The 72,089-nt window shown below is 39.8% G+C and overlaps 1 protein-coding gene across 2 annotated transcripts; it reads left to right on the forward strand.

Annotated features, from left to right (window-relative positions):
- The first annotated feature begins 4,586 nt into the window (after positions 1-4,586).
- On the forward strand, positions 4,587-48,007 carry LOC148041502 (putative protein phosphatase 2C 4). 2 transcript variants are annotated; one of them, XM_087680308.1, is made up of 4 exons: positions 4,587-7,658; positions 16,590-16,703; positions 17,461-17,725; positions 47,341-48,007. In XM_087680308.1, exons 1-4 carry the CDS (start codon positions 5,373-5,375, stop codon positions 47,481-47,483), a joined length of 2,808 nt encoding a protein of 935 aa, XP_087536434.1. In that variant the 5' UTR covers positions 4,587-5,372; the 3' UTR covers positions 47,484-48,007. The 2 variants fall into 2 exon arrangements, with proteins under 2 accessions (XP_087536434.1, XP_087536443.1); XM_087680317.1 differs by having other exon boundaries at positions 4,588-7,658; positions 47,368-47,968.
- Positions 48,008-72,089: the final 24,082 nt, after the last annotated feature.

The following is a 72,089-nucleotide window of genomic DNA, read 5'->3' on the forward strand; positions in this document are numbered from 1 at the left end:
TCTTACTGTGCTATATTATTTTGGTTGTAGGTTTGAGAAACCTCCAGAGGGGCTTCTCAAACCTACCCCCTTCCAAAACTCCCCTTTTTACTCTCACATGTAGTCTCTCACTCTCTCTTTCCCCTCCCTTTTTTTAATTAAGCTCCCGCTCTCTCTCTCTCACGTGTAGGCTCTTTTCCTCTCTCTTCCCTCTCCCTTTTTTAATTAAATCAAACTTTTCACTAATGCATCTTTCTTCCCCTTTTTAAATAAAATGTTTCTCTCTCTCTCTCTCTCTCAGTTAGATTAAACTTTTTAATTTATTTTTTTATATTTTTATTATAATTAAATATTATAAAAATTATTATATATGTATATATATTATTTTATAAATGAATAATAATAATAATAATAATGATTTTTAATTAATTTTTTTGACATAGTTTTTCGCATACTTTGAGAGAGAGAGAGAGAGAGAGAGAGAGAGAGAGAGAGAGAGAGAGAGAGAGAGAGAGAGAGAGAGAGAGAGAGAGAGAGAAGAGAGGAGAGAGAGAAGAAGAAGAAGAAGAAAGAGGAAAAGAGGGAGAGAGAGGGAAAAAAGAGGAAAGAAAATTATTTTTAAAAATTTAAACCTTTTTTGAGAGAGGAGGGAAGGGAGAGAGAAGAAGAAAAAGAGAGGGGAGGGAAGAGAGAAAATTATAGAGAGAGAAAATATAAAATTTAAAAGAGAAAGAGAGAGGAGAGAGAGAGAGAAGAAAAGGGGGGAGAGAGAGAAGAAGAAGAAGAGAAGATAGAGAAAATAAAAATTTAAAAGAGAGAAAAAATTCAAAGAGAGAATGAAGAGAGTGAGAGAGGAGAATAAAAAAATGAAAAAAGAGGAGAGGGAGAGAGAAGAAAAAGAGAGGAGAGAGGGGGGAGAAGAAAAAGGGGAGAGAGAGAGAAAATCAAGACATAGGGAATTGGAGAGAGAGAGAGAGAGAGAGAGAGAGAGAGAGAATTAAAAAATTAGAATCAAAGAGGGAAAAGAATAGAGAGAAAGAGGAGAAATGGATTGTTGAGTAAAGTTGCCCTGTAATAACATGACAATACTGCACGACAACTTCGCTTGTTGCTTTTTGTGACAACTTTGTGCTAGCAGCCTAGCATTTCGTGCATGACTCTAGTTTGCACTATATAACCCCCTATCTTATCTAGTTGCAAAATGCAACCCAAAACCTCATATCCCTTCCATATAAGACATATGAAGCAATGAAAAATATTTAGAGATTATTGTGTCATTTTCTCAACCACTTTCCTTCATAACCAAGCAACATGAGTAATTATTATTCACAAAAAATGAACCATATGAGTAACTACAACACATGGTTGACAAAGAAGGAATATGGCTTGCTAGAAACTCATCAACAAATTTAGAGCCAACCTTTTCTAGTGCAATATTTTGCACTCATTCAATGACACATATTTGCATTCTTGTGAGAATACCTTTAGGCTTGCATGCATACAATTTGCATGTAAGGAATCATGCATATGAAGGTTGAAAAAAAGAAACTCAATGAATATCATTCATAATGCGAGCTATAGTATTGTGAAGGGGTCTTTTGTAGGAGATGTCCAATACGTGATCTAAATAGTTTGAAAAATCTTTGATGCACCAAAACATCACGTTCACAATACAATGGGGCTTTTTGACAATGTGGCACCATAATTATGGCAATAGTTGGAAGCTTTATCCCTTGTATGTACTAGCGTTCCTGGTGCGCTTCGTGCGCATATGAACAACCTTTTGGTCAAAGTGCAAAAGGACTACATGTAGTGTATGAAGAAACAAAGTTTAAATATTTGCAAGGGCTTGGATAGTGAGATTCTTGTTGCCCCATAACCACACGAGGTGATTCACACATAATAAAGGGACCAATTGCACATAAAGATCACCCAAATAGCCAAGTAACTATCACATTATCACAATACAATATAGGCTAAACTAGGAATCATAGTAGCTCCCCAAAAACTTTAAGGATATGGATATACGCACACAAGTATGAACACATATACACATTGTGTGTGTGTGTGTGTGTGTGTGCGTCCTTAGTTACATTTCTCACATTGGACATATGGTGTGCATTGAGCAAGTGTGGAACACACAAATGGATGCACACATATAAATCTTGTCTGTTTGTGTTGCTCATGACATTTATCTCTTGTCATTGAACATGTAGCTACTCACATGAAATTTCATTCTCTTCATTGAACATGTAGTTACACACACACACACACACACACACACACACACACACTCTCTCTCTCTCTCTCTCTCTCTCTCATTTTGTTTCTCATGCATGTTTCCCACGTTGCACCAAACACATAGTGGGCGTGGCGAGCAAGTGCGAGTCACACACACATAGAAAAACATACAAACACTTTCTTTGCATTTCCTCAATGAGACTATCCACTTTTCACTAAATATCTAGTGGGCCGTAGACTAGTGTTCATGAAAAATTGAGGTTTATTGTTACGAGAGTTGTTAAGTTTGAAAAACACCTTAGAACTTTTAGTTGCAAAGTCTTTAAATGTAAGGCTCTAAGGTCATTCCAGTATTAATGACCATGAAACCTACATATGTAAGGAAAAGCCTACAAATTGGATGCGAACAAAGATTTGTAGCCCGATTTGAGATAATCTTATCTTACTACTATTTATTTTAGTTATAAGTTTGGAAAGCCCCGAACTTCCAAAGGGCTTCTCGAACCTACCCCCTTTTCCAAACCTCCCTTTTTCAATCAAAACCCCCTCCCTTCCTCTCTTTCTCACGTGCAATATCTCATTTTCTCTTCCCCTTTTTTCCATTAAAGAGCGCCTCCCCCCCCCCATTAAGATGGAACAAACTCACAACTCAACTTTGGGCCAAAAGACAAGCTTTTCAAACTCCCCCAAACATGCAAGGAGCCTTTTTGAAGGTAACTCGAAAGTTTTTGGTGCTCACGCAAGAGCCAAGTTTTTGCTGCTCACGAAAAGAGAGGAGAGAGGGGGAGAGAGACAAAGAGAAGAAAATGAGAGAGAAAATAAGAAGGAAAAGAGAAAGAATTTGAAAACAGTGAGAGAATTATAGATAAAGGAAATATAAAATTTAAAAGAAAGAAAGAGAATTATAGAGAGAGAAAATATAAAATTTAAGAGAGAGAGAGAGAGAAGAAAAGAAAAAAGAAAAAGAGAGGAGAGAGGGGAGAGAGAGACAGAGAGAAGAAAATGAGAGAGAGAAAATAAGAAGAAGAATTATAGAGAAAGGGAATATAAAATTTAAAAGAAAGAGAAAAGAAGAAAAGAAAAAAAGAGAAACTTTCTTTTTAATTAAGAGAGAGAGAGAGAGAGAGAGAGAGAGAGAGAGAGAGAGAGAGAGCAAAAAAGGAAGAAGAGGAGAGTGGGGGAGAGAGAGGGGGAACAGAGAGAAAGAGAATTATAGAGAGAGAAAATATAAAATTTAAGAGAGAGAGTAGAAGAAAAAAGAAAAGAGAGGAGAGAGGGGGAATAGGGACAAAGAGAAGAAAATGAGAGAGAAAATAAGAAGAAGAGAGAGAATTTGAACATAGAGAGAATTATAGAGAGATGAAAGATACAATTTAAAAGAAAGAGAAAAGAAAAGAAATTTAAAGAGAGAAGAAAAAAAGGAGAGAGAGAGAATAATAATAATAAGAAGAAGAAAGAGGAAAAGAGGAAGAGAGATGGGGAAAAAGAGAAACGAGAAAATTCTTTTTAAAATTTAAATATTTTTAAAGAGAGAGAGAGAGAGAAGATAAAATTTAAAAGAGAAAGAATGAAAGAATAAAAAGATAGAATTTAAAAGGGAGAGAGGGAGAGAAGAAAAAAAGGAAAATTAGGAGAAAGGGGAGAAGAAGAAAAGGGGGCGGAGAGAGGAGAGAGAGAGAGAGAGAAGAAAAGCGCAAAGAGAAGAAAAGGAGAGAGAGGGAGAGAAGAAAAAATTTAAAAAGAGAATGAAGAGAGAGAGAAGAAGAAAAAAAAGAGAAGAGGGAGAGAGAAGGAAAAGAGAGGAGAGAGAGGGGAGAATAAAAGGGGAGAGAGAGAGAGAGAGAAGAAAAACGAGGAGAGAAGAGAGAGAGAGAGAACCAAGAGAAAAAAAACTAAAGTAAAAGGCAAAGAAAAAGAGAGAGAAAAAAATAAACATAGGGAATTTAGAGGAGAGAGAGAAAAAAAAAGAGGAGAGAGAAAGATGAGAAATGGATTGTTGAGCGAAGTTGCTGTGCGAACTTGCCGCTTCGAGCGGGCTAGCATTTTGTGCGCGCGAAGCGCATGGAGAACACTAGTCTTATAAACTTAACCCACACTCAAGGCTATGACGCCATTGAGAGAAGAACCTACAAATTGTCAAGGTTTAAAGTTTTTGTGTTGGCTCAAAAAAATGTTATCCGGGAATGTTATGGTGGGGACACACAGCATCGTGGGTGGACAAAGGGGGTTGTGGGAGACGTAGGGCCAACTTGCCAAGGGCAGTAGGCCATAGATGCTAGCAGTATTTGGTGGGGGCTGGGGCAGGAAAAGGTTTCTGGGTTGGTTTTTGAAGGGGGGGTGGGGGGAGGGGGGTGGCGCATGGGGAAGTGTGAAGGAGTGCCTTCGTGGACACGATGTCTTTGTACCCTGTCAACATGTCATCGTCATCATCATCACGACATGGACTGAAGAGAAGACGGAAGAAGAAGAAGAAGCAATTGTTGCGGTGAGCCTCCCCCTCGGCCCTCTCTCTCTCTCTCTCTCTCTCTCTCTCTGGCGCTGGCAGCTGCAACAGCTGCTGCCTAGGCTACTGTTGCGCCTCCCCCTTTGCAGTGGAAAATCGGCCATAGATCTTTCACACATACATCCACACACCTACTTTTGATTCCTCCCGCCTGCGATCAGTCAAATCTCGTCCCTGTCATCGAGGGAGGGTAGAGAGAGAGAGAGAGAGAGAGAGAGAGAGAGAGTTGCCCTGATGCAGGTTAGGTTAAGGCCCTCTTGCCTCCCGCCGTAAGAGAAGTCCCCCTGCCGCCCTCCCCTCGTCTCTCGCTTCCTTGTTCTTCCTCCTCCTCCTCCCGCCTTCATGGCAGCTTCCCTATTTGATGTCACACTCCGAGCTTGCAGGCGCCAAGTGCAGGAGCTCTAGCAGGTGCAGGCTGCAAGCACAGGAGAAAATACTGAGCGTTCAACCGACAAAGTGGCAGAGGCGTCGTAGCTCTAGAACGTGCAGACTGCAAGTAGGGGACACACCGAGTTTGCAACCAAAGAAGAAGAGGAAGAGGTAGCGGTGCCCGTGGCCACACCGCGAGCAAGAATGAGGCTTTGACTGTGCAGCCAAAGAAGGGGAAGAGGCGGCACCACACCTGGCAGTGGTGGCTGAGGAGGATGCAATGGGAGGCAACATGTCCCGCATAGCAGGTTGTTTCACCCCAGGTGCCCATCAAGAACACCACCATTACCCCTATCATCACCAGGATAAGCTTGGGACGTTTGTCTGCGAGCCATCAGATGAAGGACTGGGCCATTCTTTTTGTTATGTGCGGCCTATTGTTGAGGCTACCCCCCATTTGAGCCCCTCGCCGTCTGGGAGATATAGTGTACCTCCTGACATTGAGCTGTCCAACTCCTTCTTCCGGCAGACGAACCTTGACAATGTGGATGATCGCCACCGGCAGAAGAATGTGGCAGAGACGTCGTTCAAAAACATCTCAGGTGCATCTGTTAGTGCCAACACCTCAACCCCTCGGACTATCACATCTCGTGAACAATTCAGTGCCTTCGCAAACATATCCTATGATCGGGCAGCAGCTTTTGAAAGCACAGCTTCATTCACATCACTCCCTCTTCAGCTGGTTCCCAGGGGGCTTTCGCAGTCTGGTTCAATGAGTGGACCTCTCTCTGGTCAAACATCAGGCCCCCTAGAGAGGGGCTTTCTTTCAGGGCCCATTGAAAGAGGGTTCATGTCGGGCCCCTTAGAGAGAGGGTTTTTGTCTGGACCCTTAGAAAGGGGTTGTGTGTCAGGTCCAATTGAGGCCACTGATCGGAGTTTGTTCTCTGCTCCTTTATCTGGACCATATGCTACTTATCTTAGGAGGAGGAGGAGGTCATTGGCACAGCTAGTACGGACATTTGGCAATCCTGTCAAGAAAGTTTTGTCCAGAAGTCTGTCAAAGACGACGTCTACCCTACTTAGAACTCAGAAGTCCCTTGCGGTCCCAACCAAATTTACATTGGGGCATTCCAAAGATACAGCAAGGGAAGGTGGGAGTCATTGTGAGTGCTCTCTGGATTTTGGATATGAATCATGGGGTTCAGAGTCTAGAGAGAGTCATAATTTGCAGTGGGCACAGGGTAAAGCAGGGGAGGATCGTATGCATGTTGTTTTGTCCGAAGAGCATGGTTGGCTTTTTGTTGGAATATACGATGGTTTCAATGGCCCAGATGCACCAGATTTCTTAATGAGCAACCTTTATCGAGAAGTTTATAAAGAGTTACGGGGGCTTCTGTGGAACAAAAAAGAGATGGGAATAGGTAAAGTTGAGGAAAGAGTTGATGTCCAGGGAAAGGGTGCCATGGACTGCTTAGATGCAGTACATCACCAAGAAGAAGCTGATGTTTGCAGACTTAACAACAACAAGGATCTATTTACCGCTTGTCAGCAGTCATGTAGCAAATCTTCAACATCTCCACAATGTGAATCCTCAAAAAGGCAGCAGGGAGTTGAAGATTATTTTATGGATGATGAGGAGATCAAATCTATACATTTTGACAGGTGCTCTTATTCCATGGAGGCTGATAGAAGTAGTATGATTGGCTCTAGTTCTGTGGATCCGGACTCCAGTAAGCTTCTTAGTGGCAACTATTATAAGGAGCCATTAAGCGATGATAAGATGGTGTATAGACATGAATGGGATGCGTGTGAACCTGCTGTATGTGGAAGTCTTGCAACACCAGAACCACGGAAGCATTCTTTTACATTTTCAACGGGAGACCATGATGGGAACAATAAGGTTGTTGATACTTATAATAGCGTTCATCAGCAGGGACAGAATTCCCTGGTTAAAAAACAGAGAAAACTGTGGTTTAGAAGGCTATTACTTGAGAAAAGAGATATCAAAGAGCGGCAAAAGAAATGTTCGGACTCGGACCAAGACAGAAAAGGTCTATACAAAAGGCTTGATGACAAGCACAAGCAAGATGATGGGAAACTTTACAGGAATGGCAATGCTGACCATGTTGCGGTACTTGCAGCTCTCTCACGTGCATTGGCATCTACTGAGAATGCATATTTGCAGATGGCAGATCATTCTATGGAAGAAATGCCTGAGTTGGCACTGATGGGTTCTTGTGTCTTGGTTATGCTCATGAAAGGTGAAGACGTATATGTGATGAATGTGGGTGACAGCAGGGCTGTGCTAGCTCAAGTGAAATCAGAACCTGAAGGTTCAGGTTCTAGCCCTAAGGCCCATGCTGTTGGTCAAGTCACAGACTCAGAGAGAATTGGTGCAAGGGATTCACAGCTAAGGCAGGAGCTTGAGCGTATTATGGAAGAACCTTCAAAGGAGTTGATGATATGTACATCTTCCCATACTGGTTCAAGTGCTGAGCCTCCTTCAGAAAGTCTCTTTTTGAATGCCTTACAGCTTTCTTCTGACCATAGCACCAACATTGAACAGGTCAGTGATACAATGCTTATGACGATCCGCTGCAGTGTTCATAGGTCATACGCCAAGCATTATGTTGTACAAGGTTGTTCTAAATGTAGTCAATTTATCTCGTTTCTCTAGAGGACTTATGTGCTTTCTAAAGTTGGTAGGATGGTAAGGTCCTTTGAGATCTGACACTGATGGAGAATCATTTTCAATTGATAAGAGCACATTAATTGCCTTATTTCTTAGTTGGGGGTAAGAGGAAACAATTTGCTGTTTTCAGAAGCTCACTTGTATTTGATACCAAGTTAGAGCTATTTGGCATCAAGGACTCGAATGATTGTGCCCATACTGCACGCAATAATTTCAATTGCTTATGATCATTCTACTAGGGGACCAGACCACTTTGTCATGGTCACAAGCAATTGAACTATGTTTATAGGCTGATTCACATGGAAGCCTCCAGCAGTTGAAACCAAGCCCTTCATAGGCTGATTCGCAGGAAAACAAAAACATGATTCCTCGAGTGACAGCCTTCTTCATGGATGGAGGCATGCTCTAATCATTTGCAATGAGGGTGCTTGATCCTCCAACATTCACCTATCCATGAGAATTTTGCAAGGCTCGATTGATGGAGGCAGTTTTTGCACTTGGAGGGAAGGCTTATAAGTGGTCATTGAGTTTAAAGGAGTGGGGTAATTGTCTATTTGTTTGGATAGGTTTTGCGATTGCCTTCTTTAAGGAATTTCCTCTCACAACTGATATGGATAGAAATTGCGAACCTTAAGGTAATTGTCCCATGAAAGGACTATAATTAAGTTAATATATTTGAAACTATAGGACAATTGTGCCAACATTAAATGTAGACAATTTTCAAAGTAGGAGGATTTACTAGGGTTTTAGATTTTGATAGTAGGGATCAAGTATAATGAGAAGATTCTAAGACTCTAGATGATGTTGTTAGACTTGCATAAGTTCATGACACCATCTCTTTGTATACAAGAGTATGGAAAAGCTCAAAAAGAGAACTTGTGCTTTATTGTATGGAATCAAGTCATGCAAAGATCGATTGTCCTTGTATCGACAAGGGGACGAAAAAAAAAGATCTTGAATGGTTGTTAATGCAAGGAAGAAACAATGTGTGTTGTAGGTTGAGAGAAAATTGTGAAGAGGGTTGATGATTTGCCACTAGCTTGCTTGAACTAGTCTTATATTAATTTATTAATACTTTGTAGGTTTGATGGATGCTTGCCACATCACCCAATTACTTGCACTTAAGCCTCTAGTCACACATTTTGTTGGCCCAAGCTTGTGAACTACTTGGACCTAGCTTGTATTTCATGTATATCTCATATGCATGTAATTGTTGTGCCTCTTGAATTGTACATGTATATGCTCTACTATATGAACTGTTACAACTCATCATGGTTTTTCCACGTCATGCCACATTTATTGTGATACTTTCTCCCTTTTAAGGAATGCTTTTGTCCTCAGTAACCAAATTGAGAAGGTCTAACTATAGATTAGGAAATCCTTTTTGAATAGTGCATGCACATTTCCCATGTTAAACTCTTTAAAGAACAATCCTTCATGGTACTAGGTTCTCCTAATGCATAACATTCCTTGTTCACCTATCATGAACATCTAAATCCTCTTAGTTCGTTTGGAATGATTGTTTATTAAAGAGTTTTACTATCTCATTCTTGAGACGAGACACTTATATATAACCACGTTTCCTCTCAAGCTTAGGCGTGCTTACATCAAATATTGGATGTATTTTGTAATGGCAGGTTGTTGGAGCTTGTAAACTGTTTCTTTGCCTTTAAAGTATCGTGAAAGGACTACTTGTGTTTTAGTTGAAGGTTGATAAATCAAACTTGTTGGTCTAATATGAGAATTGGGCTTTAATAGGGAATATAAGGGAGAGAGAACATGGACAGAGATTCTATAATACACGACTAGTCATAGCTCTTCGTGGTGTTTCCTTCTCATGTCTCATGAAAAATGAATTGATGCGATAGTGTACCATGTGGATCAAACATAGTTGCCTCTATGTGAAGGGCTTTATGGCAATCTGCTTTTGGACCTCACAATTTGGTTCAAATAATTAAGATTGATGGCAATGTTCCACACAACCATAAACTTTGCTTTAGGCAAGAAATTATGATTAGAGCGAGCAAAACTTGAGTAACCATATGTACTCTTTCATAAATGGTGTAACCGGCCTGTTCACTGGAAAGGGCGGTAGTGTACAACCAAAATATATAAATGCTTTCATCCAATTCACAGTCGCCCACTTTACCTGAACTTAAAGACATAGAATCAAGAAGAAATACAGGAAGCTAGAATGCTCCTGTTGCGACACAGACACCCTGTTGGCCCCTAAGTCAGGCGCCCCTTGCAGTATTTCTTTATTCATTAACAAAGGGATAATCCCACAATAACCTGCCTACAAGTTGTCCCTGTACAAAGTGGAGAAGGAAACACAGTTCCAACCCGATTTCGACACCATAACGGTAGTACAACTTGACCTGGTCATTATCCCTACTCAATTGGTGTCTCCATACACCTTAACACACTCAATGAAGTGCCTGGTAAGTAATTCAGCACGCTGCATTTTCTGGTTTTTGTCTTTAAACTGCTCCAAAATACATGTACAGTGTCCCTGGAGCTCCCTTGAAGCTTTTGGAGCAAATAGACACCAAAAATGTCCAAAAACCCAAACCTGCAAAAATATATAGCAGGCTGTAATTTCCTGTTTTCGGCCTTGTTTTACCTGCCAATCACTTGTGTGCGTAGCTAGCGGGCTCCCGCACCTTATGGGCCACTTGTCCTTTGAATCCTGCGAGATTTCATGCGAGAAATCTTAGGAAAACAGCGTTTTCCACTGAAGTATCTGCTTGGGAATGCAATTAGCAAACCCTGTACCTATTCAAGAGGCTCTTGCCTCGGCAATTATGCATAAACCCACAACATTATACATGATCCATCTGATCAGCCCACAACACTGTGCATAATCCATCTGCTCAGATAAGGAGAGAGTGATCTAGGAGGAGCAAGCTCAACCTCTGTACATGAGTCAGAGATGAAGAAGTACCCTCCATAGCTGATGTATTTGCAGCAATTTGCCCTCAGCCCCATGAGTTCCATGCTCCAATCTGCCCCTTATGCATTCAAACTCGTTTTTGTGCTGCTCTCTCTCTCTCTCTCTCTCTCTCGGGAATTTATGCCCAAATTGTGACACATGGTATACACGTAACAATTTTCATGTTTAAACCTTTCAGTCTAAAATTCTCTATGATCAGTGCAAAATTTGACCTCGGCACAGACCAGAGAATTAATCCTCGTGCGAAAATGAAGATAATGACGCGAACAGATTCTGGGGTCCAAAAATAGTAACTCCCTAAATTTTAGGAGCTGCTTCCATTGCATCCCCACTAGTCTTCTGACCATCTTTGCAGACTATGGCTACATCCAAATTTGCAATGTAGCTCAACTGAAAGTGAATTTCCACTGATGACCCCACATGGACTAATCTCTTGGAGATTTGTCGATCTTCACTTTGAACTAGTCTCTTCTAGGCTAGTTCTTCAACACACTTGTCCATATACACTTTCGCAAGTCTCTTCCAGGCTTGTCAATCTACAGTGCCATCAGTCTCTTCCAGACTTGTACTGGACCTTAACTGTCCAATCTTGACTCACTGGACATTCCTGTCCGTTTCACATACTGGCCATGCAACTCAGGCGTTCAGATTTCAAGAGGGATCCTTCCAAAAAGAAAAACCAAATAAAGTAGTAATAAAGAAATCAGCAAAAAGGTAATAGTTGTCACAGTCTTGTGACAAATGGTGTGATAAAGATCTATGGGATATTGCTGAACTATTGTAATTATAGAAATATGGGATTAAAAAACTAACTTGGATTTTGAGCTTATGAAGATGGCTAGAGCACTTGTTTTTTGATTTTTGTACAATTTAGAACCTTCACTTCACAGAAGTTAGTGGCATATTGCTTAAAGTTTGAGCATTAGAGTTAAGACTGTAAACTTGACAAGTGAATGCATGTATAACTCCATGTTTGGTTTGGTATTGAACAAATTTCTTAGACAATATCAAGATGATTTTCTTTGTTGATTTTTTGATGGTTTCATGTATGGCAATGTCAATAAGTCTTCTTTTTCCTTTGGTATCTCCACTGAACTAGTTAAAAAAAGGAGAAAACACATTAACATTAGAACCCTTTTAAGAGTACTTTTAGATGAATGTAAACATGTATTTTTGAAAGATCTATACTTGATCATCTATTGCATTTATACCAAGGGTTAGTAAATCTATAAGCAAGTTGACTTATAACCTTAGCAAAAAAGAATTGCGAGAGGTAAGATTAGTCAACCAACTATTGAGCATAAGGTCTATACGACCAAGTGCAGTCTTGGGCTTCACCAATTTTATTAGTGAAGAAAAAAGATGGAGTGACATGAATGCACGTTGATTAATATGGATCATGATAAATATTTAGCGTTTGCTTCCTTGAATAAGCAAACTATTCAATAATAGATCATACAAAGCTATGTACTTGAAGATAGACTTGAGATATGGATATCACCATAGTCACAAGTGATTGTCATTTTTGTACTTGGGGATTGTGGGGATGGTCACTTCTTTCCATCCCATGTGCCATTCCATGTGGCTATATAGTCACAAGTGATTGCAATTCCTCCTTGTTCCCTGTCCCTCATCCCATTCTACATCACTTGTGACTATGGATATTGCTAAAAGGATTTGGAAAGAGAATGTTCTATACTTTGCTTTAGGATTGTCGGAAGTGGAGCAGCAATGGGAACGTAAACATTTGCTGTGATAAACTGCTGAAACAGAAGACAAAAGTGAAAAGGAAAGAAAGAACACGGAAGAACACAATATATATGAGAACTGAGATGTATGTTTGGGAAATGGAATCTATACATCCAACACGAGACAATTGCATACAACAATGGGTCACTGGTTGCATGGGCACCAACATTGGCTTCTCTCTCCACGGAGTCTCCACACATGTGATGGCAGATGAGTGATTGAGTGAAGAGGAGCCTAAATATATAGGATAAAAATATGTCCTCAATATGATTAGATCGGCCATCATTTAATGTTAAATACGACCAAAATGAAGACCATAAAAAATGCCTAAAATATCCTAAATAATGTGCCCAGGCTCTGCATTGACAGACTTACACATGAGTTGACATATCTGCTAACAAGTATTGGGTGTCTAGTTAATCGATGCACTAGCTATTTATGCAAATAGACAAAGTCTTTGGACCTTTATTTGAAAACATTAAGTTTTTCCGGATGGTATTCTAATTATAGCAAAAGTTGAAACCATCCTTCCTTCTCAGATAGGGTGGTAAATATCCTGATTAAGTATTGATAATGCAAGCATAAAATACACAAATTTGGAAATACACACTTTACCTCTTAATCTTAGACCATGGACACATTGTTGCTCCAAGCCCCCAACATCTCTTGCGGTATTTCTTTATCTTGTATTGCTAAAGGTCATTGAGATCTGGGCTAATCTCCTTTAATCTTCACTAAATCTTACTGTCCCTAGCAATCAACAAGCCTTCAACTTACCTCTTGGTTTGCTTGAAGATCGGCCTTCAATTTTGCTCCTTGGATGACAAATTGTGCCCCAAACTTAATGTTGATTGGCTTGCCTCTTGAAATTCTCTAAAATCCTCAAATTTCAATTGTTGAATTTCAAGTACTAGGCCTTGAATTCTGAGCACTCTTTCCAAGGTGGTTGGTTAATTGAATTTTTGTTGTAGATAAGGGTTTAGTAGCATAAATTCTTTGATGACACCCACTGGGGATTGAATTTGGTTGAGCTGCGGTGAGGGAAGCTATGAATTGGTTGAGAGAATAGAGAGAAAGTTGGAGAGAAATTTCAGAGTTTCACTACCAAAAATGATTGAAATTTAATGCTGCCTTGCCATGAATGATTGATTTACTGCAGCCCATCCTCAAGAGGAGTCCTTTATGCAGTAATTTGTCGTTGTGGGCCCCAAACTTGTTGTTACTTGCTTGTAGACATCATACAGGGGCTATCACTTGCACGTAGACAGCCTATAGGAACTATCACCTACCTCCAAAGGCTTCATGATCAGCTAGGGCAGCTCTTTGATAGCCTCTGCTGGTTGGGCTGATCACCAATGGTTTAGCCACGATTGTGGTTCTCCATGTAGTTAAGCCAAATATATTGATTTTTGTAGTAGTAAAACTAATTATTTTTTTGTAGGTGTTGTAATTGAGAATGGAACATCGATCTCTTTGAAAAGCAAAAAGTTGGATAGTGCGCATCCTTAAAGAAGCAGTGACTCTAATTTTTTCGTGCAAAGATTGAGATAGTCTTTGATGAAGAGAATATCAAATGGATATCCATCGATAACAATGTTGAAGCACTTCAAGAGTTTGATGTTTAGACAAGATTTGAAAGGGAATTGGAATGTTGTAGCGTATGCCGTGAATGAAATATTAGAGTTGATATTCACTTGTGATCTTTTTGAATCATTTATTGGAAATCGCATCGATGATCAATGTGATGCGTGTTGTGGCTTGTGTTGAGAAAAAAAGATCTTAATACCTTTGCCACACGAGTAAATTTCATGGGGAGATCCTTGGATATATAATATGGGCTGGTTAGGGTGGTCAAGTCCCATTAAAATAGCACCTAAGCCTCCATTTCTGCATTTTTATCATGTGATCACCACACTTGTAGTTGAGACCCTAGCCAACCTTGTCCACACACTTGTATTGGTGTGGGTTGGTGCTATGGGACATTAGCTTGTGACAGGGACTTCACCTGTTTGCTATTGGCTCTTGGGCTTGGGGCTGAGGTCGTATTTGGCTCTATGGCTAGGAGAACAATGTGATGCCCATTCCCTTATATTCATTTTGTTTGCTTGTATGGCTTTTCTTGTGTCATCGGTAGGATGGATCATAATAGGATGTTACACATATCTTCCAAGAACAATGAAAAGAATAATTGAAAATCTGTCCTTCCATAGATGATGACTACTGGTGCAGGTAATAATTGAAAAAGTGTTCCTTCCATAGAGGGCGACTACTGGTTGGTTAGTCAAATGTCATGATAGTCTTTGTGTTGGTCATCTTGGGATATGCAAAACCTATGTACCAGTAAAGTGACAGTTTTACTTGGCCACATTGTGTAAGGATGTCTAAGGGTAGGAAATTCAATGTTGTATGTGTTAGATCTAAAAAATTGAGCATCTTAAAGGTAGTTGTTCAATGCAACCCTCAAAGATTCTAGTGCTAAGTTTGGAGTATTTTTATGGATATTATAGTAGATTATCTAGAACAAGCCACAACCAGGAGGTTGTGTGGCTAACCTTGATTCAGTAAATTGGTTGACCAAGCTTAGTCGGTTTATTTTACTTAAGATTGACATAAAGATGCCAAAGTTGACTTGGCTTCTCCAAAAGGATGTGAACTCAAAGGCCTTGATGGTAAGATAGAGAATGTAGTGAATCAACCTTTTTAGGAGTTGAAGCACAAACATGATGTGGCTAGTAGATGTGCTTCTTAAGCTTACTTAAATTAAGAAGAATGGTGTAGCAGATCGACAAAGCAGAAAAGCAGAGTTTGAGACCTGCAATCAATGCAATAGAGTCGAAGATTCTAGCTGTCTGATACCACACGAGAATGTGAGAATGAATGGATGTGTGAAGAGGCAAAGCATAAACACTGTCACAAAGACATGAACACGAAAACTCAGAATGAATGGGCAATAGAACCCATAAAGAGAAGCATGAGATGTACGATGCAATATAACCAGGGTGCCATCAGGATGATCATCAGCACTGCCTGCAGTCTTCTGCTCTCCAAGGATGCATGATGATGCACTAATAATACAGAAGAGTGGAGATAATGGAGTGCCAACATGGACAATAGGATGGACCCAAAATGAGCCGCCTGGCTGCCGTTCAAGGTACCGAGCTGACACCCTAAATAAGTGCCCTAAATCCCAAGCTATGTACAAAACTAACACAATTGGCAGTAACGAACTAATCAATTTGGTGGTCTAAAACAGCCAAAGACAAAAAATATGAAAAGTATAAGTTCTGTGCAGAGCTGTTGTTCCCATTGACTCATTAAGAAGGAGATGATCAACTGCTAATGGGACCTTGGATGGAATAATGGGTGAATAGTTTATTGAAGACCTTTGACTATGCAATAATTCATTGGTTGACATGTGATAGCATCTTTTTCATCAAATGACCTTGTGAATAATATACACCTAACTTTTTATTGCTATTTACGTTACTTATTTTATACACATCCTTCCTCTTACTTTTAAGAGGCCAATCTTATCTCAAACTTCAAAGTAGACACATGCGTAAAACAACATCCAACACTTTTTGCAGCAGGCCACAGCATCTAAAATCAGCAGTTAAATGTGCATGTTCATTGTTGAGATACAAGCCAATACAGGTCTGCTAGGTTGTATTTGCAGTGTCATGTTTTTCTCTCATCAGTTATTTAACGTGTGCTTATATTTCAAGTCTACAAGGTGTAGTCTATGGAATTTTCCCTCCTTAATGTTTCTGACAATAAGATAAGCAAGCTGTTGTACCTTTATGTTGGGCAGGAGCAGTAGTAATGTTGTGATTTCTGATAATATATGTGAAAAGTGAATTTTGAAATTAGTCAGTGACCTTTCTTATGAAACTGTAAAAGGAATGTCCAACTGAAACATGGTTCAAAGAAAATAATTGAATTGCCTATCCTTGCACAATTCCTTAAATTGTTGATTGGAACTGCTTTTTATTTTTCCAACACTTGTTTCTTGGTTTTCATTAATGTGGTCAGTTGGCATGTTTATGCAGTTTGTGTAACTCTTTATATCTTAGATTGGAACTGTTTTTTATTCTGGGTAACAGGAGATTCTTCGCATAAAATCTGAGCACCCGGATGATAAAAAAACAATCTCTAATGAACGTGTTAAGGGCAGATTGAAAGTAACACGGGCATTTGGGGCAGGCTTTTTGAAGGCGGTAAGCTTCAGTCCCACTCTACAATTGAGATTCTCTGTGTAACTGCAAATCTTAATACGTGAGATGCATCGCTTTTTCATTTTGTATGCCAGTGTAGGCAAGGGACTTGATAAATTTGACTCAGCATTGATTTTAAAGTTGCATTATATGTGCTAGCCATCCCTGCGCATAGTTTTATTCTTGAAATAAAATATTGAAATATTTGATTATTGCTTGGGTTTGATGATGTCAAATGTACGGCATAAAAGAGAAATTAACCTTCCTGCGCTTTCTTGTGATGGGTGCATTTGCTGGTGGTTTTACTACGAATTGTAACTAATTGCTATTTTAGTTTTTTTGAATTGGTGTGTACATCTGATGGTAGCCTTGACATTGTTTAAGCATGTGCATAGTTCTTGCTTTCTCTCTTCTAGACAAACATATGCCCTTAAGCATTGCTATTTTTTCCACTTGTATATCAGGATGTTTGAAATGCTTATAACTTGGGCTACTCAGTTTATACCTATTGGAGAATTAGAGACGTCACTTGGCCTCATAGACTCTCATCTTGTTTGAATCAATGATTGTGATGTAGTTCTTTCAATGAAAATTCAAAAGCTTATAATTCAAAGGGGTGTGCCAGAGCTGAAATTGGTAGTCCCTTGATTAGCTTTGTTCTGTAATAGTAGGCAATTGACTTCACTTGGGAAAGTAATGGAGCTAGTTGATGGCTGTGTTTTCAATTGTAAAGATGTTTGAATATCTGTTTATTATGCAGCCTCGATGGAACAATGCTCTTCTTGAAATGTTCCGAATTGACTATGTGGGCACAGCTCCCTATGTCACATGTATACCTGCCCTCCATCATCATGTGCTTGGGCCAAATGACCGGTTCTTGGTGCTCTCTTCCGATGGTCTATACCAGTATTTAAGCAATGAAGAAGTTGTTGCACATGTTGAATGGTTCATGGAAAAATATCCTGATGGAGATCCAGCACAATATCTCATTGAAGAGTTGCTTTTTCGAGCTGCCAAAAAAGCTGGTATGCTTTTACTGTTACTTGTTGTATATGCCTGTTCAATAGAGCTTGAAGACCAAACTGCTATTCTGAATGATCACTAGCTAAGTAAAAGCTGCGCTTTATTCCATTGATTGTTATAGAGATTTTGTGTTATCCTTTTGCTTTGGGTGTCGTGTCAAATGGTCAAAAGCCTATATTGAGCTTGTGCTATACTGAGGTTGCAAGGGTGCAAAAGAAAGCAGCACCCCTTATTCTAACTTTATTCACCTCAAATGGTTGGGTGTAGGATTAATAAATTCAACGAGTAGATAAAGAATCAACACTATTTCTCAAAATTGAACCATCATTTAATAACAACTAGCCTCATAAATTTCTGTTATGGCTTCTTTGAGGCAATGAGTAGGATGTATCTGTGTTGAAGCATGGTAGACGTCTTGATAGATATTGTCAATTGCACATGGACAATGCACATAGACATAGCATGTGAACTTCCATGTGATAGTCAAATACTGAATGGAGAAGGGTACTAATGGTGCTTATATCGGTTACATGAGTGGTGAGGATGCATGGATTGAATGTGAGGTATATTTTGTTCGGTCTTTGCATGTTGAACAAAGTTAGACCAATAATATTTCTTTTTTGTCAAATGTGATAATAAAAATGATTTAGCTCAATTGTCAAGTGAATTCAAAGATGAATTTTGTAATGACTTGCCTAGTACATTGACTTTGAGTAAAACCTAGCATCAAGAAGCGGAAAGGTAAATTAAGTAATTGATATCTTGAAAGCAGACTTATAAAACTTAGTAGCTTAGCATGGGCTTCACCAATTTTATTGGCCAAAGGGAAAGGCAACTCCAAGTGACCTTGTGCTGATTATAGAGCATCAAATAAGATAATGGTGAAGAATGAACCCCAATGCCAGAATTGAGGATTTTTTTGATTAATTTGCAAGATGTAAAATTCTTCACAAAGATAGATTTGAGTTTTGGCTATCATCAAATTAGAATTAAGGCTAAGGATGCTTTAAGACAACATTTAGGACTAGATATGGGTAGTTTCAGCTTTTGGTAATGTCATTTTGTCTTACCAATACATCGGCCACATTCATCAAACTCATGAATAGTGTCTTACGACCCCATCTAGGTCACTTTGTGATCGTGTTTCATAAAGACATCATAATGCATAATAAATTTAAAGACCATTTAAGGAAAGTATTTGAATTGTCGAGAGTTCATTTTCTTTTTGCAAAGACTCCCAAGTTTGAATTCTTCTTAGAAGAGGTTAAAGTGTTTAGGGCATATTATCTTGAAAGAGAGAATCAAGAGACCTGAGGGATCTAGAGAAAGTTAGCATCATTATTGAAGTAGCCGCCTTCACCAAGGAAGATTCATTCGGGTTTTATTGTTGATTAATTGAGAATTATACCAAGATAATTTGCCAATCAAGTCTAAGGCAAAGAAAGTACTTTTAAGTGGGAAACAAACCAAAAGGAAAGCCTTTAAAAGCTTAAGATAGCTATTGCCACAACTCCATTTTCAATATGTGGATTCCAATAAACCCTTTGTGGTTGAAAGTTGGTGTAAGTAATTTGGCAATAGATGAGATCTTGTTGAAAGAGGATTGATTAATAATTGAATTATTTTGGCTATGAAAAGGAGCTGTTGCAATGGTATATACTTTAAAGGAGTGGTGGCATTGTTTTGTATGGAGCCAACATAATGATTGCTTTTGATTAGGAAAGTGTTAAGTGGCTCATTGGAAATCATGCATTTTGGCCTAATTTTGTGAGGTAGAGATAGACAATGGAAGCAAAATATAGTGATTGCTGAATGCACAATGAATTAAACAGAAGGACAAGAACAAAGGAACTCAAAAAGTGAAGAATTAAGCAAGGGAATCCATAGATGAAAACATGAGAATGTATACAAACTATATGGGTTGTGACAACCACTAGAGTACTCCCATTTTCCTTCTCTCCAATAAGAATATAGACGTGTTGAAATTGAGACAACAAGAGAAGAGAACAAACACAATAAATAGACTAAGAATGGTTAATCAAAGAGGTATGTCAGTAAGCTCATAAATGCTCTAGAAAGAGTAAATTGGATGTATAAAATAGGCTTCTAATGAAATGTGCACCCAATGCTAGCTAATAAGTTGTCCTAGGCACCCACTCAAATATCCATAGAAGCCATGATCAGTTTTGCTAAGAAACATATTTTTGAAATGTTTGGGCATTTCTTAAATGTTGGAAATGCTTGAATCCATCTTTCGTACCCAATAGATTAAAGTCACCCAATGCAGCATGCTATTACTATTTTGACATTGGTTGCACTTTGGATGTTTGAGTAGTGTGTAATCTATGGCATTGTGGTTCTTTTATATTCATGGAATCTAGATGATGAGTCATGGAATACGGTGCATGTAAGTTGTTAATCTATTTATTACACTCAGATTTTATGAAACCAATCTTCCTCCTCGGATAGGTTGGTAATAACTTGATTTGGCTGTAATTACAAGAAGCATAAAATTTACATAAATTGAAAATGCACACTTGACTACTTAATCTTGGACAATGGATTGTCTATCGGCTTCAAAATTGGCACCTCTTGCGGTATTTCTTTAGCTTTTATTGCAAATGGATGGAGTATAAGTGAGATTCTTTGATTTCTTTTGCTAATCCAAGTGTCTCTTGCTGTAAAAACTGACCAGTGAGCCTTAAAACCAATTCACCCCTTAGTTTGCTTAGGGATTGGTCTTCACCCTACTTTTTGAAAGACAAATTAAGCCCCAAGTCTGATGTGGGCTGGCTAGTCTCTTGAATCTCCTTGAAATTCTTTAATTTCCATTTGCTAAAATTCAAGTGCTAGGTCTCAATTTTGAGCACACATCTTGAGGTAGATATCAAACCCTAATTTTTGTTGCAAATTAGGGTCTATAGAGGAGATTTTCCAATATCTCCACCTCTGATGAATGGATTGCTATAAAACTTGGAGCAAAGTTGGAAAATGGTTGGAGAAAGAGAGAGTATATTATAGAGAGAAATTTTAGAGTTTCATTGTGAGAAAGGCTGAAAAAATATCGCTGTCTTGCTCAAACAACCATGGAAGCTATCACCTAAACAGTCGAGGATCACTAGAAAGGTTGTTGCCCCCTCTTGTATGCTATCACATGCGCCAAAAGGACCTTGGGCTGATGTCATGTGCACTTGGAGGGCTCCATATTGCTGTCACTTGGTGTAGGACTAATCCTTGGTGGTTGCAAATCACATTAGTAGCATCTCCTTGCTCTCCAACAACTTCCTTCTTGTTCAGACTGGTTGGAATAGGCTTTCACAAGCCCCCGAAAACAAATTTCCTATTTTCATGGGCAAGTTTTGCCAAGTGGCAGCCTTCTAATCCCATTTTCTTGCATTATCCGACTTATTAAATTAGATTTCAGAATATTAATTCTGAAAATCAATGTAGTAATTATTCTAGTCTCCAAGAAAAAATCCACTTGACAATAACGAAATTGGTTAGGTTGATTTGTTTTCCAAGTATCCTTGAGCATTTATTAGCCCGCGAACTGGCATTACTTAATTACTTAATAGCTAGTCCTTAATGTCACCATTGACATTAATAGCCAATAGGTTGGTCTAGGCCAAAATTAGACATTGGGTACCACCTAGTACTTGTTAGATATAACTTATTACAACTTTTACCTTTGACACCAACTGATATCTTGGGGTTTTGGATCCCACACTATAAAATAAAAACATTGCTATACATGGGTTTAATGCATCTTATTAGCCATATCCAGATACATTGGGCCTTGCACACCACACATTGGTTGTTGCATACCATAAGGAGTTATGCCATATATTTGTCAGAAGTGGATGTAACAATGGAAGCATAAACAGGTGCTGAAATAAATTGTTGAACACAAGACCAAAGATAAAGAAAGAGAGAACATTGCAAAGAAAATTCAAAAGAATTCTTGGAAAATGGAATCCATATATCAAACAGAGAGAGACCCGTACAACGAGTCATTGGCTGCATGGTAATGCTGATCGGCTAGCCATAAAATGCCAAATAAAATCCTAAATAATTTGGGATGTGCCCAGTCCACTCTGGCACGCACACTCACACATGAATTGGCAATATTGCTAACTTCCTCTCTCAGATCATATATCATCTGATACAATACGATGATACGATGATAATGGCTCAGTTTAGTCCACACAACATAGAACCACTAAAATAGAACCATGGAGACCTAAGTAGTTGGTGATCAAGCCGCCACTGATGAGTACGAGCGGAAGCAAAGAGAGCACACACGTCAATCGAGGTGTAGCAGGAGATTAGTGAACAGTGAGTGAGAGTGACAGTCGATGGATAGGTGTGTACTAGTGTGGTACACACTGAATAAAAGAATGTATTTATACTTAGGGTATCGTACACTTACACCCGCAAGGGTGAGTTCACATGTGTAAAGTAATATACACATGGGAGAGCATAAGGGGCCTTTATACCCAACAACCTCCCACTTAGAGGTCCTAAGCGAACCTTTAATCAACTCCCACAAGTCTAACGCAATGCTCATACTGAGCCTTTGCAATCGGTGGACACATGCTTATCAATCAACTATAGCTAACGCTAATGCAACACTCAAACATAGCATCTCTAGTAGAAAATTAGGATCAAGAGAGGTCAACGCAAGCATGGAAGGTTGTAAAGATATGGCCAAGTCAATAGGAGAATGGCACGATGATCAAGAGAGATCAATGTAAGCATGGAAGGTTGTCAAGATGTGGTCAAATCAATAGGAGAATGACACGACGATTGAACACAAAAACAGAAACATGAAGGCAGTGCAAGTAGGCCAGCTAGTAGCATGAACGTTGACCAAAACAGTAGCGGACAGGTTGACAATGACAAAGGACATGACATCAGTAGGGCAAGTCAATGTAGGGAAATCGTTGGTGAACAAGCAACATCAGCTGGATTGCAACAAATCAAATGAGGTGCAAGCATGGGTAGCATACAAGTCAACACATGATTTGTGTTGGGAATAAAGGGTCACCGTGCCTTTTATGGTGTTCAGATGTGTGCGCACCCTTACACACGTACTATATATATATTTTCAAAAACCTAAAGTGGTACTTTGAGATTGTACCCACATCGAGTCTTGTGCTCTGTCTCTCTCTCTCTCTCTCTCATTCTCTACTCTACATTCACTCTCTCTCACTGCGAACCACAGCATCGCGTCTCGATCCTCGCGCACTCCATTGACAAACTGGTATTAGAGCTTAGGTTGCTGGATCTGTGACAAGACTGTGTCAGGACAGTCATCAGAGCTGCATCAGGACTGTGTCAGACAGTCCATCAGACTGCATCATTCTGTCAGGCTGTGTCAGACAGTCTGTCAGACTGCTTCAGTCTGTTAGACAGCTAATACTGCAGGCGGCAGTCCACCAATCAAGGTAACTGGACAGATTTTTCATTATTTTTTCAGAATTTCAAAGGTTTTCTGAATTAAACCTTTGGCCAACTGACGGGTGTTCGCATGCATGAGCACAGGTGAAATTTTGAGCCGAAAAATTGGGGCTTCTCCCAGATTTGGGAATTTTGATGTAGAATAGGACAATTTGATTTAGAAATTGCAAATTTGGTGCACATTTGCCCAGGAAATTTGGGGCATTTCACATTTTAGTGAAATTTTGTCAATTATGCTGAAATTTGTGCACATCGGACCCAAGAAATTTGGGGCTTTTGCAGTATTTCATCAAATTGTGTAAGAATTGCTTGGTATATGCACTTGGGTACATGTATCGATGCAATTTGGGCGGATTTGCCTTTGAAAATTTGGGGCTTTTGACCGTAGTTGTCAAATTTTGCCCAAGAATGCATTTGGAACAGAAATTGCAGCAGAATTTTGGGGATTTCACATGCAATTGGTGCATTGGCCTATAAATCTGGCTGCAATTGATTGTGGAGTGCAGTAGTAGACATTCTGTAATTTTGGAAATCAATTTGTAGATCTGAAAATTTTGAAATTTCATGATTTTCACTGCTGGTTGGTACTTGCAGTGTTCTGTGGTCATTTGTGTGAAATTTGGGCTTGCATTTGTTGACATTTGAGTCAATTTAGTGCTGCAAATCATGGCTGGAAACAGTGACAGCAGCAACCTTTTGCACATCAAGAAGCTTGAGGATGCACACGATTTTGCAATATGGCAAAAACAATGCTACAATGTCTTGGTGTAGAAGAAACAAGTGAAGCCCATCAAAGCAAAGGGAATAAGACTAGCAGGTATGGAACAAGAAGAGTGGAATGATTTGGATTAGCTTGCACGCTCTACCATAGAGCTCTCAGTGTCATACAACTTGCTCTTTAACATTGAGAAGTTGAATTTTGCATATGAAATGTGGTAAAGACTTGAGGAATTGTATGCTCAGAAAAGTGCAGTCAACAAGGTTTATTGGCTGAAAAAGTTGAGGAACCTTCGCATGAAGGAAGATACAACCATGCTTGTACATTTGAATGAGTTCAACTCAATTTTCAGTCAGCTGATTGCTTTGGATTTCCACATTGATGATGAGTTCAAGGCTACTTTTTTGCTATGCACTTTGCTTGAAAGTTGGGATACGTTTAGGATAGCTTTGAGTAACTCAAATGCTGAGCTGTTATATTGTGATGTGGAGAGTTCTTTGCTAATGGAAGAACTCAATAGGCAAAATAATTTAGTAAAAAAGTCTTCTAATGCATTGCTCACTAGGGGCAGATTTCAACAAAAGGGCAGTTCTGAAAATAGAGCACGCAACAAGTCTTGTGGCAAAGTCATCATTGTGGCAGGAAAGGGTACTACAAACGGGACTGCTTTCAATTGAAGAAAGAGAAAGGTAGAAGCAAAAACACTGAAGACAACAAGGGTGAGAAAAAAAAGAGCCAACTTGCAAAGAATATTAGTGTGAAGATAAAGGAGGTAAATGTAGTCACTCATGAGAATGATAGTGACGGTGATGTACTCCTTGCTTCTTCTTTGAGTGCACATGCCTTGATTGCCTATTCTGATGATGACATGTACACTGGGATATTTGACTCAGGTGCGTCTTTTCATGTCACACCACATCATGAGTGGTTTTTTGACTACAGTGGTGGTGCAAGTGGTATTGTCCACTTGCGGGATAACTATGCATGTCAAATTGCAGGCATTTGCAATGTGAAATTGAAATTTTAGTATGGCTCTATGTTTGTTTTGCATAATGTGAGGCATTTACCTTAGCTCAAGAAGAGCTTGATAAGCACAAGTCAGTTAGATGACGAAGGCTATCATACCATCTTTGGGGATAGCAAATGGAAAATTTGTAAGGGCTCTCGCATTGTTGCCAAGGGCTCTAAAAGTGATACTTTGTATCCTTTGTATGTATCTAACGTGTGTGACCATGTGGTTGCCATAACTGAGGAGCCAAGTGTTTCTTTGTGGCACAGTTGATTGGGACACATGAGTTAAACTAGAATGAAAGTGCATTCTCATTTGGGTTATTTGTCATATTTGAGGTATGTTGATTTTGAACAATGTGATCATTGGTACTTTAGGGATTGTCCTTTTATTCATTCTCACATAATGGATATGATCCTTCAACACTCTTCTCTCTTGTTGTTCACTTGTTCATTAGGAGTGTGTGTGAGTGCACGTGTGTTGTTGAACCCTAACTTAAGAGTTTTACATGCTCACAAAAAAGACACCAAGTATTATCTCTTCCAACCATGGTAGGAAATCATGGGTAGATCAACATTTAATTGCTGCCACAATCAGATTGAATAGTAAATTTGGGAAAAAATTAGAAATTTTAGTGAAAATCAACATTAAATTGTTGGCATTTGTAATTTTGTGGGCACACATTACGAGGCAGGTGTATCATAGTAGTACGCAACAGTGCATTGCTGTTATTCTTGTGGTTGAATGTTGATTTGGGTGACATTGTGAACACTTTGGCATTTGTGTCACAATTTGATACTTGTTTGACAATCCCAAAGGATATCTGGTACTTTGAGTATATACACTATACTTCAGCATTGAAATATTTGGTTGCAGATTTTTACTCGTTTTTGACAGCATGGCACATGAAGAAAACAATGATCAGAGCAACATCCTTGGTGTCCTCACTCAGGGGAACAAGGTTGATGGCTCGAACTACCCATTGTGGAGTTTTGTGGTCCGCAATCTTCTTGTTGGGAAGGACATGTGGGACTATGTTATAGGTGACTTGTAGGGACTAGGAGGTCTCGCATCTCAGACATCTTAGCATCACTCTCAAGGATAGGATGTTGGTGCTGTCGTGGTGTTGCTTCTTCTCCCCCCTACTACGAAGGATCAAAGGAAATGGGATTTGAAGGATGCTCAAGCACTTTATAGCATTGTTAATGAAAAGGGTCATCATTCCAGGAATTTGGTCTTGCAAGACCTCAAATTCAGCATGGGATATACTTGAGCATATGTTTGTTGCTCGCAATGAGACCAGGATCTTCTACCTTCATTGAGAGCTAGCAAATGTAAACATGGATGAGGGTGATGGCATGACGGATCACCTTACTCATTTGCTGGATTTTGCATCAACAGCTGCTCAATGTTGATGAGATTATTTAGGATGTTGAATTGGTGAACATCACCTTGAACTCTCCTGAAAGTCATATCTTGGTTTTCACACTCTTTGATGTTGTCATTGGGGTGGGGGTGGGGGGGAAGAGGAAGGCCTCTTGTTACAAGAGAAGTAGACTCGAAAGAATGTTGCATTGCGTTTAGGTGATGTGGTTTTACTTTCCAAGTTTAAAGGCAAGGGTAAAGCTAGGCGAAATGTACAAAATCAGCAAAGGGGTGATGTTGGACAGCCATCAAACAAGGCTGTCCAAGACTTAGATAAGTCAAAAAAGAAGGGAAAATGTCATTATTGGAAGAAGCTTGGTCGCTATATTGATGAGTGTTGAAAGAGATTGGCTAAGGAGAAGAAGAAAGACTCCGGTTTGGCTGTCCAAGAGGCATCAGATAACAGATCAAACAACAGATGGTGATGCTTCAGCCAAATTCATAGAGGGAGATTATGTACTTCTCACTTGCAGCTATGATTTTTCTATGGTTGATTTAGCATTTAATGTTGCTAAAACACAGTAAACATGGTATTTTGATAGTGGTGCTTCAAAGCACATCACTTTAAGAAAGTGTTTGTTTACTTCTTTGCATTCAGCCCTTGTTGCTAGGAAGTGTCACATGTGGGAACATTAGTAGCTATGATGTTTGTGGCATTGGGACAATCACCATTACTATTGTAGATGGTTCAAACTTCATGCTTTTAGATGTATTACTTATGCTTGGCATTACAAAGAATATTTTGTCTATTTCAACTTTCAATAAGCATGGCTTTCAGGTCATCTTTGAGAATGACAAAAGTATTGTCAGTAGAGAGATTGACTATGCACTCCGGCTGTTTGGCACCCTGTACAAGGGTTTATTTTTGTTAGATACTTATGACCGATAGTCTCATGATGCTCTGGTAATTGCTAGTCTTACACCCGTTGTGTAGAATGCGGAGCTTTGGCATACTCGTTATGGATATATGAGCCTTGGGAGCTTGATGACCCTTCAAAGGTATCATATGGTAGATGTGTTGCCTCTATTGGAGACTCCACCCCCTCATGCATGCAAGGGATGTGTTTTGGGCAAGATGCAAAGGTTTGCCCTAAAAAAGGATGGTGCAATGCATGCTGTCCAAAAAATGCAGCTTATTTACTTTGATGTTTGTGTTTCCATGAGGACACATGCACTTGGGGGTCACCTTTATTTTGTTACATTTATTGTAACTACTTGAGGTATACATGGGTGTATGGATTGAAGGTTAAGTCCAATGTATGCATGCGTTTTAAACATCTTGTGGTAAAGCTTGAGGTTGAAACTGGTTTAACAGTTCAGTGCATAGATAGGGGTGGGGAGGTACATATCTCGTGCATTTGAGACATTCGTTGGATTGTGGCATTATACATGAAACCATTGTTAGAATGACTCCTCAACAAAATGGAGTTGCTAAAAGGAAGAATGACACTCTTATGGAATTGACTTATTGTATGTTAAAAAGCAAGGGGTTGCCACATAAATTCTGGTTAGAAGGGCTTCAGTGTGCCAATCATGTATTGAATAGTGCACCTACAAAGGTTTTGAAGACGATCACTTTGTTTGAGGCTTGGCATGGAAAAAAACCCAAAGTTGACTACTTTTGGGGTTTTAGTTGCCTAGCCTACGCACGTGTACTGAAAGAGCTTCGTAGGAAGCTCGACGATAAGGCTGTAAAATGCATTTTTATTGGCTATAGTTCGGAAAGCAAAAATGCAACATTTTCTCATGAACAATTTCAAATGTTGGTCACTCATGACATTGGTGATGTTTTTAAAGGCCTTTTACCACTTTCTTTGGAGTTTGTGCCTGCTGTAAATGGCACAACAGACCTATTACAGCAAGCTGTTATTGCTTCATATGCTCTCAAATAGTAGGGTATTGATGAGGGTTTGCCACATGTAGTAGAGGCAATAGTTTAGCATGAAAGGGCTGCTGTAAATGCAGCAAAAACAGTCCTGAGATGCTTGTTACAAACTCTTCAAGAGAGTAAAATCGATGCCCCATTACCTCAGTGTACTAGATGGGTTGCTAGACATGAAGCACATGATGCAGGTGGGGCGCATTTGTTTGATATAATGGAAGTAGATGATTGTGTTGATCACGTGTTTATGAGTTCACTGTTGGGTGATGATGAGCCTACTGGACGCAACTCAGCAAGATGTATATTGGACGCATGCCATGCAGGAGAAGTTAGACTCCATTGCCACTAACTCTACATGTGATCTTGTGGATTTACCACTTGGTAAGAAGACCATAGGCATGTGTAATGGGCTTTCAAACTCAAATGCAAGGCTGATGGCACTATTGACAGGTACAAAGCATGGTTGGTAGCAAAAGGCTATGCACAGAAGAAGGGCATAGATTATGTGAAAACCTTTGCTTCTACATCGCATACGAGTACAATGAGATGTGTGATTGCTATGGCTGCAAAGTACATTAGTTGGACATTTATACAACATTCTTGAATGGGGATTTGCTCGAGGATGTTTGTGTGTCACAACCTCTAGGGTTTGTGTTTAAAGGGAAAGAGCACATCATATGTAAGTTGCAGAAGGCTCTTTATGGTCTCAAACAGGTTCCTCATGCATGGTACTTTAAAATTGATGCCTATTTGGCTAGCAAAGGGTTCAAAAATAGTATGACTGCTACCGCTCTATACATTAAAAATGAAGGGGGGGACTTGTTGATTGCCATTCTTTATGTAGATGACATGTTGCTCACTAGATCCATAGAGGGAAAACTTGCAGATTTTAAGGCCCAATTAAAACATGCATTTGCTATGTAGGGCTGTCTACACTACTATTTGGGGATTCAGTTCACCTAAAATCAACATGATATCATCATGTCAGAGTCTCAATGTTGTGGATAAGTTGTTACGTAGGTTTAATATTCAAGATGCACTCTTATGTAGCCAGGCTTAAAGTTGTCTATGCATGATGGTGAAGAGATGTTTGATGTTGCAGTTTACAACCAAGCTATTTGCTGTCTTATTCATCTTTGCAACACACGCCCTAATATTCAATATGTAGTAGCTTAGGTGAGTAGGTATATGCATAGCCCATTGATCATATATTGGCAAGCTGTTATGCGGATCTTCAGAGATTTGCAAGGTACTCAGTCACATGCATTATTATTTCCCAGGAGGGGAGACTTGTATCTACAAGCTTAGAGTGATTCAAATTGGGCCATGATACTAACACTAGGCAATCTGCTAGTGGACATTGTTTCTTTTTGGGTTGTTCATGCATTTCATGGTTAAGCAAGAAACATCCTACAATGGCTACCTCGTCTTGTGAGGTTGAGTACAGGGTAGCCTTCATTGCGATAGTGGAATGTGTATGGCTGTATAGATTGTAGGCTGATCTGTAGATTTGTTTGGAGGGTTCTACACTCATATTTTCTAACAATCAGAGTGCTATTGTAGTGGCCTAGAATCCTATGTTTTATGCTCGCACGAATTACATTGAGGTACATTACCATTAGGTCAGAGAGAGATACTATACATGAGAGATCAATTTGATTCATGTTTCTACACAGGAGAATGTTGCAAACATTTTAACCAAAGCACTTTCTTGTGAGAAGTTTGAGGCTTTTCGAAAGCCATTGAACTTGCTATTCTTTGGTGTTGGGGAATAAAGGGTCCTTGTGCCTTTTATATGTGCTCGGGTGTGAACACACCCTTAGCACACTTGTACTTTCATATATATATCTATCTAAAAACCTAAAGTGGTACACTCGTGATTGTACCCACAAATCGTGCTCTTCACTATCTCTGTGTCTCTCTTTGTTGCTAGCAAGCATTGCGTGTCTCGATCCTCGCTCCCACCGAACACAAACTGGTATTAGAGCCATCAGGTTTTGCACGCTTCTTGAGATGTCAGGCACGAGCTGGGTGAGGAGGTGATTGCCAAGGCGAAAGTTCTAGGTCACAAGTAGGTAGGCGAGACACGACGAAGGCAGGCTCGAGTGGAGGAGAGGTAGTTGACAGGTTGAACAAGAAGAAACAGTGTTGAGGGGACAATTGCCGCCATGCGACAGTCAACTGGAGAGTAGGCGAACAGGTAACAGTCAATGATAGATTGATGATTGACTGAGGCAACTTTTGCAAAATGTTTTTGCGTGACGACGCTGCATGACAACTTGTGCGACAAGGCTGCATGACTAACGCTGCGGATAGGATACGACGGCCACATCATTGATGGGCATTGACAGCGGGACCAGTGTGGCGACGACCAGCAGGGTGCTGATGACGGACGCGGTAACTGACGGGACCTGCGCGGCCGAACGGGCGTTGTTAGTCTTGATGGGTCAACAGACCCGTCATCCAAAACATTATTTTTTGGAAACTCCTCCCTCTAACCAGGGTTCACATGCATAATCACATACAGTGTAGATTTGTGCAATCTTGGCCTTGAAATATGGGGCTTTTTTCGAATTTGGGGATTGTGATGCAAAGCAAGACCATTTGTCTCAGAAATTGCACGAATTTGTGACATTTTGTCTCCGACATTTGGGGCTTTTCATGTACATGTAAAAATTGTGTTGAAATTTACCCAATTTCTTGATATTGATGCACATTGGACTTCGTGCAATTTGGGGCTTTTGTTGTGTGGGCAAAATTTGTGCGCCATTTGGTCATTTTATGCACATGGGGGTTTAATTCCATGCAATTTGGACATCTAGTACTTGGAAAAATTTGGGGGTTTTATTGAAATTGCTCTATTTTGGCAAAATTGGTCTATTCCGTGCATGTCAGAAACATTGCAGATGTATGGTTGATGCTTTGAGCACAAAATTTTGGGGCTTTTGACCGCGGGTGTCAAATTTTGTGCCGGTGGGTGCATGTACAACAGAAATTGCAGCTAAAATTTGGAATTTCTCATGCAATGTGATGTATTTCTCCCTGAAACAGCTATAATCAGTTGTGGAGTGCTGTAGCACAAGGTTTAGTGCTTCTGAAACTTTATCTGTAGATCTGAAATTTCTTCTTCTACGTGGCTTTTTATTGTTGGTCAGTACTTGTTTGTACCTTGGTCACTTGTGTGACAGTTTGTGCTTGCATTTGCTGAATTTTTTGGTCACATTTGGGCTGAAAATCATGGCTGGCAGCATTGACAGAGTAATCTCATGCAATTAAGAAGCTTGAAGGAGTACATAACTTTGTAGTCTGGCAAAAACAATGCTACAATATCGTGTTGCAGAAGAAGCAGGCAAAGCCGATTAAGACCAAAGGGACAAAGCCTGTAGATATGGAACAGGAAGATTGGGATGAGTTAAATGAGCTTACACGCTCAATCATCGAGCTATCGATTTTTGATGCCTTGCTGTTTAACATTGAAGGTTTGGATTCTGCTTATGCTATTTGGACTGGAGTAGAAGAACTGTAAGCATAGAAGAGTGCCACAAGTAAAGTATATTGGCTGAAAAAGCTTATGGATTTGCGTATGGAAGAGGGTACAATAATGTCTACTCACTTGAGTGAGTTTAACTCCGTTTTCAGCCAGTTGGTTGCCTTGAATTTCTCGATTGATGAAGAATTTATGGCTACGTTCTTGCTTTGCACTCTGCCAGAGAGTTGGGATACATTTAGGACTGCTATGAGCGATTCTAATGCGATTCTTTTGTATGCTGATGTAGAGAGTGCTCTACTCATGGAATAAATGAATCGACAGAACAATGCATCCAATAAGTCTTCCAGTGCTTTGCATACTAGGGATAGATCACAGCAGAAAGGCAAATTTGATAGCGAGGAAGGTAGTAAATCACGTGGCAAGGATGTTGAATGCCATCATTGTGGCAAGAAGGGTCACTTTAAATGTGACTGCTTCAAATCAACGTGGCAAGGATGTTGAATGCTATCATTGTGGCAAGAAGAGTCACTTTAAATGTGATTGCTACAAATGGAAGAAAGAGAAAGGAAAGGGAAAGAGGACAGATGATAGCAAGGAAGACAAGAAAGAGAGTCAGCCTAAGAAGAGCATTGTCAAAATTGAAGAGGTGAATGTAGTCACTTATAACAGTGACAGTGGGAATGACGTACTCTTGGTCTCTTCACACTTTAGTGCACATGCTTTACTTGCAGATACAGATGATGACATGCATACTTGGATTCCCGATTTAGGTGCTTCCTTTCATGTCACCCCTCATCGTGAGTGGTTCTTTGACTATACAGGGGGTTGACATGGTGTTGTCCATCTTGGGGACGACTATGCATGTGACATTGCAAGTATTGGCAATGTGCAGTTGTAGTTTCAGCATGGTTTAGTCTTCACACTTCAGTATGTATGGCATGTATCCCAGCTCAAGAAGAGCTTGATTGGCACAGGGCAGCGAGACGATGGTTTTCATACCACCTTTGGAGATGGCAAATGGAAGATCTGTAAGGGATCTAGAGTGATTGCCAGAGGTTGTAAAAGTGATACCTTGTATCCTCTCCATTTATTTAGTGTGAGTGATCATGTTGTTGCCGTGACCGAGCAGGTAAGTGTTTCTTTGTGGCATGGCCGGTTGGGACACATGAGTCAAATTGGAATGAAAGTGCTTTCTCGTTTGGGGTTACTTGCCTTGTCTTCGTTATGTTGATTTTGAGCGTTGTGATCATTGTGTTTATGGTAAACATGCACATGCGTCTCATAAGAAGTCTTTTTCACTGAAATCTTCTCCTCTAGAGTTAGTACATTCCGATGTATGTTAGATGCTAGGGTTATCTTTAGGGGGAAAGAAATATTTTGTCACCTTTGTCGATGATGCTAGATGGAAGGTATGGGTTTACCCTATTCGTAGCAAGGATGAAGCGCTTTACAAGTTTAAAAAATTCTTGGCATTGGTTGAAAATCAGATTGATAAGACACTTAAGTGTTTTTGCTTTGACAACGGTGGGGAATATGTGTCCAAGGCCTTTCATGCATTTTGTGACAGCAAAGGGATAAAGAGGGAGCTCACTGCCCCTCATAATCCACCCCAAAATGGAGTTGCAGAGCGTATGAATCGGACCATACAGAATAAGGTCCGTATGATGCTATCTTTGTTGAGCTAAAATATGCATTACTTGTTGATTAGCCTCTTAAACAGTCCCAAAACACACTAAAATTGCTCTTTTAGAGTAAAACCCTAAAACGGGGAGTGGTTCGAGAGAGTTCAGTGGAAATCCTAAAACGGGGAGCGGCATGAGAAATCTTAGTGGAAACCCTAATTTTTGGGGTGCCCTTTCACATCTATAAATAGACAGGCTGCCCCATTCAGCTTGTTTGCAGGTTACGCCAACCCACACACCCTCTGCTGCTGTTGGCGCCCAGTTTCCAGCCTGCAGCCCGCCTCCATCTGCTGTCCAGCCATCATCGACTGCAGCCACATCATCTTCAGCCTGTCCATTGCTATAGCCGACAGCTCTCAGCTGTTGGCGGCTGCTCCAGACTGTCCCAGACTGCTGTTCAGCCTGTGTCCATCATCTCGAGGGTCAGCCAGCTTGCGTTTTCAGCATTGCAAGCCTTGACACTCTTAGACACTGTTTCAGCCTGCTGTTTACAGCAGACTGTACACAGTTTCCAGCTCCCGATCGATGGTACACTGCTGCGTTTACCAGTTTCTAGCCTCCAGACTGCTGCGTTTTGGTGACCAGCCTGCTGCCTTTCACTATTCAGCACTCCTACACTCTGATTGGTGATCACAGACTTGGGATCTGTCTTCGGTGGATGTCACACTCCGACATTGCTTTGCCCTTGAGCACACTGTACACTCTTACATTCATTTACAACATTCATTCACTTCAGAGTTGTGTTTTCTCTCTCCCTTTTTTTGTTTGTGTTTGAGATTTGAGTTTTGCGTTTAGGATTTGAGTTTTGTCCTCTGTGTCTGTGTCTGTGTTTGTGTCTTTGTGTCTCTGTTGTGGTCGTACACTCTGTGTGTCCTCAGTGCAAACCCTAGCATTCTTCTTAACATGGTATCAGAGCCGGTGCTCTTGTAAAGAGTATCTTGCGGATATTGTTGAGAGCTAGTCTTTGTGCAAGGCACACACTACAACTCGTAACCGAATCACAATGTCCCAGACATCTTCTTCTCCAGTTTCTATGATGTCTTATCAGGCTTCTCCATCATTGGAGGCCATGAGACAGCATTATGGACTCGGTGAGGAGGACGACACTCCACCTTCACCAGATTTCACTAATATGATATAGGACTTTGAGGAGTACTATCGCAACAAGTACGGTGATGTTTACACCTCTCCTACCAGTTTTGCTACCACATTCGAACCGGTTGGTGAGGCTGGCCACCTCTTTGATCATGGAGGACATACGGCATTTGGAACGCTTGGCGATTCATCTTCATAATCTCCGCCAGATCCAATGTTAGGTTTGTATAATTCTTTTGTGTTGCATGAATCAAAACCCTCGTCTGATTCTTCTTTTGAGGTACAAGATTTGGATGGCTTGGCGTATGTGAACTTCAATAGAGGGGACTCAGGAAGCAGACGAAATTCAGGTACATCTACAGCTTCTGTTTCATTTGAGCATATTACACACACTTTTTACTTCCCTTCCATCCCACTCTCCTCTATATCACACCTTGATCATCTCTCATCATCTTTCCAAAATCTTGGATTATACTCCACATCTGTATCACACACCCTAGGGGTTGGATCTACCATCTCTGCTCTTAGCACATTTTCCTTCTCCGTTCCGTTCTCTACCTCTTTGCAACATGGTACTTTGTTAGGCGGAATGCCATCCTTTAACATAGTGCCTCTCACCTTTCAGCAAATGAGCACACCCATCACTCATGGGTCGACTGTGATGGGCATCCCCCTCACTATCCCCAGCTTTACATCTCCCATGACTACTCATACGCAGGGGTTTCCATCCTCAGCTTATGGTGCGTCTTCACTCTCTCCTTGGGTTACACCTACGCAGGGATTCCCATCTTATGCTCCCCGTGTTCTCATGCTATCTCCTTGGGTTCCTCATGTGGCTACCATGCCAATGCCTAGTTAGTCCATCCCTACTTATGGATCCACCTTACACACTACCCGTATGCCTGGTGGGCACTCTGGGGTCCATTCCCAAGTGTACTCCACTCCCCCATCCTATTTCCACTACACTTTTTCACACTATCCATCTTCGAGTACTACCACTCTTATTGCAATGGCCAAGAATGCCTTTACACGTTTTAACGGGTCAAATTTCACTACTTGGTCGAATTTCATGCAACAAGTGCTTGAGTCTCAGGGTCTTTGGGACCTCGTCATTGGTCTAGAGCCTATGCTGGACCCTCGACTAGCTCACCCTGACTACATCCGTCAATGGAGAGTCCGTAATGCTACAGCCAATATTGAGTTGATGCAGGGATTGCTTCTTGAGTTTCACTCTTAGTTGTAGCAGTTCTTGCTCGCGTTAGAGCATTGGAGTCACCTTCTTGACCGCTATGTGGCTCATGATCGTACTCGACGCATCAATCTTGACTTTGAGCTTCAAGAGTTCTCTCTTAAGGAAGGGGATGATTTGAAAGTCAAGCTGGCTGACTATAGACAGTTACTTGCCGAGTTCGCCACTACTGGCTCTCCAAAGTCAGATGATGATCAGGTTACATTATTCTTGAATAAGTTGCCCGCAAAATACTTCAATTTCATTCAACACATCATCTCCCAACCTCGATTGCTAACCTTCTATGAGTTTGAGTGCCAGTTCTTGCGTTACGCAAGGCTGCATGATCAAGTCCACAAAAAATCCTCATCAGAGCCTTATTTAGAGTAGAGGGGCTTGGTTGCTTCTTCTTCAGGCAAGAAAACCACCAGTGGCAAGAACTTGCTAGATGCGAAGGCAAGCCAATCAAAGAGTGACTCCTCTTTCTCTGATGGAACCAAAGAATCAAGACCTATCTGACAGTAACTCCTTAAGAAAAACCGATTTTGTACACACTGCCAGAGAGCAAGCCATATGGACGAGGAGTGTCGCTCCAAGGCCCAAGGCCTTCCACCTAAAAAGCCCCAGCAGACCGCCGCGACTTCACAGTCTAGTGGGGCTACACCTTGCGTTGCTACCCCATCTGCTCCTCCAGCCCCCACAGCGACTGTTGGACATGTGGCACCCGGACAGCATCAACGGCCATTCTTCTTTACTATTGAAGGATTGGTTGATTGGTTTGCAGGTTCCGATCCCGTTGCAGTTCATGCATCTATCTCACCTTTCTTCCCACCTCGTCAGGCGTTCCCTTGGCAGAGCCCTGCTACTGGACGTACGCGATGGTGGCCACCTTCTTAGACTAGCATGTCTCTAGGTCCTTTCGGATACCCTAGGCCAATCTAGCATTCATTTTTCGCACTCTTAGAGTCGGGCCCATAGAACTTTTATCTCTACATTTTAAGTCTTCCGCTGCATTTACTCACACACATACACATTTGCATCTTTGCACTTGTTCCTTCAGTTAGCTTTTCATTTTAGTTTAGTTTAGTTTTGTTTTTGGAGCATCTCACTACAGACCTTTGTGATTGCAGACTTTGATTTCCTTTGTAGGTTTTGTTTTCAGTGTAGGGCTAACATGTAGGTTTGCCCAGTTCTACCTGGGCTGGAGACTTGGAATGTACGCCGTTCCTTCATGGTTTCATCATCCTTGGAGTTTTGCTCTTCTACCAACATGGAGGCTTCCCCTCCCGAGGCGGATCGTGCAACATCTCTCTTGATGCTATCATGGTGGTGACTTTTACCTAGCTCTTCCAGTTGGGATGCTTCCTTCTCCTTTTCATTCCTTATGGTTCTTGACACCACACAAAGACCGACATCAGGCTCCTCTTCCTTCTTTGGCATCTACATTCAGGTTGAGAGGGGGTTCCTACCCTTCTTGGTATTATACAGGCTTCAGCACTGTCTTCGACATCGGGTTTTTTCCCCCTATTGTACCTTACCGTTTGCATTGCATGATTTCATCATCTTTGTACTAGGGCGCTTGGGCAAGTGAACAACTTTCCCATGAGAGACACTGTTCAAGTGGCACTTGCTGCATGAGCATTCTTCAACATGTAGCATACTTTGCATCTCATTGTGCTGAGTACCACTTGACTAGATCCTAAGCTGTTTCCACCGGCAGCTGTTGTTACCACACCACCATCCTTCTTCATCACATGGATACCTCATCACTTACTTTTCCTCGTCATTGATACCTTGAGTGGATTGGTTAGCTTGTATTGTTTTGTGATGTGTAGGGTGTACCCTCCCTACTCCCGTCTTTTGGGTCACTATTACTCAATGGGTCGCATCCCATAAAATTTACTCTTTTAGAGTAAAACCCTAAAATGAGGAGCGGTTCGAGAGAGTTCAGTGGAAACCCTAAAACGGGGAGCGGTACAAGAAAGTTTAGTGGAAACCCTAATTTTTTGGGTGCCCTTCCACATCTATAAATAGATAGACTGTCCCCATTCAGCAATAATCCTTGTTTGCAGGTTACACCAGCCTACACACCATCTGCTGCTGTTGGCGCCCAATTTCCAGCCTGCAGCCCGCTTCCATCTGCTGTCCAGCCATCATTGACTGCAGCCACATCATCTTCAGCCTGTCCATTTCTGTAGGCGACAGTTCTCAGCTGTTGCCGACTGCTCCAGACTGTTGTTCAGCCTGCTATCCATCATCTCCAGGGTCAACCAGCCTGCGTTTTAAGCATTGCAAGCCTTGACACTCTCAGACACTGTTTCAGCCTGCTGTTTACAGCAGACTGTACACAGTTTCCAGCCCCCGATCGGTGGTACATTGCTGGGTTTACCCGTTTCCAGCCTCTAGACTGCTATGTTTTGGTGACCAGCCTGCTGCCATTCACTATTCAGCACTCCTACACTCCGATTGGTGGTCACAGACTTGGGATCCGTCTTCGGTGGACGTCACACTCCGACATTGCTTTGTCCTTGAGCACATTGTACGCTCTTACATTCATTTACAACATTCATTCACTTTAGAGTTGTGTTTTCTCTCTCCCTTCTTCTGTTTGTGTTTGAGTTTTTGTGTTTGAGTTTTGAGTTTTGCGTTTAGGGTTTGAGTTTTGCCCTCTGTGTCTGTGTTTGTGTCTTTGTGTTTCTGTCGCGGTCGTACACTCTGTGTGTCCTCAGTGCAAAACCTAGCAGTCTTCTTAACAGTCTCATGCTGCATTACCCCATGGTTTTTGGGCAGAGGCTGTTATGATAGCCGTACACTTGATTAATCGGTCATCAAATAGGTCTTTTGGGGGGAGTTTCCCAAGAAGTGTGGTCGGGCAAGCCACCCTCATTTACATACTTGAAAGTGTTTGGCTGCGAAGCATTTGTGCACATTCGTAAAGAAAAACACAACAAACTTGAGCCAAAGTCCTGTAAATGCATTTTCTTAGGATATGGAGACGAGGGTGAAATGGGATATAGATCATGGGATCCCGAGAAAAGGAAAGTAGTATGCAGTAATGATGTTATCTTTTGGGAAGATCGCATGCATAAATAGCCCGAAAAGACTAAGGAGGTCCGTAGGGTTGTATTTTAGAAAGAAATATCTTTTGGATAGCAAAATGTGCCCATTGTATAGCAGTAAATACTTGCTGTAAATGAACTTGCAAATGCAGAAAATAATACTGGAAATGAATAGCCAGCTATTGCCCATGATAATGAGCCACTATATGTGCAGGAACAGCCAGGACATCAAGCTGTTAATGTTGATTTGCAGGCTGAAATGCCAGGACAACAAGCTGAAAATGCTCAATAATCAGCAAACAATGATCATTGGGTTAGGAGATTGTCTAGAGCTACTAGACAACCTGATAGATTTGTTCACGGTGCAAACAATGTGGCTGATTATGTCATGTTGACAGACAATGGTGAACCGTTTTGCTTCAAGGAAGCAATGGACAGACAAGACAATAAGAAATGATATAAAGCCATGTTATCAGAGATGAAATCTCTTGAGAAAAATGACACTTGGGACTTGGTGCAGGTGCAATTGTCTAAAGGATAGAAAACCCTTCCATGCAAATGGGTTTACAAGATGGTCACTTCTAGTTCCTCACCAAAGTACAAAGCAAGATTGGTTGCGAAGGGGTATAAGTAGGAAACATGGAGTTGACTTTGATGAAATCTTCTCTCTTGTAGTCAAGATGACTACATTGAGAACAATTTTGGGCTTGGTTGCAGGTGAAGATATAGAGCTCGTACAGATGGATGTAAAGACTGCATTCTTATATGGTGATCTACATGAAGATATATATATGCAGTGGCTTGAACGGTTTGTGGCAAAAGGAAAAGAGAAGATGGTATGTAAACTCAAAAGGAGCTTGTATGGGCTGAAACGAGTACCAAGAGAATGATATCATAAGTTTGATACATTTATGTAGTCTTAAGGTTTCATAGAAGTTAAGTGGATCACTGCTTATACACCAAGAAGGCTGTAGATGGCAACCTAATTATCTTGGTTTTGTATGTTGATGACATGTTGATTGTTGGCAAGGATACTCATGCCTTGGACTCATTGAAGCAAAGTCTTCATGGCAGCTTTGACACGAAGAATCTTGGTGATGCTAATCACATTCTTGGCATGCGAATACTCAGAGATAGGTTGAAAGGATTACTCTATCTATCTCAGCAGGAGTATATCTCCAAGGTTTTGCAGCGTTTCAATATGGAAGGGGAGAAAACAATTGGGGATCTATTGCCTCCATATGTGAAACTCAGTGCAGAGGACAACCCTCCATTTGATGATGAGAAGGCTGAAATGACCAAGATACCATATGCTTAAGCTGTTGGCAGTTTGATGTATGCTATGGTTGCTACACGTCTTGACATTGCCTTTGCAGTGGGAGTGGTTAGCAGTTGTGTATCTACTTTGGAAAGCAGAAGGCATCTGTCGTCAGCTTTACAAATGCAGACTATCTTGGTCATGCGGATTACAGAAAGTCCACTTCTGGGTATGTATTTACCTTTACGGGAGGAGCAATCTCTTGGATCTCTAGGCTACAAAAGTGTGTTGCATTGTTTGCTTTAGAGGCAAAGTATGTGGCTACCATTGAGGCATGCAAGGAGGCTTTATGGCTTTTACGTTTGGTGGGAAAGCTTGGCATTACAGAGTTACTTGTTCTTCATTGTGATAGTCAGAGTGCTATCATGCTAGCATGGAATCCCGTCTTTCATGCAAAGACGAAGCACATACAGATAGGGTACCACTTTATTAGAAATGTACTTGACAGCAAGAGCATTGAGCTTGTCAAAGTGCATATAGATGATAATCCTGCAGATCTTCTCACGAAGGGTCTTCTTGTAGAGCAGTTTGCTCATTGCTGACAGATGATGGGAGTTGGATAGATATATGTATTTCAGCTTTGTACATACCTAGACTTAGCTGATTCTTTTATTCTCTTAAGGCACATTGCCTTTAGGTGGAAGGTTGTTGGGAATAAAGGGCCCTCGTGCCTTTTATATGTGCTCCGGTGTGAACACATCCTTAGCACACTTGTACTTTCATATATATATCTATCTAAAAACCTAAAGTGTTACACTCGTGATTGTACCCACAAGCTGTGCTCAATCTTCACACACACACACACTCTCTCTCTCTCTCTCTCTGTGTGTTGCTAGCAAGCACTACGTGTCTGTTGCTAGCAAGCACTACGTGTCTCGATCCTTGCTCTCATCGAACACAACGTTTGGTGATTGATCTTCTTGTACTTCTACAAGATTGACATTGCAAGGGGGTGTTAGAATTTACCAATTTCTATGGGTAGTGCCCAATGTTTTAATTATTTGGTTTGTAGTGTGAACAATAATGCACCTCATTATGCTTAGTGCGAGCATGAAAAATTGGATACTTCACAATTGACATGGCACTTTGACTGTTAGTGTAGATAGGAGTAGGTGATTGTTGTTCCACACTAAGATCGACCAAAAGGTGTTTGAGCCATATATCAAAGAAAGTTTATTTCAAGCATCCTTGGCCGTTGTGCGCGATTGAATATGCAAGATAATGTGTCTTTTGCACGAAAGTGCAATCAAAGCAAGAGCTTGGGCATCATGCCCATCCCACCTCAATTGATTTGTTGTGGGAGGTGCAAGAGGAGCTTGAGCTGAAGATTCACTAGTGATTGTGGACAAGCTTAAAGTACCTGTGACATTCTGTGTAGGAGGGATTGCAAGCCCAACTTCTATACTGTATATATAACCCCAAAGTTGCTTGGCAACAAGTACATGCTTCATCACATATGCCCATATGGGATAATTAGTGCCATCTAAATTGCTTGAGTTCCCAAAACATGTTGAGCAAATCATTTTGCTTGGCCATTCCTTGTTGAAATTTTTGGTTTTTCTATAATCAGCTGCTGCCCAAAGTATAAATGTAGCTGTAGCACAAAAATAGAGCAAAGGAAATACCAAAAACTCATAAATTTTCAAAAATTTGATGGCGTTGATGAAGAAATTGTAGCTGAAAGGGCTCCAATGTGCGTAAATGTTGATCTAGAAGGTGTAATTGGTGGACCTTGAGTGTGGAAAGCTCCAAATTTTGGCGCAAGATTGAGCAATTTTTGAGCACCAAGTGCAAAATTCCCAAAACGTTTATGAGATTCGAGGTTTTCAGGCAAAAGCCCCAAAATTTGAGGATGGGAGAAATTGGGATTTGCTGCAAAAATCCCTCAATTTTGTGCTTCATAGGGGCAGTATATGCGAACAAGAGCAATTTAAAGGCTTAATGTTCATTTAGGTTTGGGGGGCTGAATAATTTAATGAGAAAAATGTCGGGTAGTGTTAGAAACAAAGAATCAGCACATGCAGGTTTCAATCAGCACTTGGTGAACAACTTCAAGAGTCAAATTTGACGTGGCTTGTAAAATGTGTAGGCTATCAGAGTTGTATTAATGAGGTGGCGCAGGTTGTTGGCTGCCTATTTCATGCAGGTAATAGGCGATGGCAAAGGTGGCAGGGCAGATTTCGCATGAGATATGCGACAAGTACAGGCGGAAGGGCAGACTTCATAGGAGCAGTCAGAGAGACTTGACGCAGGGCAAACAAGTTCTCAAGACAAAGTCAACAACGAGCAGACTTGGGGGTAGGACAGAGTGAGGTGCATGGCATGACAGTCTGGTGAACTGCTGAGACCTCGTTGGATAGGAGGCCGCGGGCATGAGGCAGACAATGTGCAGGCTAAAGAGAGTAGTTGAGCTCAAGACTCAACGATGGCTGTTGGCCAGCACATGAGTGAGGTGGCGGTTGAAAGATATGGCTCTAATACCGCAGTAAGGCTATGCTTCAGTGGCATGCATACCTCATACACTCTCACAGTGAACATGTGAACATCAAGAGAGGAGTGTCGGAAGGTCACATCCACTATGTGAGAATGAATGAAAGTACAATCCCTAGGATACTAAGTACCACACCTACTGATGGGTGTTCACACGGTGAAAGAACCCTTCGCTAGCTACAAGGTAGAAAATGCTCGTGAGATAAGAAAGTGTTCACACCGGAACATAGGAGGAACACAATAAGTGTAACAAAAACTTAAGCAATGAACGGGTGTGCGCGCACATACACACGCATGCGTGCAGAGGTGGTGTTGTCACATTTGGCAAATACGCGATGCTTTTTTTTTCATTCAACCATGAAGTATCCATGGTAAATTGGTGGAAGTGTGTACTTTTTTCTTTTAATCCAGATACGTTGTAACCACTCATTATTGGCTAGCTCTAATGCACTTTTCTAGATATGTATTGGTTATAAAAGAAACAAATTCAATAAGTAAATGACTATACAAATTAGTCAAAAATATACACGTTCTTTCTTTTATTGAGAGAGAGAGAGAGAGAGAGAGAGAGAGAGAGAATGATCTAAAAGATTGATGATGAAAGTATGAAGCTTAGGGTGTCATTATATAGATCTAGAGATTTTTCAAACATGTGACTCTTATTTGATGTTGGGAGGTGTAAAAGTTGTTCACATCTTTAACACACACGTTTACGCACCTAAGGTGTATTGACATATGGTGGCATGTATAAAACTAACAAACCAACCCTCCTTTGGGTCATGGATGGTTGAACCCATGACAAGAAACATACGGAAAAATGAAAATGGAAATGTCTTGACCTCAAAGAGGCAGTCTCTAATCTTGTACAACTGTTTTGGAATGGAGATGTATATATGAGAGAGATGGAACTTGATGATGGTCATGACATGGCCTATTCACAAGCTCAAAGACCTAAGGTAAGGTGTGGTGCAGGGGTGCATGTGTATAGCTCAAAGGTTGATCAAAAGCCAACATGGGTCAAAGGCTTTGGGGACATGACCAGAGGCCAAATACCTAGCTACAACTTTTGGGCTAAACTTCAAGGTCATGCATAAAGTGGTTGCAACTCCCCTTGAAATATAACTTTAATAGAATCATAAAAATTAAAACAGAAATCTTTTCAAATAAAAATTTGGATAGAGTACCCTTGGAACTAGCCTTCCTTTTTCACAGGAGCGATAATGACTTGATTAAGCACTAATTACAACAAGCACAAAACTCACATAGATGAAAATAGAAATGTCATCGATTAATCTTGGACATAAGACATCTGATTGGCCCTCAAGCTGGTGCTGTGCCCCTCGTAGTATTTTTGTCGCTTGTATTGCAATTGGAAGAATTACACTGAGATTACTCCAATCTCCTTTGAAATCCAATGCCCCTTGCTGTCATACATGACCAGCAAGACCTTTATCAATGTGCCTCTTTATCTAACAAGGGATTGGTCTCTAATTGACCCTTGGCTGGTTGAAAAGAACCCAAATCTGATTGGGATGGTTGGCTTCTTGAAATCTTTGGCAATTCTCGAATTCCAGTTGCTGATTTCAAGTACTAAGCCTTTAGTTTTGTGGTATGGGCTTGAGGTGGTGGTGAAACCCTACTTTTTGTTGTAAATTAGGGTTTTCAGCAGAAATGCTCTTGGTGTCCATCTTTAATGGTTGAACTTTGATGAAAATGGATGAGAATAGAGAACATAGCTCTTGCATAGCACGACATGTAGTCTCCTCTATGAGAACCTCTTGAGTGATGGTGTGCTCCCTATCCTCCATTATTCTAGTCGTAAGGGCATCTCTCTGACATAGCGAACACCCTTGCTCTTGTTAAAGCTGTTAAAGACACGTGTTGATCTTTAAGGTCCATTGGTGACTTGCAGTAATTGCAACACACGTTATTATAAATGTTGGAATGTTCGATGTGAGGCATGAAATTGATCAAATTAGAAATGCACGAATGTCAGAGCTCCAAATGTCCCTTGCAAATTCCAACTAAGGCTCATAAGCATGAGATGACTAGTAGAAATACAAAGAACACGAACACGAACACTTTTTAGGATGGGTATCCTTGAAGAGGTGGCTATGTGGTGAACACTTCATCAATTGAATCTAGAATGGCCAAATTGTGATGAATGAGGAGATGAGTTGAAGTGATGAATGATTATGTGGATTTTGTAGAGGTATGGTCGTTTAGGAGGTTGATGCAATTGGTTTTTCCTTTGGAGTGCCAAGTTGGTTATTTTTCTACAAGGGAGCTCATTGCCTCAACTCTATTACAAATTACATGTCCATGTTGTTGATGCAATACATTTCTTTCTTTTTGAATGCCAATTCCATCATTATCCCCCTAGTGAACTTGTTACCTCAAGTCTTTTACAAATTGGCTTGCTCATGTGTGTTTTGTTTCCTCAAATTGACTATAGGATTTAATGTTGGATAGGGCTTCTCATTAAGTGTTTGGTAAGATTTAAGAAAATGCTTGACAGAGAAACGTAGAATAAAAATTATCTGCTAAGGAGGCTTGTTATTTTTGGTGATACCGATGAACCAAACCTAAGCACTTTGTTTCGTATGTATTGACATGTTGCTTGCTTTTATTCTAGTAGGAGTTGCAGATTTTTCCGAGGATAAAACATAGAGCTAAATGCCAAATGTCCACAAGGGGGGGTGCCACGAGGACATGGAATTTTAATACTTTACTTAGCATTTGATTAAAAGTTAATCAAATGTGCAAATGTGACTCGCATGTGTGAGATGCAAGTTAATTATTTCACAATATCGGACCCCTAGGACCTTGAGATATTAGTTGGTGCCAAATGTAAAAGTTGTAATAAGCTATGCTTGATAGGTACTAGGTGGTACTTGGTGTCATAACTTGTCTTGGAACATTTAACTAGCCATTAGTATCAGTGATGACACTAGGTAATTGACGTTAATTAATTAAATAATGCTAGTTTTGGGCTAATGAGTGCTCATAATTACTTGGGTGATAAATTGGCCCAACCAATTTAATTGTTGGCTTGTCAAATTATTCCTTTGAGTCATAAGTAATTATTAAATTAATTTTGAGAACTAATATTTTAAAAATTAATTCAATAAAGTTGGATAATGCTGGAAATTGTTTTGGAAGGCTGCCAAAGTGCAAAATTTGCCAATGTGAGTGGGAAAAACGTTTTTGAGGCTTGGGGAGAGAGGGTCATTCCAGCCTTGTGCAAGCGCACACGCGCGCGCGCACACACACAAACACACTCAAAAGGTTGCTGTTGCTACAACAGTTGACATACCTTTTCTAGCTAGTAGGAGACCGGCCAAGAGCTGGTGACATGCCTAGAAGAAACTACAATAGTATATGACAACACTTTGAGGGCTGAAACAGAACATCATATTTGGGGTGTTCCATTAGTGGAGACAACTTCCATGGTTGTCTAGATAGGGCAGCAATTGATTTCTTCCATTTTCTCGCGATGGAAGTTTGAATTTTCTCTCTCCTTAACATTCTCTCTCATCCTTCAGCCTATTCTCATCCTTTCTCAACAATTTCCAGCAAAGTCAGCCATTGGAGGTAGAGATTTTGACTAATCTCTGTCGTAAACCATAAATTATAGTATAAATTAGGGTTTGACAACCATCTTGAGAAGCATGCTCAGAAATTGAAGGCTTAGAGATTTGAATTTCAGGCATTGAAATTGGGGCAATTTCAAGAGATTCAAGTGGAACTCCATCCATTTGCAATCTCAAGAGATTAAAGAATCTCAGTTGTACTCCATCCATTTGCAATTAAAGATAAAGAAATATTACAAGGGGCACCAATTTTGTCCAATAGGCTGTTCATTGTCCAAGATTAAGTGGTGACATATGTGTTTTCAGTTTATGTGAATTTTATGCTTGTTGTAATTAGTGTTAAATAAGGTTATTTACCACCTTGTCCGAGAAGGAAGGCTGGTTGCAGGGGATGCTTCCCCTCCAAATATTAGGTAAGAGAGTAGGCAAGAGGGATGTGACATGATCATACATGCAGATAGAACATCACAGGTGGTATGAACAGCAGAGCTTGATTGCATTGGGACCCTCCTTGGGGACACTACCAAGGAGGAGAACCAACCGATGCATGAGTGGGCAAGAGCTTGGACTTTCATGAAACTGAACATATGAACATAGATGTCCAATTGGGTGATGCACCCAATAAGATTGAACCCACAATCTCATGTTTATGAGCCGAAATTATAACCACTAGGTCACTGTCTCGGGGAATTTTACCTAGGTCCTTAACTCTTATCAATTAGCTATTCCTGCAGGGTTGCCACAGAATTTAGTCTTATTGCTAGGTCTTTCCCCCTGATCAAGTATGCATGGATATTTGTATACTAGTACCCTTTTGGATAAGCCAACAAAGAACTAAACTGATACAGTGTGTCAGCATGTTCTTGCTGTTATGTGATCAAGAGTCATTTCATGCAAACATTCTTTGCTCTAGCAATTCTTTTTAGGATACTGCTCCAAAAATTGGTAGCTTGGAGTAAAGGGAGACTCTATTTGTTGTACAAACAAAAGTTGAGCTTTGACAGGCTCTTCTGGGAAAAAAATGTGCCTGTTTATGCTGTTATTGATGTTATACAATGTTGGGTTGGTTTGTCTGGAGTTATTTCCATATGTGCTAACATGTTTTACTTTTGTTGAGACTGTTAAATAGTGAGTTCCTTTTAGAGTTTTCTGACAATGTATGTTTTAGTTGTGACCTTTGGTTTTGCTGATACAGGAATGGATTTTCATGACTTGCTGGATATTCCACATGGAGATCGGAGGAAGTACCATGATGATGTTTCAGTCATGATCATATCTTTGGAAGGGAGAATATGGCGATCTTTTGGTTAACTTTTACAGAAATGGCATGGTATCGAAGGATACTAAAGGGATGTTCATATGTAACCCAATTATGCAGGTATATGGGTCAAACTGGGTAGTTATCTACCTTTGCTTGCCTAAGGATGGCTTCCATGACCTGCATGCGTGTAGAGCAATTTACCTAGGGTAAACCTTCACAAAGCCATACATTTTTATCTAGGATCTCTCGGCTCAAATGCAAAGTAAGAAGTCTTACATATACCACTTCCATTCTGCAGGGTTACGGTTTGGTTTGTAACCCTGATTTGTAACATTATATATTTCAAGGCCTGAACAGTTTTGCAAGATATATAAATTTTTTTTGGAGCAGAATTGCAATGAATTCAAGAGAGAAGTTGCATCTGTAGTCTTTTGCAGTTGATGCATGTACCATTGTCAAGGTATACCAGATTCACTTTCTAATGTTGATCCTGAAAAGCAGAAAGCTGTGTTGGTTGCCAAAAAAATCTCTTATTTTTCCATAAAGGGATTCCCCCCTGCCCCACCTGGTTCTTTATTTGTGTGTGTGGGGCAGAGAACTCTGCAATGATGCATTCTATATTGGTTGTTACCATGATTGTATGGCTGGTCGAAGTTCTGTACTACGTGGTGATAATGAGCTCTCACTATTTTATTATTTAGCCAGTCTCTACTGGTAAGGGCATACTATTGCAATGATTGATGTGCGCACTTGGGTAGAGCAATTGAATTACATCAAGGTAAGTGAAGCTCATTAGTACATGGCCTTATGTTTTCTTGCTTTTGTAATTCTTTACACAGTCATTTTTGTGCGTTTGGATGCAAGCTGATAAAATCACAATGACATGACCATAAGAAAGTGTTACAGAATGTCTTGACTAACTTTTGTACTCCACCAACCTTGTCATTTCCTTTATCCAATATTTTCTAGAATGCTGCCTTACTACTAATTAGTAGCACTGTTGATTTAAAAGCATAGTATTTGCAAAATGGTTGAAATTTATAATCTTTTTAGCAAACTAATAGGTTCCATTGTAACAAAGGCAAGTTTTATCAAATATTAAGGAAGATCTCCCTATTCAAATAACCTTGACCTAGTGGCATTAAGGTGAAAAATAATTATTAGGCTTGTCATTCATCAAGTTCTGTTCTTGTCAAATCACTTGATTGGGTGTTGAATTATCCATTTCAAATAATAAGGAAAATCTCGATTTTTAGCCATGTATGGCTAGCATGTGAAACAATCCACTCATTAAATGTGTGCCTAATGAGTATTTGCTAATTGTCCTTTCATATGTGCATTTCAATACATGTTACTCTTGGTACTTTTGGAAGTACTTATCTTGTTTGTACGTTTGAAGATCAAAGGAGCTATTGTTGGAAAGGAATATGTGTTTGGGAGGGTGGTTTTTAAATGCTCTCATTAGTCACACCGGTTTGAAAAAGATGAGTTATTAAATTTTTTTTTTTTGGGACTCGTTCTTGGATAAGTAGTTATCCACTTAGTAATTTTTTTCAAAGAGTGTTAAATCATATATATACCAAATAATGAGAAAAATTATCACGAGGACATGTATTTTTTAAAACTTTACTTAATATATGGATTAATTTTTAATCACATGATTAAGTAAATATTGCACACGTGAGGTGTAATTGGAGGTAGTAAATTTACAAGCTTAGGATTCGAGGAAATCATGGGACGTCAAAGGCAAAAGTTGCAATAAGTTATTGCACATGTACTTGGTGATATTTGGTGTCAGTTGTTGGCTTAGGTCATTCATTTGGTCACAAGTGTTAGTTGGTGATACTAAAAAAGTAACATTTAATGATATTTAATGTTAATCTCATGGTTAAAGATGACACACAGACACTCAAGAATAAAAGTTGTCTAGTCAATTTAATTATTGGCTAGTCAGATTATTTTTTTGGGAATTGATCTAATTATTAGATTAATTTTTAGTGTTTAAAGAATAAAAATTAATATTTAATTATAGATAACGTTGAAAAAACCATTTAGAAAGGTTGTCACTTTTCAAAAATGTCCATGTAAGATTGAAAAAGTTCTTTAGAGGTTGGAGAGGCATTTTTAATATATTTAATTTGCAAGAGAGGGAGGAGATGCTGTTGGTTTGATTTGCAGCCATTGGAGAACCTTCTGAGACAACAAGGGGCAGGAGAAGACCAATCAATAGCAAGTGATAGCATCTACAGGCTGTTGCTCTTTGCAGCTACAAGTTGTGGTGGTAGGGTATCAGCTGCATTTGATTGATTTTGTCATTTTTCACGACAAAACTCTAAATTCTCTCTCTACAGCTTTCTCATCTCTCAGCCATTTCATAGTCTTGCTTCAAAGATCTCAGCATTTGGATCCTTGGAGGTTGGAAAATTGCAAATTTCTTTGCTATAAACCCTAATTTTCAACAGAAATTAGGGTTTAAAAGCAGCATGGGGAAGTGTACCAAAAATTGGAAGCTCCAAGACTTGGATTTTTCGGGCTTGAAGTTGAATTTCAACTAAATTCAGGTGGATGACTAGCCAACCATTGAATTTGGGTCATTTTCATTGTCTTTGAAGTGGGTGAAGGCCAATTAAGTGCCCAAATGAAGGGGCAAAATAGATTGAAAACTTGTCGATCACTTTGGACAACAAGCGAATTTCAACTAAATTCAGGTGGATGACTAGCCAACCATTGAATTTGGGTCATTTTCATTGTCTTTGAAGTGGGTGAAGGCCAATTAAGTGCCCAAATGAAGGGGCAAAATAGATTGAAAACTTGTCGATCACTTTGGACAACAAGCGGAGTTTAGATTGCGAAGGGAATCGAGAGAATCCCATTGTAAATCAAATTCTTCTTCAATAAAGCTAAAGAAATACTGAAAGGGGCGTTAATTTTTGGGTCAATCGGGTGTGCATTGTCTAAGATTAGTAGGTAAATTTGTATTTTCAAATTTGTACTAATTATTTGCTGTTGTAATTAAGTTGTAATAAGGGATTTACTACCCATCCATAGAAGAAAGGCTGGTTACACGGTTCCGTTGCCGGGATACCATCAAATCCTTTGAATTGGTGGGCCCATGATACTTGATTGCAACTTGGGACTATTGAATTATTGCTGAAATTGTTCTTAGTAGTGAATTATAGCAAGCATGTCTTCACATGGTGATATGGAATCAAGTGGAGAGGATGCATCACTCCCTGGTCAATCACGTGGTGAAGGGGAAAATGCAATAATTGATGTTGAGCATGGTTCTTAGTATGGACATCATATTGAAAATGTGGGAAATGACCCAAATGTTGATACTTTAATGTATAAAGAGGCTGATGACTAGCAAGGGGCTGAAGAATTTGATGATAGCTTCAAGGTTCGAATGCGTACAATAGCAAATCTTTTTGCTGAATTGGCAAAGGATCCCCAGTTTACTCGATTCTTGGATGCCCCACAGAAGGATAACAAAGGCAAAGAGAAGAAGACACCTTCTACAGCTTCGGGATAGCAATAAAAATCGAAGGAAATACCTAAGCCTTCTTTAGAAGAGCCCACAATGCCTGATGAGCACATACAATTGGTATTTCTAGGGCAGTAAGTGCAAATGCATGACCAACTTGGTAGTGCCAATCCATGGGAACATGGGCAACAAGGCAATTATGCACATGGAAGCATGGGACATCAAGGATACTTTGGTGGTGGTACCATTTTTCGTGCTATGATTGGACACACACCGTATACGAGAATGTATGCCACAAATCCCTATGTTATGCATAGCCAACACATGGCTCACAATACCCAATGTATTCGAGTAATGCAAGTGGAATGTCTAATCCTATATATGGTAGCATAAGCACGATGCTTGGGGCACAAAGCAAGCCATATGGATATGTATCGACACCCCCAGGGACTGTTGGAGCACAAGGATTTGGTGCCAGTTATGTAGGTGCTTCAGATAGTGCTGGTTTTTATGCAAATACAACCAATGCACCCTTTTTGCAGCAGTCCATTTATGATAACTTGGCTCCCATAGGTTTGTCGAAGGACTATGGTGAAGGTGGCAAAAGCGTAAAGTTTGAACCTTTCAATGGTGCACAAGATAAACTGAAAGCACTTGTTTTTATTCAGGAGTTTGATGCAGCCTATTCTAGAGGCAACTTCACAGAGGCATCTAAGATACGCAAGGTAGCCACATTTTTGAAGGAAAATGCATTGTAGTGGTGGTCTATACTTCTTATTCAAGGGAAGTCACCTACCACTTGGGTCCAGTTCAAGAAAATGTTTGCTTCAAATCGGTTGACAAGTACCTTTGAAGTAGACATTATGACAGCTTGGAATTAGTTGAATTCCAAAGATTGCAAGAACTTGCATCGGTATAATAAGAAGTTTTGGGATGCATTGCTGCCAGTTACTTCTTACTGCACAGTACCCCTCCATGAGCAGGTGGAGAAGTATATTTGACGTTTGCCAAAGGGTATTCAAGATTTTTGCATTAAGTCCATTGTTTCCAGCATGTCTCAGCTTATAGAAACTGCTACTACAACCGTCACATTGCTACGTGGAAAGGATGCAAGATTCCATGATGATGATGCCAAGTCACATGTCAAAGAGTCAAAGATTGAGAAAAAAGGTAAATCTGAAAATAAAGCTGAAAATCAGGGTAGATCTGAAAAATAGGGTTGAAAAGAGGAACAAATCGCATAGAAAGAGTGGAAAAAGTGATGCACTGTCACGTAAATCTCAGTTGGCTATCAATATGGTTTATCACACTGAGTTGGATGCCATGAAAGAGTAATATGTTGCTAATTCAAACTTTGCTAATGTTTATGATCAACTTTGCAATGGCCAAAGGCATGGACACTTTGTGTAAGAGATGGATTTCAGATGATGCATGGATGATTGTGTGTCACAAAGTAGTTAAGGCCTAGAGTTATCACTGAAAGTCATGCTCCTTCATATGCATGGCATAGAGGTATTGATTCCACGATCAAGGCAGTGGAGCATTTCTTTTATTGGCCAGCTTTGAGGTATGATGTAGAACAGCTTGTTAAAACATGCATCGTATGCCAGAAGGTAAAGCATGATAGGCAAAAATGTCGCGTTTGTTGCAACCCTTGCCTATTCCAGATAGGCCTTGGCAGAGCATTGCAATGGACTTTATTTTTGAGCTTTCTAAGATACATACAGGCAATGATGGAATATGGACTATCATTTGTAGGTTTAGCAAATAAGCCCAATTCATTCCAGTGAGGAAGAAATTAAGGTTGATCACATGGCATGATTGTTTTTGCAGCACATCTTTAAGTATCATGGTATGCTAGAGGCGATCATTAGTGATCAAGACCCCCGGATGACCGATTTATTTTGAAAGGGCTTGTTTGAGAATATGGGTACCACATTGAAATTCTCATCATCCTTCCATCCCGCAGACAGATGATCAGTCTGAGGAAGTAAATTTCACAGTGTTAGATATTTTGAGGTGCTATGTTTTAGATCATAAGACACAGTGAGAGCAATATTTGCCCATGGTTGAGTTTGCTTATAACACATTTCATAGTTCTACGGGCAAAGCTCCATTTGAGGTGGTAGAGGGTGGTAAGAAAGTACTCCCTATTTTGCACACAAAAGATAAGATCTTTGAGTTTGATCACAATGTGGAAAACATGGATACAACTTATCAGAAAATATGCACTTCAAAGATCATAGGATAAGCAAAAGAGAGGAGTTGATTGTCATAGGTGTGCTTTGCACTTTGCAGAGGGCGATTATGTATTGTTGCGATTTGAAAAGGCACGACTGAAAAAGATGAAGGGCAAAGAGCGATTGTATCCAAAGGTGTCTATGAGATACTATGTGCCATTTCAAGTGTTGGAGAGGACCAATGATGCATGCTCTAGGTTAAAATTACCTCCACATTGGCGGATACACAATGCCTTTCATGTGAGCTTGCTTAGCTCTTTTCATGGAGATGTGCCAGAGGATGTATCTGCTCAAATTTAGCTAGAGGTTGAAGAGCTCGATGAAATACTGGTACTAGAGCAAATTTTGGCACACAAAGACAGGAAGATCAGGGGTAAGATTTCCAAAAGGTACTTGGTGAAGTTTCAGAATTATTCACCAAGGGATGCCAAATGGATGGAGGATGATGACTTGGCAGACCATCCTTAGTTGTTGGAGCTTTACCTTGATGCTTTCCAATTAGAGCCGACTTTAATTTGCTGGCTCAATCAGGTTCAACAGAGCAGAGGTCCATAGTATTACTTGATGCTTGTGAGGGAGCTAGCACCTTCGCTCCTCAATAATGGACAGCTCTAGAAGTAGTGGATCTCGAATGTATTCAACATACATTCAGGGTACTATAGCTAAACAATATGTTTGCCAGGGGATCACTATTCAGTGTACTAGTCACTATGTTTTGTATGCAAATCGGTATGGTTTTCACCGCAACTTTGAAATTGTACATTTGCATCCGTTATGCTCGGTGTGTAATCAATTATGCTTGGTATGGCATTGGTTATGCTTGGCGTAGCATTAGTTAATGATCATCAGCGGCGGCTGATTTTCGAATGTTGCTTTTCAGCATATGATCATTAATATTCAGTGGTATTCATTTCATTTTTTGATTAGCTTGAGAATCGTTTATGGTCAATTTTTGGATCAGTTTTGCATTAGTTTTTGCATTGATTGTTGGTCAATTTTTGCAGTGATTTTGTGATCAATTTGGGGTCACATTTGCAGCGGTTTGTGATCAGTTCTCAGACCAGCAAGTGATCAGTTTATGATCATATTATGCTTAGTTTTCAATGGTTTACATCTAGTTCCATGGACAATAGCATATGTTATGATGCCATTGATGTTTCAACCATTGTTTATGCTTAGTTTTTGCTATACTATGGTTTGGTTTTGCTAGTTGAGTTGAGCTCATGAGAAATGGACATGTCACATGATAATCTAGCAATGTTTTTGAGATTCTTTGTGAGTCTTCTGTTATGTTGGATGGTAATTTTTAGCATATGTTGGGCATATGGAATGGTTGAACAAGAGTGCACAGTGTTGTATTGACTATGAAGCCATATGGAAAATCCTAGTGTAGTACTTTGCTTTTGATGCATTTGATAGTGCAATGGAGGATGATTGCAAGGATTTCAAGGGGGAGGGCTGTCATGAGAACATGTATTTTTGAAACCTCACTTAACATGTGGATTAATTTTTAATCACATGCTTAAGTAAATGTTACACATGTGAGGTGTAATTAGGGTTAGAGTAAATTTATGAGCTCGAGACAACCCGAGTTAATCACGGGATGTCAAAGGCAAAAGTTGCTATAAGTTATGTCGCACAGGTACTTGGTGATATCTGGTGCCAGTTGTTGGTCTAGGTCATTCATTTGGCCATAAGTGTCAATTGGTGACACTAGAGAAGTGAGGTTTAATGGTACCTAACGCTAATCTGATGGTCAAAGATGGCATAGAGACACTTCGAAATGGAAGTTTCCTAGCCAATTTAATTATGGGCCACTCAAATTATTTTTCTAAGCATTGAGATAATTATTAGATTTATTTTTAGTATTTAAAGATTAAAGATTAATATTTAATTATGGATAATGTTGGAAAAACCATTTGGGAAGGCTGCCACTTGTCAAAAATGCCCATGCAAGGCTGAAAAACGTCTTTAGAGGCTATAGAGAGGCATTTTTAGTGTATTTAGCCTGCAAGAGAGAGGGAGGACATGCTTTTGGTTTGATTTGCAACCATTCGAGGACCTTTTGAGGTAGCTAAGGGCACATGAGAAGACCAATCAATAGCAGATGACAACATCTACAGGTTGTTGAGATAGGACAACAACATTAAATGATCGATTTTCTTAAGTTCTTTGTATCTACTAGTTATTGTGGCAAGGTAACAGCTGCATTTGACTGATTTTCGGTCATTCTTCGTGACAAAACTTTGAATTTTCTCTCTCTACAACTTTCTCTCTCATCTCCCAGCCATTTCACAGCCTTGTTATGAAGATCTCAACATTTGGACCCTTGGAGGTTGAGAAATTACAAATTTCTCTAATGTAAACCCTAATTTACAATAGAAATTAGGGTTTAGTAGCAGCCTTGGGAAGCATGCCAGAAATTGGAAGCTCCAAGACTTGGATTTTTCAAGGTTGAAGGTAAATTTCAGCTAAATTTAGGCGGAGGACTAGCCATCCGTTGAATTTGGGGCATTTCCATCGTTTTTGAAGTGGGTGAAGGCAAATTAAGTGCCCAAATCAAGGGGCAAAATAGATTGAAGACTTTCTGCTCACTTTGGACAACAAGGGGAGTTTGGATTGTGAAGGGGATTGGGAGAATCCCATTGTAAATCAAATTCTTCTTCAATAAAGCTAAAGAAATACTAAAAGGGGCGCTAATTTTGGGGCCAATCGGGTGTGCATTGTCTAAGATCAGTAGATACATATGTATTTTTAGATTTGCATTAATTGTTTGCTGTTGTAATTAAGTTGTAATAAGGGATTTACCACCGATCCACAAAAGGAAGGCTGGTTATAAAAATTCACTTTACAAACATGTCCAATTCAACAATAGCTCCTTTGATTTGCAAAAGAAACATTTGTTAGACAAATGCAATCTTAGCACATATGGCAACATAGCCTAGACATTAATTATCCCAACCACTCCATGACAAAGAGTATTTATTTGCAACTAGGCTTGATATCCATGTTTTTAACACAATATTTGCCCTTGATTATGGTTTCGGGGAGAGAGAGAGAGAGAGAGAGAGAGAGAGAGAGAGAGAGAGAGAGAGAGAGAGAGAGAGAGAGAGAGAGAGAGAGAGAGAGAGAGAGAGAGAGAGAGAGAGAGAGAGAGAGAGAGAGAGAGAGAGAGAGAGAGAGAGAGACCCATGTCTATTAAAGGTCAAGATGGGCTTATGAGACTTGAGCATATGGTACAATTATGATGATGCCTCGTCACGCGAGTGATGAAAAGTACAATGTAAGTATAACTAGTGAGAAAAAATAATATTTAAATTGTAAAGATCAATGGTTATGTATAGTGCAACAAAATTGGTTGAGAGCATGCTTGACAAGCAAAAAAGTAAAGGAGTTTGAAGAAAATAAATAGATCCAAGCCAAAACAAGTAAGATAACATCATGCCTACATGTCTAATGTTATGCATGTTAATATCAAAATGTCCAACATAGGATATTGCAATAGTTGGTCTAGCATAGTATTGAAGCATTTGGGTAGTTGTCTCCTATTGCACATCATAATGTTTGGACCGTGTTGGTGGTGGGAATGATGTTAAGGTCCACGACCAAAGGTTGGGCAATCAACCCTTTTATGTATGCACATTGTACATTCATATATAATTGGAAATAATAGAGAGTAAGGATAACTAAGTACCCACAAAACTCTTGGCCTTCTTTCTCTCTTTTCCTCTTAGTCTCATGCTTGTGGCTCCTCATATTATCTATTGGTATCAAAGCTATATCGTTGAGATACTTCTGGTTGGATTGTGGAGTATGGGAAGTCAATAATTATCCTGAGATCAATGCTTTTGTAGTATGCCCACGATTTGCAACATTGTTGGTCTTTTGGTTGCTGCAATTGACATCATTTAGTTGCTTCTTGGTTCACATTCATTGTGGTTGTAATGCCATTATTGTCTTCTTCCAAAAATGTAATTTTCAACGTTGAGAAGTTGGATAATACTAACTACTCTTGTTGAAAGGAACAAACTTATAATGCTTTGATACAAAAGAAGTAGGTTAAGCCCATTAAATCTAGATGTGTGAAGCTTGAAGACATGACTAAGGATGACTAGGATGAGCTTGCATGCTCCACATCATGTTGACACTCTCTAAGTCGATGTATTTTAATTTGAAGGAAATGGATGGTGATGCTTTTGGTGTATGGAGAAACCTTTGTAGTATTTATGATAAGCAAAGCGCTACACTTTATGTGTGCAAAAAAGAAGAGGATAGGGAAGATAGAAGAGAAGAGAGAGAATATTACAAAGAAGAGAGAGAAATAGAGAAAAGGTAGAGAGCCTAGAGGAGGAGAGAGAAATGCAAAAAGAGAGAGAAAGAAGGGGAGGAAGCCATGGAAGCTTGGGAGAAGTAGAAGAGACAGTTATTAATAATTTATGGATGCCTTATTTTGGGTCTCTTAAACCTTTTATATCTCAATCAATATGACTAGGTATTCATGAGTGGTTCCCATGCGATCTCTCTCTTTACACTTCATCTTGAACACAGAGGTTTTGGTAAAAAAACAAAAAACAAATGAGAGGGACTTACTGTAATGGCTAAGGAGTGGGGCTACCGAGTACTACTTTGATCAACATTACAAGGAGAGAATTTCATGGATGGAGAGCTCATATCCAAGAGGAATTGGGGTATATGGATATATATAGGTAGTATACATGAAATGACCATTGACACATGGGAACTCAACCGCCAATTCATCATAAATGAGGTCTTGAAGACTATGGATAACATGCAATCCATCATAGGCCTACTGGAAAAAATCTACCATAACTTTTGATGGGATGCTCCAAATAGGGCCTGCCACATGTCAAAATGGAGCTTATGATGAGTACTTTTAGCCCATGTATGAAACTCTTGATTGTAATTAATGTTGATACAAAAATATTCTAAAGTATAGTGTTTTCTGCATGTAGTTTGGGTTCAAAACATGGCATGTTCAATTAGTCTTCAACTCTTTGAGCCTCTCTTAAGTGGGAAAAATCCTCTAAAATGGTAACTGTTTGCCAATAGGCTTCTTCTAAGGGTAGGCCTTACCATTTGATGAGGTATTCTTTGACAGATTGATACCTCAAATGCTTATGTCATTGCCTAATGATTGCCTTAGGAATATATTGAATGATGCCTTTTTCATTGGGTGGGAGGGGGGTGAGGGTAACTCCTCCATATAGTCCATTTAGGTGCCAATGAAAGGCTTCAATTGGCTGATGTGAAACATATTGTGAATCTTAGTGGAGGAGGGGAGTTCTAAACGATAAGCCAAGTCACCAACTCTCTTTATGATCCTGTGTGGGCCATAGAACTTATGGGTGAGCTTGTCAGTGTTGCCATCCTTGAGAGTGGAGTAACATGACTTTGGAACTTTCAACATGACCCACTTTCCCTCTTAGAACTTCATGTGCTTTCCCCTCTTATTAGTATAAAGCTTCATATGATCTTGTGTTTTTCAAATATTGACCTTACATCGTTGAAACAGTGCATGAATGTGCTCTAACTTCTCTTTGCTTTGATGGTTTATCTTGTCATTGAACAAGGCCATAGGGAGGGGAACCTTATACCCATATAGTGCCTTGAAAGGAGAAGCCCGAATGCTAGAATAGGTGGAGTTATTGTATGTAAACTCAGCGTGACAGAGCCACATATTCCAACTATGCCATACATCATGACAAAAGTGTCTCAAATAGGTTCGAAGCCATTTTTTGGCCCACTTGGTTTGATCAGTAGTTTGGGGGTGGTAAACTATGGATGCAACAAGCTTGGTACCCGAGTGGTACCCATAGATGTGAAAACCACCTGCCAAAAGTTTCTCACAAACTTAGCATTCTTTTCATGCATTATGACTTGTGGTAATCTATGCAATTTAAGCACATGATTCATAAACTGAGTGGCCACATGAGATGCAATATATACTGAGTCTTAGTGGGGATAAAGTGGGTAGATTTAGTGAGCCTATCTACTAGCACATAAATGCTATTCTATCCTTTCTTGGTTATGGGCAGACCCATAATAAAATCCAAAGTGATATGTGTCAATTTCCCTTCAAGAATAGGCAAGGGCTACAATAAATCAATAGTTCTAAGTGTGTTGTCATTGTTTTATTAGCATGAAACACACCCGGATGCAAAATCCTTGACATCTCTCCTTAGGTCCTTCCAGTGAAAGCTCCTAGTAATCCTATCATATGTTTTGAAGACACCTAAGTGACTGGTAGTGGGACAAGAATGCATCCCTTCCATTATCTTTAGTGCGAAGGGAGAAGTGTGGGAGATGACAATCTTGCCATGGGACCATATGAGTCTATTTTTAGATTGATATTTGAAGTCTTCTTTCAATACCCTATGCTCTAATTTCTAAAATATGTGATTGAATTTTTCATTCATTAAGTAGGATTCCTAGAGCTCCTCAATCCAATCACTATGTAACTTTGATATGGATGACACTATACATGCTCACATTCGTGACAATGAATCAACTACTCCATTGTCTTTGCCCCCAGTGTGAGAGAGATCAAAATCATAATTCTACAAAGTTACCACCCATCTTCTCTACTTAGGAGTCAAAGTAGATTGAGTTAGGAAGTACTAGAGGACTTGATGGTCACTCTTCACTCTAGACTGTCGGCTACCATAGAAGTAATGGTGCCATCTCTTAATAGCTACACATAATCGGATCTACACATAATCGGATATGGTTGTTCTTCTTCTTCCTGATAACCACTCGTGAACACCATTCTGTGTGTTGTACAAGGAAGATTAAACCAGCTTTCCTTAACTTCTGCAACTCCTCAAACAGCCCATCCCTCAATTCAAAAGGCATACGCCTTACCTTCTGACGCACAGGACGACTGCCTTCTTTTACATGAATAGTATGAACAACTAGGCTGGGAGGGATGCCTCTCAGCTCATCATAACTCCAAGCAAAGATATCGCGAAACTCTTGAATCAAGGACACATAGTCCTCCCTTTCTACTGAACTAAGCATGGAACCTTGTCCGCGAATCATTCGGCGTGCTAAGGTCTAACTCAATCACATCCGCGTCTTTTATCCTATCTTGCGGCTCTATCGGCTCATTTAGAGTTATCTGATAGATATCCTTTGTAGTGGACCCCTTTTTAGATTCATCGCTGGATGATGTCTCACTACCAGATGGGTTGTCTGCTGTTTCTAATTCAATAGAAGCTAAAGGAGCTCTCTCACTTTGAGGAGACTCAGGATAAGCATCAACTATTACTCGATTAGCACCTCTATCTAGAACCACTCGACCAGCTGGTATATCGACTTGACAGTCTGTTCGTAAGATCCAAGGCCTACCTAGCAAAACCCGATAGCTAGGTCGTCCTGCAAATCTGATTACCCTAAAGTCCAAGAAGCATTCTACACTTGCAACCGTAACATGGACCTTAGTAATGCAACCTTCTGGTTGTCTTAGACTATCATCAGCCATTCTCAGAAGGGTGGAGTTGTCTTTCTGGATGCCTAGACCCAACCTCTCCATCAATTCTGAACTCATGATATTGACGGAGGATCCAGTGTCTACAATAGCATGTTCCACTAATATTCCATCCACATAAGAGTTGGAACCCTAGGGCAGTTCTTTTCAGCATGGTCAAACCAATCTTTCCCTACTCGTGCTATGCCCAGGGGTTCCACAATATACCCGATACGCAGGATCTTCTTAAATTCCTTGCATACTCCTGGAGATAATTTGATCAATTGCAAGAGATTCACATCTGGTTTAACTTCGCAAAGAGAACTCGCTAAATCAAAGTCGTGATAAGTAGCTAAAGCTCTCTTTTCCCGCCAAACCATCCTCTCTTTTGGTCTTTGGACTAATTTTGGTGCTTCTTTCTTAGCTCTTGCCTTCTTTCTTGGCACTGCCTCATTCTTCTTAGGGTCGCCTTTCTTGTCAACTGGCCTTAGCGATCCCCCTTCCATGCTAGGACTCTGGATTTGTGTCCCCTTACCCCCTTCTTTAGGGTTTGCCTCAACCGGTTTTGTACTATCTTTGTCAACCTCTTTAGCCTTTTGGCCCCTTGTCACGGCTCTTAAGTTAGAGGTTTCAGCATCATTAACTCGTACAGCCTCAATAAGGCTGACCCCGTTGCCTTGTGGCAACTCTTCTATATTTGTTTTTCCCCTCTGCAATATTTGCCTAGGTGCGTCATTTTGCTGCAAGTTATTTCCTTGCGCTCTATGATTCACTGGGCCTGGTTGTTTACTCCCTTGTTGGAGAGAACTAATCTTACTCCAACAGGTAGCAGCTAAATGGCCGGACTTTCCACAAATGTCACATTTCACATTTGGACAGTTTCCAAGGAAGTGCTGTCCACCACACCATTTACAACTAAATCTAGAGGGTCCACCCTCTTCAGGGTGTCGACTCCCTATCAGATTTTGTTGCTTCTTCAAGAAATTAACATCGACGGCTATTTGTTGATATTGTTTGGAAATCATACCAGTATAATGCTTCATCATGTCCTTAACTTCGCCAAGGACATTAGATACACTCGACTCATAGCCTCGATCATCGACCCGTCGTTCCATTGGCCTAACAATCTGATTTGGCATTGGCTGTTGACCCACAGGAACAACATTAGAATTCGAAACTTGGCCTCCAACATTTGGTGGAGACAACTGACTTGCCATAGGCATAGTCACACTGGGAGGAGCCGGTAGTAAAGGTATATTCGAAACCATACTCCCTCTCCCAATAGGATTAGTCATAGGCATCCCTTGACTTCCATTCGTCAATGATGGATTGCCACTAGGTGCTAAACCCCCATTAACATTCATTCGAGAGGAGTAGGCTGTTTGTAATCATGCTTCTACTCCCTCTGCCCGCGTAATAGTGGTATCTATGTCTGCCAAGGCCACACTGCTCAATTATACTTGGATATTAAAGTCCAACCCATGCAAAAAATATTGCAATTGGGCAGCCGGCGGAATGGGAATGTAAGTTTGCAACTTACGAAATACTTCCTTCAACTTCTTGGCATATGCTTTCACATTCTCGTGAGGATCTTGACGTGCTACATTCAAGACCCACAACCAATATTGGCCACCTCTTTTAGGGGCATATTTCGCTCGGAAAGCTGCATAGAATTGATCAATGGTGGTTATGGTTCCAGACTCTATGCTGTGATACCAAACCGCAACCATTCCTTTTAACGTCATATTGAAGAACATCATGAGATGTCCCTCGTCTTGGATGCGATAATTGAACATCAATCTCTGAAATTCACAAATGTGAAATTCTGCATCCTCTTCCGCTAACCCATTAAAAATGGGCAAGGGAACTCCTAAGGCTGGTAAATCTGGCGTCCCTGCAGGAATTGCAATAGGTTGTGCCATGGTGACAATCGGATTAGCAATAGGAGCTTGAAGTGATGGATTCACACCCCCACTTGAAGTGGGTAGACTTGGTGGAGGAGAAGAAGATCTTACACTTCCTCCTGCACCTAATGGAATAGGTGGAGTAGTTAAATGGCTAAGGCCACTGCTTCGTATACGTACTGGGCTACTCCTTTGAGGAGAATAACCGCTTACGATCTCTAACCGTTGTCTAGCCCTCTCAGCACGTTCTGCTTTCTCGATTTCGGCTTGACAGTCCTTGTCAGAGGACATAAACCAACTTCCTTTTGGTCCCTAGAAACCCTAGATCCGAAAACCACCACTTATAGGCGGCTCCCAGCAGACGCACCACTGATGGAACCTAAAACGTGCAGGCACTGGCTATCGCACTAGCCGGACCTCATGCTCATGACATACAAACACCCTCACGGCCTCGGGGACCAGGAGCATCAATCTAAGGCTAAAGGACAAACTGCCCTAAAGCTTAATTCATGCGTTTATAGTTCATAGTCCAACGTTTTCCTAAAACTCCTTAGAGGGAGATCCCAAAGTACTTAGGCATAAAGCCTCGTCACACACATATAGGAGGCACTCCACCGACTAATAGTCGGAGCCCCACTATAGCTCTCCTACATCTCAGGGATTGGCCCTTTGATGCGCTGCTAAACATATAACACAAACGAGCACAAACTCCTCTCTTTTATATTTCTCGTATTTCCATGAGATATACCATGCTTCCTCACTTCATAGTCCCTTAGGAAACCGACCCTCTACCCTATGGCAAGGGATAACCTCACACTCTCAATCGTGGGTCAAAGTCCTAAGAAAACAATTGCTATGCAGTCCAGGAGATTTTCCTTCGATACCATGAACCATGCATAGTGCATAATGTGAATCGTTTAGTGCACAAACAATAGAAAATCAATATTGTGTATCGTGCGCAACCAATCTTTTCATGATTTCCATACTAGCATTTATGTATTGAAATGAGGAGAGACACCAAGCCTTACACTCATGCTGCCTTTTCCTTTATTTTAAAACAACGTTCTATAGCCATGATGCAACACATAAATCAGATTTAAGATTTTACTTTGACGCTCAAACTCCCCTCTCACCCTACCGTTTAATGTTTTGCAATCGTTGATAGGTGTAAGAGTCGTTTTATGTGTGTTTCTTTGTAGAGAAAGCAATAAATATGAACAAAAACAAAGAAATGAGGGTAAACCGAGGCTAACCTCGTGCTCTACCTTCATTATACATTGCACAAACACTTATGTAATTTTCTGAAATTTTCTCTTTATCGTTTCCTAATTTTCTCCCATTTAAAACCCATTTTCACCATTTTTTGGTATTTTTTCTCCATTATTTTCAATAAAAAATGACTACAAATTGAAATTGATTATGGGATGTGGCCCTTAGGTTTTTTGACAACAAAATTTCAGGTTTTATTGATGTTATATCTCATGTTTCCCCCTTTATTTTGCAAAAAACCCCCCTTTTGCCCCTTAAATACGTGTTTTACGGGTTTTATATCATTAATTTTAGTCATAACACTTATACTTTTCTGATTTTCTGAGCATAAACTGATCAAACTCATAGTAAACAACAACATAATGCATAATCAGCCCATAGGAACAAATATTCATGAAGCAAATTGCATAAAACATCAATTCCCTTTGTAAAAATAAAATTACCGTTCTTTGTGGGTTGCGGGTTTTTATTTGCCATGTCTTGGGACTGATTTCCAGCAACCATTAATGTCCATGACAGTCCGAAATCAGCAATCTACCCTCTTGCATCACGGAGCAATCCCATCTCGGTTGGATAAAGCATCAGTCGATCCTTCTTCTTCCCACATGAATCTGCCTCTAGAGGAGAGAGAGGGAGGAGAGAGAAATACTGAAATCAGAGATTTCCATAGAGCCCACCATTGCGCGAGCGAAGGGCGGCGAAATGACCAGCAGGCAGAGGGGAAGCAAGGGCCAATGTCAATTGGGTGGGTTGCTCACAGGCAGGAGATTGCCCCATCAAGATGTGGGCGCAAATTTCGGCGCCATTCTGGCGTGATCTTCTCCACACTTTCTTCCTCTTCTTACATGAAAAGTTTCATGCTACATTAAAATGCTACATGCCCCCCCAAAGGTCATGACCATTTGGCCAAACTTTGGTCCACCTCTTCAAATCTTGCCCATTTGTTGGCTCCTTCCCCATTCGGACTCCGAATTGAGCTCTGAAAAATCCTGGGCATCTGGCTTGACGTCCTGCATTGGCCAATAACTCTTGAAAATCCGCACGGCAGTCTGAAAAATTATCAAAAATCTCCAAGTGTCGCTCGGGCGCCTTTAAAGCACTTTGACGCTTAAAATCGTCCTAGATCGAGCCGTCGCCTTCAACATTGAATATTTTTCCCTTGATATTTGTAATTTTTAGCTATTTTTAAGAATTTCTCGACATCAAAATTCCGCTCTCAATACAACAGTGCATTTTGACAATAGCAGGAGCTTTAAATTGGCTATTCATAAAGGTTGATGATGATTTCTTAGTAACTTATTAGCTTTTACTAACAACAGTAAGTAGAACATCTACTGGCAAAGCGAATCATCTTACATTCTGGATACCAAAGATTGTTATTATACAAGAATCATCTTACATTCTGGATACCAAAGATTGTTATTATACAAGAATTCTTGTATCGCTCATGCAAATATTCCATCTATCAGGAAACCAAAGGATTCATTGCATGAGAGTAAAGTAAGGCTGAAAATAGAAGGAATTGACAAGAAGCGTTAGCTTTAGGTAAGCACGATAGTCATTACAACTGGTTTTATTAGTTTTTTAGTGGCTTTTCTCCATTCAAAGTGGTTTTAATAAACTAATCATTCTTCCCTTCCTGCTCGGCTACACTTGTCATATGGGTTGTAAGTGGGTTTTCCTTATATGTTCGTTATTGAGTATTTGGATTTTGTCATAGTTGTTATTGTCGTATTCTTAATTTATTTAAATAGGCTTCTCGGATAGAATGCTTTTAGGCATTTTTGATACTTTTAATTCTATGATTATTTTTCAAACAAGGCAAAAAATATTTTGTACAACATATTGAGCATAGCTAGCGTATTTATTTGGTAATAAAAACTATTCTTGAGGAAGCAAAGGAATTTGGTTGTTATTTCATTCAATTATTTTTTTAGTGTTCAATGTATAAAACTAGCGATTTTTTTAAACCAACAAAGATTGGTATGGCGCAACCTGTTTGGATTGGCCAAAAGAATAGGTTCTTATTAATCGATTGTTATTATACAAGAATTCTTGTATCGCTCATAAAAATCTTCCATCTATCGGAAACCAAAGCATTCATTGCTTTTCCTTTTTTGTCGAACTTGTATAAACACAACCCTATTTGCACCTATCAGTTTACGAACTTGCTATTGTTTTATGAAAGACAACCTCGCCAGCTCAGTCACAACAATGAGTATCGGCAACGAACCATTGTTCCCACGGCTACAGTACTAGGAGTTGCTGCTAAGCTAGCCCATTCAAAACAGTACTTCTGTCTAGTAGAAACTATTAGCAACATCCCTAGAATAGTATTCGTATCGTAAACCAATGGCCACTTTTTGGTGGAAGGAAATGCCTAATAAATAGTCAAATATTGCACTCTTTAGCTATTGTACTTCAGAAACAAAGTAAGGGAAAGCCCTTAAAGTTTGGTTCAATCCATCTTTTAGCATTGAATCGGCTCTCTTTGTCCTGATTCTTGCTAGGGTTTCAAATATGCATTCTTTCTATTATAACTAACATTGTTTTTCTTATAGCGTGCCATTTTAAGGCATTATAGTTGGCCAATATAGTAAACCAACCTCGTTTTTTTCAAGAGATCACCGCTTATAATCTAGATATTTTTACTATAATACGAGATCGATTTCTAAAAGAAATAACTACTTTGAACCATTAGGATGCTTAAAAGGTGGTTAAAGTATTTTGTAAAGTTAAGAAAGATCCGTAACCATATTTCATTTTCAATAATGTAAATGCAAAAAAAAAGTTATGCATAACCATAAGCTCTGACCAGTTTTTAATGCTTGGCTATTTGTGGAGGATAGAAGTACGTCAAAACCATACGAGACTTTGTTGTGAGCGAATCGTATCCATTGTGCAAATACGGGCTCAATAAGAATTTGTTTTTATGGAGTTCCAAAGGCTAGCATGACATTGTTATGTACGTAAAAACCTAGAGGGTGGAAACCTAGAAATAAGCTAGCCCAACTTAAATGGGATATTATTGCTTCTTTATGCTCCAACTTTCTTGACAATACATTGTCTTTGTTTTGTTCCTGATCATAATCCCTAGTGAAGAATATGGCCCCTACCATGATAAACCCAGAAACATATTGGTGATGGGTATAAAGTGGGTGGTAAAATCTTGTGCTATAAAAGCATAAGCAAGTAAGGCAAATCCAAACAGCAAATAAAGCACAACTATGATTTGTTTATAGGGTTTGAACCCAGTTTGAAGCCATTCCTTTGACACCAGTGGAAAAATATACCGTTTCCACTGCTTAGGTTTTGTTCAATCCATAAACACGTGCAATTCCATCCTCGACCATTATCACTCAACCGGTCTCATCCATTGACAATTTAGTATAATAGTTGGTAATTCTTATTTCCATGATGGTTATTTTGTTGTTCTAGCTTTAAAAAATCTCATTTTTTCTTTGATTTGCGTTTCTCTCTTCTTCAATGCCATAAACGTTCAAGAGCTAATGCATATTGAGCAATTCTTCTTGCACGTCCACCCACTGACATCATAAAAGGCCTCTATTCAGGGCAAAAGGGTTAAGGACCCAAAAACATTACATACATGTTTATGGTTAATGTATTCATCAAGTGATACATAATTGCACCAAAAAATAAAAATATAAGTGATGCCTATGAATATCTAGGGTGCACAACAAAAAGGGAAGGGAGTGCTATTTTGGTATCGGATAGATGTTATCCAAAAGTCTCTCATCAAATCAAATGCTAAAACACAAGGTACTAACGAGCCATAGAATGGCCAAGTATTGATGAGACATATCCTATTTTTAAAGGAAAAAACTTAATATTTAAAGCTATAACATGCAATAACTAAACGTTGTCCAAAATGCCATAAAACACATTACATTGAAATGTTTATAAGGGAAGCATGTATATTTTTAAAGGAACTGGCTACTCTTAAAGTACTAATATGGGTTTGTAGGGCCAACTTATATCCAATAAGTTAGTTTCATATTAATTTTCTTCATATATATTTCTATTTATCCAATACCCAAAAAAATCATTTATAAATAAAATGATTTTCTTTTCAAAGGGAAAAGGAATTGAAATCAATGCATTGTGACATTAAGATCTTTTACCTTTGTTTGATTTTCATTCTAGTCTCTTTTATCTTTATTCACTTTATGGTTATCCTATATGGCAGGTTTACCAAATATCATAATTTGAAACAAAAGAGATTCGAACCCTCAACATCATGGTTCGTAGCCATGTGTTTTAATCCCCTAGGGAGAGGAAAGGAAGTGAAATGAATGAGGATAAAAATGTGTCCTTTAGCAGGCCTGACATTGCCGCTAGGTAATCTAAGCGAATCGCCCATCTTGCTTGAACATACCAGGCTAGATAATCTAGCAAGGTGATGAGCCAAGGCAAAGCAATTCTGTCAAGATGTGTGCTAGCTTATATGACCTTAATAGTAAATAGTAAGAATGGCATCATTTTAGCTAGGCCATCAAAATCAATGATTTAACCATCAAATAAAATCTATCACGGATCCATCCAATCTCCTAGAAAAAAGATTATTCCAATAGCACTGATGATTTGCTTAGTATGCGCGAAAGCTAGTGACACCACACAAAAATATTATTTAAGTTTGAGTCTTGCATCTAGAGAAAATGAAGTTGAACCCTTCTCACCCTGATCTTTTTGAATAAAACTACTAGATGGCTAACATCCTGTTTATCATACTATTCATTATACTGTCTTAATCTTTATTCCATATATCGTGATATCTAGTTTAAAGTTTAAACCAATTCTCATACCATCTTAATCTTTATTCCATATATCGTGATATTTGGTTTAAAGTTTAAACCAATTGTCATACCATCTAAACTGTCAAATCATAAACTCATTCTTTTAGTGTTGAAGAAACACTATCTTTGATGTTTTGACGGTTCTTTGATTGCGGTTGCAATTTTTGATATTTATAGTCACTTTTAATAGGGAGGGTTTATCAAGCCCTCATTTTTATGTTCTTCCGACCTAGCAAGTCAACATGTAATCATTTTTTTGATGAGATACTTTAAACATCAATTTACCATAATCACACATACATAATCGAAGTTATAAGGGATAGATTGGTACATAATGTTAGATTATTATACATTATCGTAGAGCTTTACTTTGGTAATGGTTGGATCTATTATTTAGTCCGTTGCATACAATAACACAAAAAATAGTATGGTGATAAACACCGAAATGAAACTGGAAAAAATGGCCCAAATGATCTCTATAGTAGTTCCATGCATTATTCTCTAGGGAATAGGATTCCTTTTAACATGGAAATACCACAAAGTGTGAACCAACATCCATAATACAAAAATCATAATAATGGTTGAAAAGATTAAAATGCCATGATGTAGGTCAATTATTCCTTACATCATGGGTATGGCAGCATCTTAAAATCCCAATTACCAAGGTTCCACGGCATTGCAAAAAGTAATAGAAACGAATAGCTGGGTTCTCAGAATCATTTGGTAGAGTTTCTTTTCTCAGATCGGTAAGGCCACATCAAAGATACTCGTGTCAATGGAGCTGACATAATAGCAAAAGTGCTTAAGCATTCTAGCAACTTGCAACACCTGGCTCACTTGTTTCTGATATTTATAACCTTTCTTTCATTAAAGAGAGGTTGCTTTTAAGCATCCTAATGGCCTTGCTTTTGATTCAACTTTTGCCTCAACATCTTTTGATTTAGCAAAAGGAGGATTATGTTGAGCCTGTTCATCAATAGTGCAATCAAAAGGGTGTTGGACCTTTTTTTCATCTCCTTTTGAATCAAAAGTCTCAATATCAGGCACACCTTTTGTTCTAGCGCTTTAAACATTGCCAAGGCGATCCTTCCACCCACACCAATAGCTTAATAAGGAGAGCACTGATGGTCAAGAGTTTGAATCTCTTTTGGTTTGGCTATTGCAATAACGTTATACGCAATGGTACTTTATCCTTGCTTTCCACTGGATTAGGCTCTTATTCTTTATTTATTGATAGCTTTTGCCGTTTCAGATAGTTTAGGTTTCATACCATGCAGGCTGGAAACTGCTTTTGATTCAACTCCATATTTTGTTTTAGCATTGAACCTTTTGGTTATCCCTCGGACTTTTAGCCCATTTATTAGCTACTTGGCAACTTGTGCATAGTTTGCAGCCTAAAGGATTGATAGCAATGGCACTTTTAGAGGAGTAAGTAATAACCTCATATGCAAATACATTTTATCCTACCCAGTTAGTCCCTTTTTTATTAGCTCTTTCTAGTACGATTAGTTCCCTTTTATTAGCTTTTTTTCCGTATGGTTAGTCCTCTTATTAGCTTTTTTCTAGCTAGAAAACTCTAAAATTTTTACCACATTCTTGGCATAATTGTATTGCTTCCTCTTGAATATGAAGTTAGTTGCAACATGTTGCTGGAGGTAGTAAAAATAGTACAAGCTACCAGGTAGCTCCCAAAGAGCCTTTTAAAAGATTGATAGCAACACAGGTAATCTTTGCACTTTTAAAGGCATAAGTAATAACGTCATATGCAAAGGCACTTTATCCTTACTTCTTACCTTTCACTTTACGTTAGGAGGATCACACACCTTAGGATCTTCTTCTTTATCTGCTGATAGCTCTTTAGTCTTGGATAGTTTGGGTTTCGTACTAGATTGGCTGGAAACTGCTCTTGATTCAGCTTCTGCCTCAAGTTGAACAGAATTAACCACTCGAGAAGGCCCTTCCCCTACCTAACAGGTGGATGCTACCCATTTCATGTGTGGATTGGTAGTTTTCAAATGTCTTTCATACTAATTAAACTGGAAGAGTCGTTCACTTCATTCAAATTTTCTTACTTCGATTTGGCATAAGGGATCAGATGGGTCAAAAATAACTAACTCATATAAAGCCATTGAACCCACCTGGTCGGAAATGGCGAGTAGACAGTCTTTGATTCATAGCAGTGCAGCTCTTGACGTACGGTGTTGCACAGAATTTGCACGTAGGGGGTTTGTGAAGTCACTCGTCGCAGGGATGCTTTGAGAGATGGGAGCAAGGAAGAGTACTCAAAACATGACTAGAAATATCATTTACATAAGTCAACTTGAAAAGAAGAGGTAGGAAAAAAAAACCTTCACAATTTGTTCATATATTTCTTGATTGTTACACATAAGGAATAGAATCAATTTTCAAGATAACTTCAAAATTGAATTAGGAGATAGGGAGTTTCTTGATGGTCTTCAGCTCCTCCGACTAGAAGAAAGTAGTAACCATAAACATTTTCTAGAGCTTCCCTCCTACAATCAACTCTTTGTGCACAAGAATTTCTTCATCATGTTCATCAAAGAGCCGCTTGACGTGAAAAGCCGCCAACTCCAACAGGTCCACGTCCATGTACTCAATATCATAGTCTTCTGTTAGGCCATATAATAGATGACAAATAGCACTGAATGAATGGTCAGAAGTTCTAACATGTAGTTTTAGACTAAAAACTTAGAGAAACGAATAATTAGAGCAATTTAGACATAGCATTCCACTTTACAGCTTATCGATGAGGGTCCCGAGCAACACTCCCTCTAATCGGTAGTTTTTCATTGGTTCCTTATCATTGCATAGTTCGCAATCTTAAGCTTTTGATTTCATCGGCACGACTACCACTCGTTTTGTCTTCGTTGTTTCTTCTTCCATCATCCTCTATAGTAGTGACTACATTTCTGAGCTCTTCGGTGTTAGTAGCATCGATTCTTTACTACCTTCGTTCCGAGCTCATCGAAATCCACCGTCATCGCAAGTTTCGTCAGTACTTCAGCTTTACGTTGACTCATGCCGTCTGTCATGATGATCCTCGTCCTCTGTCACAGCCAACAATTGTTGTCCCTCTCTCTTGTCTAAACATGATCATCTTCTGTTGTCGTCCTCCCTTCGTTGTCGATGACTGAGTAACTAGGTGTCCCTTTCTCTAAAGACTTAGTCGACAACTTAGCACACTAAGTTGGCTTCTTTTTCTCTTAGCTATGTCATTCGAGGACCACCTTCAAGCTTTGTTCCCTTCGGTTTTGTCGCAGTCTTCTGGCTTTTCTTCATCTTAGCAGCGTCTTTGCTTCTTGGCACAGGTGGTTGTCGTTCCATCACCTCCATCGTTCGTCTTCTGCCAGCATGATCTGATCTCCTCGTACTCTAGTCGTTTTATACTGATTTTTCCATGGCTAAAAACACATAGTATAAAAAAAAATCTTAGCTTTT

The sequence above is a fragment of the Lygodium microphyllum genome, chromosome 1 (assembly GCF_053477565.2).
Source record: "Lygodium microphyllum isolate KBCC chromosome 1, Lygodium_microphyllum_v1.1.10, whole genome shotgun sequence".
Classification (NCBI taxonomy): domain Eukaryota; kingdom Viridiplantae; phylum Streptophyta; class Polypodiopsida; order Schizaeales; family Lygodiaceae; genus Lygodium; species Lygodium microphyllum.

Coding starts and splice junctions, on each gene's coding strand:
- LOC148041502 (XM_087680308.1), top strand. CDS start 5,373: ATGGGAGGCAACATGTCCCGCATAGCAGGTTGTTTCACCCCAGGTGCC. Junction 7,659..16,589: donor ATAGCACCAACATTGAACAG/GTCAGTGATACA, acceptor TCTGGGTAACAG/GAGATTCTTCGCATAAAATC. Junction 17,726..47,340: donor TCGAGCTGCCAAAAAAGCTG/GTATGCTTTTAC, acceptor TGTATGTTTTAG/TTGTGACCTTTGGTTTTGCT.